The sequence below is a fragment of the Nicotiana tomentosiformis genome, chromosome 3 (genome assembly GCF_000390325.3).
Source record: "Nicotiana tomentosiformis chromosome 3, ASM39032v3, whole genome shotgun sequence".
NCBI lineage: Eukaryota > Viridiplantae > Streptophyta > Magnoliopsida > Solanales > Solanaceae > Nicotiana > Nicotiana tomentosiformis.
In genome coordinates this window covers 8,206,539-8,278,627 of record NC_090814.1, presented here as the reverse complement: position 1 = coordinate 8,278,627, position 72,089 = coordinate 8,206,539, and the positions used below count along the sequence as shown (strand labels likewise).

At 38.6% G+C, this 72,089-nt stretch overlaps 3 protein-coding genes, 2 long non-coding RNA genes and 1 other non-coding gene across 7 annotated transcripts; 4 read left to right on the top strand and 2 right to left on the bottom strand.

Annotated features, from left to right (window-relative positions):
• Nucleotides 1-12,439: 12,439 nt before the first annotated feature.
• Nucleotides 12,440-12,826, top strand: LOC138907323 (NAC domain-containing protein 68-like). The gene has a single exon (XM_070197918.1). It carries the CDS (start codon nucleotides 12,440-12,442, stop codon nucleotides 12,824-12,826), a length of 387 nt encoding a protein of 128 aa, XP_070054019.1.
• A 26,269-nt stretch (nucleotides 12,827-39,095) lies between these two features.
• LOC104117695 (uncharacterized) lies at nucleotides 39,096-41,522 on the top strand. 2 transcript variants are annotated; one of them, XM_009628769.4, is made up of 3 exons: nucleotides 39,096-39,851; nucleotides 39,939-40,856; nucleotides 40,933-41,522. In XM_009628769.4, the coding sequence occupies exons 1-2, from the start codon at nucleotides 39,834-39,836 to the stop codon at nucleotides 40,596-40,598; spliced, it is 678 nt and encodes a 225-aa protein (XP_009627064.1). In that variant the 5' UTR covers nucleotides 39,096-39,833; the 3' UTR covers nucleotides 40,599-40,856; nucleotides 40,933-41,522. Both variants share the same exon structure in this region, with proteins under 2 accessions (XP_009627064.1, XP_070055487.1).
• Nucleotides 41,523-42,059: 537 nt separating this feature from the next.
• LOC138908708 (uncharacterized) lies at nucleotides 42,060-42,893 on the bottom strand. The gene is made up of 2 exons (XR_011415110.1): nucleotides 42,707-42,893; nucleotides 42,060-42,569 (listed from the first exon to the last, which is right to left on the bottom strand). It is a non-coding gene; the product is annotated as an uncharacterized lncRNA (long non-coding RNA).
• Nucleotides 42,894-52,383: 9,490 nt separating this feature from the next.
• LOC138908707 (uncharacterized) lies at nucleotides 52,384-53,142 on the top strand. The gene is made up of 3 exons (XR_011415109.1): nucleotides 52,384-52,540; nucleotides 52,617-52,981; nucleotides 53,100-53,142. It is a non-coding gene; the product is annotated as an uncharacterized lncRNA (long non-coding RNA).
• A 10,710-nt stretch (nucleotides 53,143-63,852) lies between these two features.
• Nucleotides 63,853-63,958, bottom strand: LOC117281816 (small nucleolar RNA R71). The gene has a single exon (XR_004512442.1). It is a non-coding gene; the product is annotated as a small nucleolar RNA R71 (small nucleolar RNA).
• A 270-nt stretch (nucleotides 63,959-64,228) lies between these two features.
• LOC138907321 (uncharacterized) lies at nucleotides 64,229-65,144 on the top strand. The gene is made up of 2 exons (XM_070197917.1): nucleotides 64,229-64,602; nucleotides 64,700-65,144. The coding sequence occupies exons 1-2, from the start codon at nucleotides 64,229-64,231 to the stop codon at nucleotides 65,142-65,144; spliced, it is 819 nt and encodes a 272-aa protein (XP_070054018.1).
• Nucleotides 65,145-72,089: the final 6,945 nt, after the last annotated feature.

The window sequence follows — 72,089 nt, the reverse complement described above, 5'->3', positions numbered from 1 at the left end:
TTTGCATAAAGCTTCTCCTCCCTCAATCTCTGTAATGCAATCTTCAAATGCTGAGCGTGCTCCTCCTGGCTACGAGAGTACACCAGGATGTCATCAATGAATACAATGACGAATGAGTCCAAATAGGGCTAGAATACACTATTCATCAAATGCATGAACTCTGTTGGGGCATTGGTCAGCCCAAAAGACATCACCAAGAACTCATAATGGCCATATCGGGTCCTGAAAGCTGTTTTAAGAATATCTGAATCCCGAATCTTCAGCTGGTGATAACCGGACCTCAAATCGATCTTGGAGAACACCCTCGCTCCCTGAAGCTGGTCGAATAAATCATCAATACGAGGCAAAGGATACTTGTTCTTGACTGTGACCTTGTTCAACTGCCTGTAATCAATACACATTCTCATGGAACCGTCCTTCTCCTTCACAAATAAAACGGGTGCACCCCAAGGTGACACACTAGGCCGAATAAACCCCTTATTGAGGAGTTGCTGAAGCTATTCTTTCAATTCCTTCAACTTCGCCTGTGCCATACAATATGGTGGAATAGAAATAGGCTGAGTGCCCGGCACCAAATCAATACCAAAGTTAATATCCCTGTCAGGCGGCATGCCCGGTAGGTCTACAGGAAATACATCCGAAAAATCACGTACCACCGGAACAGAATCAATGACAGGAGTATTTGCACTAACATCCCTCACAAAAGCCAAATAAGATAGGCAACCCTTCTCAACCATGCGCTGAGCCTTCAAATATGAAATCACCCTACTTGGTACATAATCTATAGAACCGCTCCACTCAACCCTCGGAATTCCCGGCATAGCCAATGTCACCGTCTTAGCGTGACAATCTAGAATAGCATGACATGGAGATAACCAATCCATACCCAATATCACATCAAAGTCAACCATACTGAGCAACAATAGATCTACTTGGGTCTCCAGACCCCCAATAGTCACCATACATGACCGATATATGCGGTCCACAATAATAGTATCGCCCACAAGAGTAGATACATGTACAGATGAAACTAAGGACTCACGGGTCATATCTAGAAAATAGGCAAAATACGAGGAAACATATGAATACGTGGAACCAGGGTCAAATAATACTGAAGCATCTACGTGGCAAACTGAGACAATACCTGTAATCACAGCATCTGAAGCAATAGCATCTGGTATAGCAGGGAGAGCATAGAAACGGGCTTGACCACCCCCTGATCTGCCTCCCCCTCTAGGGCGATCCCTAGCTGACTGACCTCCACCCCGAGCTGACTAGGCGAGTGGTGAGGTAGCTGGTGCTGTAGTCGGAGGCTGACTCCTCTGCTAAGATGGACCTCCATGACGATGAGGACACTGCCTCTACATATTCCCAAGCTCCCCACACTCAAAACAACTCCCTGGTGCTGACGGCAGAAACTGAAGGGAACCCCTAGCACCGGGATGACTGGTAGAAGAACCTGGCATGGAAGAGCCTTGAACAGGTAGAGCATGGGACGAACTCTAAACTGGATGGGCACTAAGTGATGAGTGGCCCTGATGAGAACTGTGAGAACCATGGCCAGATGATGTACCCCGATGAAATGGCTGACCTGACTGAGCCTGTCTGAAATGACGACCTCTACCGTGCTGGAACTGACCCCCAAAAGGAGCACCGCTGAATCCACCCTGACCACGAGGCCTCTTGGCCTCCCGCTCAACACTCTCCTGACCGCGAACCATCTCAATCTGCCAAGCAATGTCGACAACCTCAACAAAGGTAGCACCCAAAACCCGTTCCCTGGTCATGAGCAACTGTAGCTGGTAAGTGAGGCCATCAATAAACTTCATGATCCTCTCTCTGTCCGTGGGAACCAACCAGATAGCATGATGGGCCAACTCAGAGAATCGCATCTCATACTGCGTCACAGACATATCACCCTGGCAAAGCTGCTCAAACTGTCTGTGCAGCTCCTCTCTGCGAGATCAAGGCACGAACTTCTCCAAAAAGACCACGGAGAACTGCTGCCAAGTAAGGGGTGCTGCGCCAACAGGCCTATGCCTCTCGTAAGTCTTCCACCATCTGACTGCTGCCCCAGAAAACTAAAAGGTAGTGAATAAGACCCTACAAGTCTCAAAAATACCAGCAGTACGGAGTATCCTCTGACACCTATCCAAAAAGTCCTGAGCATTCTCTCTCTCTGTACCTCTGAAAGGTGGTGGCTGAAGTCTCCCAAACCTCTCCAACCTACGTTGATCATCCTCAGGCATAGCAGGAACCATATAATCCTGAGAAACAGCAACCGGCTAGGCTGGTGGTGCCTCCAGTGTCTGAAGTCTCTGAATAACCTGCTCGGGTGTGCGAGCGACGGGAGTCTGAGTGCCTCCCCTGGCTTGAGAAGTGGTTGCGGCCGTCGAAATAGAGACCGCCTGAGCAAGGCCAGTACACACTGTCAGAATCTGAGCTAGGGCCTCCTGAAGGCCTGGAATCACAATAGGCACATGTGGGGCCTGAGCTGGTGAATCAACAACTGGAACTTGGTCCTGATCTAGGACAACCGGTGGATCTGTAGGTACTGACCCAACTACTGTACGGGCTGCACCTCTGCCCCTACCACGGCATCTACCGCGACCTCGGCCTCTCGCAGCCCTGGCTGGTGGTACTGGTGGCTGGCCCTCCTGACCGGTAGTACAAGTCCTCACCATCTATGAGAGAATGAAATAAAAGATGTTTAGTTACTAGAATCAATAGATTCGCACGACAAGAATTCAAGAATGTGGAGTTTCCTAATGGTTCTGCAGCCTCTCGAAAATAAGTAAAGACGTCTCCATAGCGGTCCGCAAGACTCTACTAAACCCGCTCATGACTCGTGTGACCTATGTAACCTAGGTTCTGATACCAATCTGTCATGACCCAAAACTAACCCCTGTCGTGATGGCGCCTATCGTGGAACTAGGCAAGCCGACTCATTTCCAAAACAAACCGATATTTTCATTTTAAAGATAATTTCAAGGTTATTTAACATAAAACCTCCATTTAAAGAGTTCAAATCAAAGAAAAACAGAAGGGCGGAAAAGAAAAGCCCGACATCGGGGTGTCACTAGTCATGAGCATCTGTCACAATCTGTCTAATAATATCAAGGCTAACTCAGCCTGGAAAATAGCTAAATATAACTAGAGGAAGATAAGAGGGAGAAGAGCAGGGGCTGCGATCACCAAACAGCTACCTTGCTATCTCCAAGAAAATCTGCAACCAGAATACTCAATAACCGCTACCGTGTCCAGCTATACCTGAATCTGCACACAAGGTGCAGGGAATAACATGAGTACGTCAACTCAGTAAGTAACAATAATAAATAAAGACTGAGCAGTACTAACGAGCAATAAAGCATATAACGTTCATATCAGGAAATCTCAGTAAAATACCATATGCTTTTAAAATCAGGATTTGAATCAAACATCTCGTTTAAACCCAGTTCCAGTAAAAATCATTTAAAGATATTTTTCCGACAGTTTTTCAAACGAAGGCTCAATGCAAAAGTGAGCAAAAATGATGAAATCATAAACAGCCCCTCGGGCAAAACATCACTCATATACAGCCCCTCGGGCAAACCTCACAGTCACTCGTGCCACTCGGGCATACCTCACAATCACTCATGCCTCCCAGTCACTCAGCACTCGGCACTCGCACTCAGTAGGTACCTGCGCTCACTAGGGATGTGTACAAACTCCGGAGGGACTCCTTCAGCCTAAGCGCTATAATCTGCATGGACAACTCGTGTGCGATAATAATAAAGTATGCTGCAGGCGGGCAGCCCCGATCCACACTCATCCTCAACAATCAGGCCCTCGACCTCACTCAGTCATAAGTATGCTGCAGGCAGGCAGCCCCGATCCACACTCATCCTCACAAATCAGGCCCTCAGCCTCACTCAATCATAAGTAACTCAAGCATTTCGGGTATTTCAGTAAAATAGGGCATTCGGCCCAAAATATTTATATGCATCAAAATAGAGTCATAAAACTGAGTTATGCGGTAAACAAGTATAAGCATGACTGAGTATAGATTTTCAATCGAAAACAATGAGAGGATGGTAAGAAACAGCCCCTAAGTGTCCAAACAGCATTGGCGCAAGGCCCAAACATGGCATTCAGCCCAATTTACAGAAATTCTTTCTAAAACATATAAGTATCAAATGGTTTTAACAAAGTATGCAACTTTACAGTTGCTACGGGACGGACCAAGTCACAATTCCCCAACAGTGCACGCCCACACGTCCGTCACCTAGCATGTGCGTCACTAAAAATAGTAGAATGATACGAAATCCGGGGTTTCATACCCTCAAGACCAGATTTACAATCGTTACTTACCTCAAACCGGTCAAATCTCTAACCCGCAATGATCTTGCCTCTGGACTCGGCCTCAAAATGCTCCGAATCTATTCACAATCAGTACAATACCATCAATACGTGCTAATGGAATGAATTCAATAAGAAAAACTACAAAATTAGACAAAAACCTAAAATTGGCTCAAACCCGCCCCCCGGGCCCACGTCTTGAAATCCGAAAAAATTTACATAACTAGAAAGCTCATTCACTCACGAGTCTAACCATACCAAATTCATCAAAATCCGACATCGCTTGGTCCTTCAAATCCTTAAATTACTCTCCAAAAATTCCAAGCCCTAACCCCTCATTTCCACAAATTACCATGATTAAAACAACGGGAAATCACCATATATACAAGTATTAGGGCTCAAGTAACTTACCTCAACGAAATCCCCATGATTCCATCTTCAAACCTCTCCCAAAAGCTCCAAAATCCTAGTTGAAATTGTGAAGAATGACCAAAATTCGCGAAGGGTTCTATTTATGGTTTCTGCCCAGGTTTTTCGCACATGCGGTCATTTTCTCGCACCCGCGCGACCGCACATGCGGTCTAAGAAGCCGCACATGCGCAGCTCACTTAATCACCCATATTCCGCACCTGCGAACCCCTTCCTCGCACCTGTGGACTCGCATCTGCGGTCCCAGGTGCACATCTGCGAAACCAGTCCAAACTTCTCATCTCCGCATCTGCGCTCAAAGCCTCGCACCTGTAGACTCGCAGATGCGACCAATTCTTCACACCTGCATTCCCAACCTTGGCCCAGCGTCACCCTCACCTGCGCTTTCCCTACGCACTCCAACAGCCTCGCACCTGCGACCCTTTCTTCCGCAGGTGCGGAAATAGCAGAAGCAACAGCTCCAGCTGCAATTTCCAACTTCAACAAATCCGTTAACCACCCGGAATCACCCCGAGGCCCTCCGGACCTCAACCAAAAATACCAATAATTCATATATCAACATACCAATTTAGTCGAACCTTCGAATCACTCAAAACAACATCAAATCATCAAATTACCGTTGGATTCAAGCCTAAGAACTTCTAAATTTTCAAATTCGGCAACCGATGCCAAAACCAACCAAACCACGTCCGAATGACCTCAAATTTTTCACACACGTCAAAAATGAGACTACGAACCTACTCCAACTTCCAGAATTCCATTTCGACCCCGATATCAAATTTTTCACTGCCGACTGAAATTGTCAAATTTCCAATTTCGCCAATTCAAGCCTAATTCTACCACAGACCTCCAAATCACATTCCGTACGCACTCCTAAGTCCAAAATCACCTAACGGAGCTAAAGGAACCATCAGAATTCAAATCCGAGATCCACAGTTTGACCACAGGTTTGACTTTTTGATATTGGTGTCGGAATCCAATTCTGAAAATTTGAATAGATTCATTATGTCATTTATGACTAGTGTGCAAAATCTGAGGTCAATCGGACTTGATTTGATAGGTTTTGGCATCGAATGTAGAAGTTGAAAATTCTTAAGTTTCTTAAGCTTGAATTGGGGTATGATTCGTGGTTTTAGCGTTGTTTGATGTGAATTGAGGTTTCGACTAAGTTCGTATGATGTCTTAGGACTTGTTAGTGTATTTGGTTGAGGTTCCGGGGGCCTCGAGTAAGTTTCAGATGGTTAACGGATCAAATTTGGACTTGGAACAAAGCTGGGAAATTGCTGCCTACTGATGCAACCGCACCTGCGAAAATTATCTCGCAGGTGCGAGTTTTGGCTCGCAGAAGCGAAAGGGAAGGGGTTGGGCAGTGTGCGTAGGTGCAGAACCTTTGCCGCATCTGCGAAGCCGCGGAAGCGGCTTCTTGTCCTCAGAAGCGCCCCATCCCGCAGAAGCGGCCCCATTTCTGCAAAAGCGGAAACCGCAGATGCGGTCAAGCGTCCGCAGATGCGGAAAGGCCTGGACAGAACCAATAAAATCGGAAGTTAGCCATTTTTACTTATTTTTGAGTTTTGAGTCTCGGATTTAGGCGATTCCAAGGGATTTTTTCACGACTTTGAATTAGGTAAGTGTTCTATAGCCAAGAGTGATTATACTTCATAAATTCATGTCTATATTCATTGTTTATTTCGGATTTAGATGGAAGAAATTAGAATTTTTGTAAAACTTTCCAAAAAACAAAAATTTAAGATTTGAAGGCTCATTTGATATCGGAATTTGATAATTTTTATATGGTTGAACTCGTATCGGAATGGGTGTTCGAATTTTGTAAGTTTTTTCGAGATTCGAGACATGGGCCCCACTGTCAATTTTTAAAAATTAATTTTGGATTTTAATCCGGAAAATTAGTAAATTCATATGGAATTAATTTTTACGATTTGTATTGAATATATTGAATTGTTTATGACTAGATTTGAGTTTCTCGGACACTAATTCGCGAGGAAAGGGTGTATTGGAAACTTGAATTTGGTTGCTAAGCGAGGTATGTGTCGTGGTTAACCTTGACTTGAGGGAATAGAACTCTTGAATTATTTGCTATATGAATTTCATGTGTAACGATGTATAGGCAAGATGACGAGTGCCTATACTTTGTCAAATTAATTATTTGCTTAATTATTTTAACATCTTAAATTGTTTAAGATACGAATTAATTGTTATAATAATTATTTCTCTCATATTCTTTGTTAAATATCAATTCTTGAATTCCTGCAATAATTGCTACATGCTTATTTGATTTATGTGACTTAATTGCCACTTGACATTTAGCATACTAAATATTAAATTGGCTATTTTCTCCCTGATTTTCACAATTAATTGTTACTTGTCATCACTTATTTCTAAATAGATTATAATTATTATATGCCTTGATGCTTAATAGTTTCTCATTGAACATGATATTTATTAGAGTATTTTTATTACATTTAAGAGTTGTTTAAATATATTGGGGGATCGGGTTGCACGCCGCAACGGAAATGAAAATAGATATAATGGGGGAGCGGATTGCACGCCGCAATAGATTTATTAAAAGTTTATATTGGGGGATCGGGTTGCACGCCGTAACAGATTTATTAAAGTTTATATTGTTGGAACGATTTGCGCGCCGCAACGGAAATTATTGAATAATTATATTGTTGGAACGGGTTACACGCCGCAACGAAAATTAATTGAATAATAATTGATTATGACTGCCGAGTTGGTTTCAAATGTTGAAATGAGATAATTGTTTTATTTCTATTATTGTTGTTATTACTATGATTGCGTACAGGTTAATGTAAGCGATATGCCTTAGCCTCGTCACTACTTCGTCGAGGTTAGGCTCGGCACTTACCAGTACATGGGGTCGATTGTACTGATACTATACTCTGAACTTCTTGTACAGATTTCGGAGTTTGTCCCAGCAGCGTACCATAGACTTGCTTAGATTTCAGCTACCCAAAGGAGTCTTGAGATATAACTGCACAGCGTCTGCAGTTCTGAAGTCCCCGTTTACTTTATTTTAGCTGTGTGTTTCCTTTCAGACAGCTTTATTTTATTCAGACCCTTATTTGTATTATTCTAGAAGCTCGTACACTTGTGACTCCAGTTCTGGGATGGTATTTAGACATCGGAATTATTATGGATTATTCACCTTATTTCAGACATTATTTCAGCAGTTGTTTCTTTGTTATTAATCAATTTTAAAAGTTTGTTAAAATGGCTAATTATATTCTAACGTTGGCTTGCCTAGCAGGTGAAATGTTACGCGCCATCACGGTCCCGAAGGTAAAAAATTTTGGTCGTGACACCGATCCCATAAGAATAGTGTTACCATCATACCGCCGAGGCGAATGGTCCGATTTCATAAGAGTGGTGTTATCATACTGCCGAGGCGAACAACTAGATCCCATTAGAGTAGAGAAATTTACCTCACTCGCGGAAGTACTTGCGAGACGAGAAGACATGGATTTTCATAATTTATTAAGTATTCCCCAGTTTTTCTTTTCTGAAATAAGAAGCTAAGTTGATAATTCCAATTTAAATCCCCAGTCTCATCAGCTCTAATCAAGAAAATTAATACACATGGTGGCCATAAACAATACAATTAAAAGCATGATGTGTATCTAAGTCTATTCGGACATATCGTGAAATATAGCTACGTACGGACTCTCATCACCTTGTGCGTACGTAGCTCCCCACACAAGTAGCACACAACAATAATACGCCTAAGGGGATAAGTTCCCTCTTACAAGGTTAGGCAAGAGACTTACCTTGGTTCCAAGTCCTCAATCCGGCTCTCCAACCTCACTAGAACTCTCCAAACGACGCCGAGAACTCTGAAACTAATCAAAACTCATATAAACTAGTAAATATATGCTCAAAAGTTCATAATTAAGCTATTAGAATAATTACCAAACCAAAATTGGAAGATTCCTTAAATTGACTCGTCGGGCCCACGTGCCCAGATTTCGGAAAGTTTTGAAAATAAATGTTACCCATGAACTCCCGAACTCATATATATGTACTATTTTCTCCCATTTTGATCCCAAATTCGTGATCAAATCTCAAATTTACCAAAACCTTAGGTTCTTCACAAATCCCACAAGTTTTCACAATTTTCCCATGTTTGATCTTCCTAAAATTCGCATAATTAACTTGAAAATGGGTGGGAGTTACATACCTTAGGATGTTAATGAGAATCCCCCTCAAATGTGCTCTCAAAATCGCCCAAGACCAAATGAAAAGTGAGGAAAAATGGCCTAAGTCTCGGATTAAAAGGCCTCACTGCCCAGCGGTTTCCGCTTCTGCAGACGTTGGGTCGCATCTGTGACGTTGCACCTGCGGAAATTTCATCGCGGGTGCGGTTCTCACCATGATTGGCCAAGTCCGCTTCTGCGGAGAAGCATGCGCACCTGTGCGTCCGCTTCTATGGAAATTGTACGCCCCTGCGCACTCGCGCCTGCGGAGAAACTCCCGCTCCTGTGACCCCAGGCCTTTTTGTCCTCACCGCATCTACGATCACTTTCCAGGAACCTGCGAGCTCCTAGCTGCGGAAAATCCTCCGCTTCTGTTGCCACTGCCCAGCCTTCTCCAGGCTGCTTAGGCAATCATTGGGCCGCTTCTGCGAGCTCGCACCTGCGGCCAATTCCACGCAGGTGCAAACGCACCAGAACTGAAGCCACCGGTAGTCCCCTGAGTCCAAAACTGAGTCCGATTCCAATCCGTTTCGCATCCGGGGACCCCGGGGCCGTATCCAATCCAATTACACTCACGCATCCAACAACATAATACGTACTCGCTCGCGCGATCAAAATACCAAAATAACATCTAGAATTACGAATCAGACGCCAAAATGCATGAATTCGACATGAAACTCAAAAACTTCTAAAAACACTTATGCGCGTCCAATTCCTGTCAAATCAACTCGAAATGATGCCAAATTTTGCGTACAAGTCATAAATCACTATATGGAACTATTCCCGGACTCGGAATCTCAAACGGACCTCGATAACTCCAAAATCTACTGCAAACCAAACTTAAAGAACTTGAAAACCTTCAATGCGCCAACTTTCAACATTAAGCGCCGACACGCTCCCGGGTCATCCGAACACACGTCCAAATCCAAAATTATCATACGAACCTATTGGGACCGTTAAATCCTAGTTCCGAGGTCGTTTACTTAAAACGTTGACTCAAGTCAAACTTAACCATTATAGGCCACTATTAAGGAACTAAGTGTTTCAATTTCAACCCGAACCCTTCCATACTTAAATCAACCATCCCCGTAGGTCATAAAATAGTAAAAACATATACGGGGAGTCTTAATTTGGGGAACAGAAATTTAGAAAGCAAAACGATCGATCGGGTCGTTACATCTCTTGTCTTTGTAACATAAGTGTTCATTATACAGTGCGTTTCAACTATAATCCTTTCACATAATATGTTTGTTTCCATTACAGACAATGGATGCAAAAATCAAATAGGATAATAAAATGAAGCGAAACATCAAACAATTCTAAGTCAAATAAATTATTTGAGTCAAAACATCAGATAATGTTTAATACACGATAGCACATATAGATATGAAGGTCAAAATTTGGTTGTCGCATACTCTCTTCATTTCTAAAAAGGAAAATGCATAAGTACCCTCCTGAACTATGACCATATTTCCAACTACACACCTTTCCTTTACGGGGGTCCTATTACCCCCTGAACTACTTTAGAGTAGAATAAATTCACCCTTGGAATACCACAACTAGACTACTGGTGGGCTATGAACTACACTCGCTTGACACATGTATATTTCATTAAAAATAATTTTTTTTCTTATTCTTTCACTTATTTTTCTTTTCTTTTTTTCTTTTTTTTCTTTTCCTTTTTCCTTTTCCCTTCTTAGATAAAACAATTTACATATAATTCATACAGTCTTCTTTCTTCATTCATGGATGAAACATTTGGTATGTATCAAATAATTCCTAAAAACTCTTAACTTGTTAAAACTCCAATTTGCTAGTATTCTTGACTTGAGGCCTTTAAATGGCTATTGTGGTGGAAAATTTTTAGATGGTGGATATCATTAGTGATTATGGGCGGCGTAAAAATGGTGGTCGTCGGAATTTTAAGGACTCCATTTTTTCCGACGCGAAAGTTTTATCCTATGACAGATTTTTTTGGTCCAGATTTGAGTGTGTTTTGCTTAATATATGTATAAATTTTTCTTGAAATTGATTTATGTGTGGGAGGAAGAGAAAAAAGAAAGAAAGAAAGAAACAAAAAAAGAAAGAATATAAGCCGTCGTCGGAATTTCGAGGACTTTATTTTTTCTAGCAAAAATTTTTCCGGTGACAAATTGTTTTGCCCAGATGTCGTCGGCGTATGTTGTGTTCGAAGGAACTTGATGTAAAGAAGAGAAGAAAGGAATATTATAGAAAAAGACAAAAAAAAAGAGTAAGAAAGTATATATTTAATTAAAAAAATCTCTCCTCACTCTCTTTGAGCGAGTGAAATACACACACAACCAAATAAGCCTTTAGGGTGGAAATAATTCTACTCTAAATGTGTGTAGTTGGAAATATGATCATAGTTCAGGGTACTTATGCATTTTTCCTTGTTTTTATTTTCTTTCTAAATGATACTTTTTATTGGATGTAAGTGCTTATTATTCCTACACAGTAAGACCGACAAGTGGAATTTTCTTTACTAGTATTTCCTTATTAAAGTTTTCCTCAACATTCAAAAAGAATTTAACTAGCGCATAACGATTTTAACATCACTACTTTTACTATAAAATACAATTAAGTGGCGAAAAATTAGGCCGAATTAGCCATAATTTCCTTTTGTCATAGAAGATAATATATGAAATTATTACGAGTCAAACGGAGTCACAACTCTTCTCTAATTTTTTAAAATTAATAGTAGCTAAGTAGTTTCCTGAAATGAAAGGAAAAAAAGAAAGTTTATTAGTACAACGAATCACATGAAGAAATGTTCTTAAAGTCATCATATTCAACAAGTCATCCAATTTACAGTAAATTCAACGAGAAAATCCAATTAATATTTACTAAGCTATAAATAATTAACTCCATATTGAATTTTGGCCAACACAAAAATGACTAACTCTAATGTTTTGTAAGATGGATACATTAAGTTACTTTTGGAATTAACACAATTTGGTGTTTTAATTTTCGTTGAAGTCAAATGTTTTCATATATGTTTGTAAAATAAAGGATTTCTTCTCTTCTTCGTTTTTCTTCAAAAAGAACAGCCTTTATTTTTAGAGAAAAATTAGCCGTCTTTTAAAGTGTTACTTTGAGCGAAAGAAACTCAATTAACTTACCGTAACCTTACGTTGGTGCCTAGTTAAATTCACATGAATACTTAGGAAACTTTCCATATTTATTAGTAAAAAATGAAAATAATTACCATATTGTTACTTTGGGTGAAAGAAACATAACTAACCAACGGAACCTACTTGTTGCTCACTTAAGTTCCTAAACAAAACCTATAAAATCTCATAAACTCTCCCTTCCTGCCTCTCAGATGCAAATTATTGCATTCTTTCATACTATTCTTGTTCTATTTCATTCATTGTTATTCTGAACAAGCAAGTTACTTACGTTCTTGTTGAGTTTATTCCATGGATCAGCACTTAAAGCTCGAGGACGGTTTCCGTTTCCGTCCCACCGATTCAGAAGGACTTATGTTCTTGTTGAGATTCGTCGCTGGACAAGAGATGCATGATTCTGGTTTTATTACCACTAACGTTGATGTCTATGGCAAACAAGAACCTTGGGAGATTTACGACAACGGAGTACCCTGTGGTGATGATGAGGACAACAGTAGTTATCGCTACTTTATCACAAAGCTGAAGAAGAAAAGCAACACGAGGTATCATCGTGCTGTCGGAAACAAGGGAACTTGGAAACAGGACGCCAAGGACAAACCAGTTCACTACAAAAATATGGGGGAAACGCATCTTCAGTGTTTTACCCTGAAGATCAGAAAGATGGACATTGGCTCATGAAGGAGTACGAGCTTTCTAAGGTTATTCTTCACAAGTTCGACCAAGATTGTAGAGATTATGTTCTCTGTGCCATCAAGAATCTGAAGCACGTTGAGCCATTAGCAGCAGTAGAACCAGAGGCGACTTATACAACTTGGGGGCAACATTCTATTGAAGCCACATGCAAGCTCAATTTGGATCCTTCAATGCCGACTTATACAGCGCATATTGAATATTCTGAAGTGGCTGATATGTCTCAAATACATTTGGAACACTACTCTGCAACGATGGCTTTTCAAGAATCACATGAGGCTGTGGAATCAATGGTGATGAATAATAGTGTTGAACCTACTGAAGGGACTACTTTTGAGGTGCCCGAACTACAAGTGCCTGATGACTTGTATCAATGGGATGGAAAGGAATTCGACGAACAAAATCAGATATTATATGATGTGCCCGAGGTTGATGTAGAGGTGAATATTGCCGAACGATTAGCAGCAACAATGGAACCTACAGAGGCGACTTATCCTGCTGAAGCCACGGACATGCTCAATGTTGATCAGTCGGTATCTGATAATTCAGTGCACGTACACTATTCTGAAGTGGCTGCTTTTGAGAAGGGACAAGGACAACAAGGTTGTGCTGCAGATTATGAAGAGCAGTTATATTGGTTGTCTAGGATGGAATTGGAAGATACATGTTACGAGATGTTGGAGCCAAACGAAGCATTTCAACTAGCTCCATAAATCTTTATTCTAGTAGATGTATGATTGAGCATTTATTAATGTATATGTAGTAACACCTTATGTTAGCTTCCAAAAGAATTTTGGCGTTTGTAGTGTTTTTTAATAAGAGGCCAACTGTTACTTAGCTTTCCTTTGTTATTGCACATGGAATTGTAGATACTTTGTAATAGGATACCATGGAAATGCTGTGCATTCTTAAGTTGCTTCCAAAATCTTTTCAATTCAAATCCAAATTCATAAAGAAGCTTTTGATCCCTTGAGCCTCATCTAATTTTGACTTAAATTCCATGCCTCTATAGCATTTTACAAGTTGGATAGAAGAATATTACAAGTTGGATAACTATAACCAAATGTATTTCATGCTTTAAAAGAAATGAATGAAACTAATTAAGTATGAAAATGAACATGGAACATGACAACCTAACTAAATTTCTTCTATACAACCAACAGGCTCATGGAACACATTGTACAGCCTCCAAAAGAACCAACAAAAGCTATTTTTCCTAAGAATTAAAAGATCTTCTCTGGCTTCTTTTCTTATGTACATTCCTATGGAATCTGAGCAATCTCAACCAAAATTTTATGCAGCGACTGTGGCTTGGAAAAGAATGGACAATGGTCACTGCCTTTGATCTTGAAGACACCTTCAGGAGTGTTTTCCCTCACAAGCTTTTCTTGGACATCGGGTGAAAGAGCACGATCATCCAATGTCTGGACATAAAATTTACGACTTGTTCCATATTTTTCAGGGGTCAACGATAGCTTCTCCATTATTGGACCAAGAGGAATTGGCCTCATCAAAACAATCGCCAGAGCAACATCCTACAGAAAATGACAGCACCATAAACGTCCGGAGAAACATCAAATACTTTCCAGGTCTTTCTTCATAATAATTTAGTTTCCAAAATACGTGTTATTTGACTGGGAAGATTAAGTGAGCAATCAGACAGAAGGCTATGCCCCTTCTATGATATTGTGCTTGAAACCAGCGCAAAAAAAAAATCTCACCCATACTCTCAGATAAGTTGCTTTGGACGTAGCTATATACTTTTTTGGAAATATTACTTCCTATTGGTTAGTTGATGCATCTGCATTTTTCTGCAACCTTTTAAGTACTAATAGCATAGCTTAATACACTAGAAAGTACATGCATTCGCTTATTCTGGGATTGAACAACTTTAACCTTTTCAATTATAGAGGGTAAAAATAGCTATCATGTTTATTTCCGTCACATTGTTTTTGGAATTTTTTTAAAGTCAAAAACATGTTCAATCCTTATTAATTCCAATCAGGGGCGGCTCTAAAGGCTTAGCCAGTGAGGCCATTGCCTTAGGCCCCGAAAATTTGAAGGCCCCAAATTTACCTTACACTCTTATTGTTACTATTACTACTCTATACTACTTAATTTATATAAATAATTATTATAAAGAAAAGTGTTACAATATATTTTTTTATTATTTGATTGAAGTTATTTTCTACCAATAAATTCATAAATTATGATAATTTTCTCACTCATTAATTAGTATATTTGCTTCACTCTTCAATTTTAATTTTATCCTTTTTATATAGTAATTAAGTTATATATATCGACAACATAATGAATTTCTTTTACAATCTTCTCTGAAACTGCATGAACACAAAAGTATTCATGCACCACTTTTCTTTTAGTGTAGTTCAACATATTATATTAGGTTATTTATAATTTCTTTTAGATATTCACCAATACGTGCTACTAATTAATAGAATGAACTACAATTATCGTTTAAATCGATCGGAAGGAATAAATATTTTTGACACCGTCAATGCTCAAAACTAAAGCTATTATGTTATGTACGTTTATTTCTTTTTCTTGATTATGATGATAGCCAAATCAAAATTTTCACTTTGAATTCTGGACCTCAACATCCGATAATCCACCACTTTATTCTTTGTGCTCTTCTTCCTATTTTTTTTAAAAAAAAATTCACTATTTTTTGTCTTAAATAATTAATTTGTTATTTAAAAAGCAAATTTTGTTGTTAGTGTAAAAGTTTTATAGAATATATTTAAGGGCCTCTCAATATGGTTTCGCGTTAGGCCACAAGATCCGTTGAGCCGCCCCTAATTCCAATTACAAAAGAAAATTAATTAATTGGATGGAACTCTCCTATTCTATAACTCATCTACACATGCGGTTACCTACAACCAGAACTATACTTTACTTGCGCATTTGTGAAAGGATTACATCGAACACAATGTTAATGAGATAATAATACAAAAATCAAAGTAACCTCTTACTAATTTTTAATGGGCCGAGTAAATACTCTAAATGATAATTAACATGTATTAAAAAAGTAATTTAACACATACTATTACTTAAGTAATTATACTCTCTCAGTGCCAAACTTAAATTAGGTGGTTCGTGATTTAATTTGGATCATTTTTTTTATAGCAAAAAGAAACCAATCAATTGTATCTGTTTACTGAATAATAAACCAAATTAAACCATCATATCTTATTTTTTTGTAATAAAGGATGTTGATTGCAAAGTGTTGATTGCTATCATCAGGAATGGGTTGTTAGAAATGCAAAATTAAAGCTCGAATTGAGCAACAATGGTTAAGGTTTATACTGAGCTTAGAGAGAATCGGGAGATATTAATTTGGAAGAAGAAATCGTTTTCTCTTATCTGTACAAATGAGACAATGCCCATACTATATATGATCCGGTAGTGACCCAAATTAACTAAGCTACTAACTATCTAAAAATGAAAGCATAAATACAAATTGGGCCAGGCCCAATTACAAGATAGAACCCAACTAACAAGACTAGCCCACATCAGCATTACACTCAGTTATCCGAACATGGGTGCTTAAATAAGGAGTTTTGAGAGAGCAAAAGGAGATTCTTGATTCTTTTTGGAACAAACAGTTTTTACATCTGAATTTTCCGGTCGACATAGTAACTCGTATCTAACTATTGGGAAACTAGTATGGCAGAGATGGATCGAGCTAACTCACACTTAATTTCTTCTGACTTGCCAAAAAAAGTCATTGAGTTCTTTTTTAGTGTGCTGTCTAAGGAGGTATACATGTTTCATGGTCTCTATGTTATAAGTTATCAGATCATGATTGAGAGGTGAAAATTTCTTTTAACAGTAATCCAAACTTTTTCAGTCCTTTTCTATATCTAAAGTCATATTTAAATCCTCCTAGGATGGTTGCCTTGTCAATATTCAACGCTAGTGATACTTGTTCATCTAATTTTTACATGTTTCTTACTGAAGTTGATTTACTTGGTTATCACACTAATATACTACTCTCCCCTTTGTATTCTTTATGAAGCTAGCTTCTACTTTTATGTCTGCATTGCATAGAGTGATGACAACAGGGCAAGATCAAGCATTACTCAGTATTGTGACATGTTTGGAAGACTGATTTTGATCAGTGGGACAATTCTTGATAATCGCCCTATTCATGTGGATTTTGATTGGGGATTTCAAGAAGGTAGACAATGGGGTCGTGGTAGGAGTAGTAATAGGTAATCTCCACGGTGGTTTCATTCTTTCATCTTGAAATTCATGCCAGCATTTCATTTGATTTACATTTTTTTTCCCAGGCGCGCGACAAATATCATACAGACTATTGATCCAGGTATCCTTCTCTTCAATTGATAAGCATGCCTTAACAGTTTACTTTCAATTCTTTTAGCTTTTTTTGTGGTGGGGGGGAGGGAGGGGATATTCTGCTCCTATCATGGGCAAAATTGATGAACTCTACAAATAAAAAGGGTATGGAACTATTAGGACAAAGTTAGACAAAGATACTTCATGGTATGCAGAAGGATATTTACGGACTTCGCCAATTAACGCCGAAACGACCTACGGACTTCCAAATCAACGTTCGGACGCGCTCCTAAGACCAAAATTACCATACGGGGCTATTCCTAGGCCCAGAATCCCAAACGGACATAGGTAACATCAAAATCCACTTTAACCCAAACTTATGAAACTCATCAAAAATGCCAACTATCCATAATAGGGGCCAAAATGCTCCCAGGTGACCCGATACTCAATCCGAACATACGCCCAAGTCCGAAATTATCATACAAACCTGTTGGAACCTTCAAATCCCGATTCCGAGGTCGTTTTCTCAAAAGTCAAACCTTGGTTAATTCTTCCAATTTAAAGCTTCCGAATTTAGAATTTCCTTTTCAAATCAACTCCGAACTTCCTGAAATTCAATTCCGACCACACGTACAAGTCATAATACCTGAAGTGAAACTACTTAATGCCTCAAATTGCTGAGCGATGCACAAGAGCTCAAAACGATCGGTCGGGTCGTCACATTCTCCCCCTCTTAAACATACGTTCGTCCTCGAACGTGCTAAGGACTGGTCCAGAGTTGTCTAGAATCACTGTTTATCGTCTCGTGCACCTACCCGTGCTATCACAACCCAGTTGAGCACATAAGCTCGAGCCAGACTGAAGATCCTCCCTACAGCCTTAGCTAACAAGCTTTAGAGCCAAGTTCCAACTTTCGAATTTTTTCTACGAGACCTGATCTTTTTTTCAGACAAACACTGTATCAATCACGACACACTGCACCAAAACATGATCGCACACCTTTGCTGAATTCACACCGTGCATCGCATAATTCACATGACCATTTTAACATCCTCTAACAACAATAACTGCAATTCCACGAATCTGATGCCCACAACCCACCTCAGGACGCATGTAAGTCCTGTTCCAGCTCTCGCAATACTGTCACGACAGAAGAGGTGCATAGAGACTAATAACCTCCTGCCGAATCGACAAATCATGGAGTCTCTCCTCCTGACAAGGACCATTACCACATTCTGAACTAAATAACGATATTTGCTCTTTAATAGACTTTATATAAATCTGATTGCACTGATTTCAGGTCCAATAATCTCGTCTCTCCCAATACAAGTTGTTCCGATGATTAGCAATCTCAAACACTGCCAAAATCTCATATAACACCAACAATGCGCCAACAAGCGACAAACTCGAATATAACTCATAAGAAAGAACGAACTCTGACAGGGAATTACCCAGCCCACGTAACGAATAAAACGGCCGAATAGGTGCTATGAACCTATCTCAGGGATGAAAACAAGGCACACAAAATGAGTGTAAGGAACTATGCTCAACATCTCACTATTGCGGCGTGCAACCTGATCCAATGTAACATTGTTGCGGCGTGCAACCCGATCCAATATAACACGGTTGCGGCTTACAACCCGATCCAATATGATGATGTTACAGCGTGCAACCCTATCCACACAACATACCCGTGGCGGCGTACCACCCGATCCAAGCAATATACCCGTGGCGGCGTGCCACCCGATCCGCACATAACAATCAAAAAGAAAACACACATCAAGTCGTAATTCTTATACTTATGAAATGTTTGAATATCAACCACAAGTATGCCAAGTGCATAATATAAATCTTGAGGAGACGGGTAGCGCCATACGCTACGAAACTCAAGCACAACTATGGTGCGAGATATGATCTGCATCTAGAGAACCATCCTACTCATATTACACCACAGCTACGCGGGACCTCAACACATGTGCGAATAATTAAGTTGTCTTACAACCCATATGCACAATAGAGTATTACATGAAATAGCTGACGGCGAAAATAACATCCAATGCCCGAAGACTTCTCTATAAAAAATGCTATGCTGAATGAACACACCCGGCCTGATATAGCGCACACATCCACATTTAGACCCATCAACGGACCTCCAGTCTATTCTGATCATACCATACTGGGCTAATAACCTTTCAAGGATCCATAATGACCTATTCTTGACACATAAGGATAGCCGTCAAACCCGGAACAAACTCACACAGTCCACAACCCAAAGGAATAGAATGCCTTCCAAGCATAAACTCTCGCATTTGCGATATTACCATAACTTTCATACTTGGTTTCAATCTTTGACAATTAAGTTAATAACATGCCACACTTACACAAATCTCCCCATGGGGGTATGCTCCCACGACCTTCCGCTCAGGTAGCAAAGTCTGCACCTTCATACCACCAACCGTCCTAATTCTGTAAAGCGAATCAAAAATCTGCAAGTCAATACACAAAACCTCTTCCACAGAACACCATTCTCAGGTGACACTAAAACAATGCCAACTTATTTTGAACATCTGAATTCACCCACTGCTCATCCGGGCTCGTGACATTTTATCAACACCGAACCACAACCTTCACCTTCAACTTCCAGTCACCATGCCGCTCATTGCATCTACCATGATGCTACGCGATAATACACGTATTCACCATAACCCTTGAACTACTAGTAGAATTAAACACTTCATTGGCTAGAAACCTTTCACTTAGCTCATTTCAGAAGAAACAAACGTAACATGCAAGTGAATTCATACCCAATAATCATCTCATAGCTTTCTCAAGCGCACCATGGCATCTCCAACTAGTACACCCATTCTTGCAAGACCTTCCGCGAATTCGAAGATTTTTCCTCCTTTCCTCCAATACTGTATTGCATACCTAATGATAGCATAGAACCTTCCAAGTCCTTAGGCACTGCACTCAAATTCTTGAACCCACTAGGACCACTGTTGAGAGTCACCCACTCTGACTTGGCCCTGAATATAAGCCAAACTCTAGTGCGTTGCTAGTACGTGAACACCCTATCAAAGAAGCACCCGACAAAATTCTTTTCCTTCTATATAACCCCCACAAGAAGAATAAACTCTGAGTCTTCCCAAAACCTGAACACGAATCGATAAGTCCAAATATAACACACCTGCCTCAAATCCTTTGCCCGAATTACCACTGATGCTTTCTTACCTTAGTCATAATAACCCACCAGTACACCGATAACCAGAAACCGCACGAGCAGACAACCACGTGATCCAATCGTAGGCGGTAGGGCTCCCCACTTAGCTTGAAGCTATAATTACATAACCCTGGAACACACCAAGATTCTTCCTTCCCAATCACCATGATCTCGCACAACTAACCCGCCAAAATTCTCGAAATCTTTCTGTAAAACATTTCATGGACATTCTGAAATATTAGCCACAATAACATATTCGACCTCTTACCGGATAGCAAGTAAAATTCTTCGTAGAAGCTTCACCAATATCGCGTAACTACTAAGGAGATAACCCACCTGTAGAAATTCCATGCTGACATCTTCCAATGGCGTTGCATTGGGTACAATTACTACGAAACCAGTAAACCTTCCTGAGCCCGTGCTCATTCACCAGTTGTACAAGTCTGTTCACTCCCCATTGACATCAACTAAAAGTGCGATAATACATTCCAACTAGAAGTCATGTTTCATCCCGACGATAATCAAGTTTTTCACACTCCTGTTCATTTCAAGCAAACTCCTTTTTGTCATTTTCAATGTTCCTCAGTACAGTAGGCACCATCCCCAAATACAATTCGTAGACCTAGTCACTCTTCCAACAAGATTCCCAAATCGCTCTAAACTTTCTTCAAGCAAGTGGCTTCCTACCACATAATCCATATACTACTCTGCCACTCCCACTTCGGTTGAACCGTCTCCTTTAAGCAATTTCTCGACCTCCGCTTTTCATAGTTGGTCTGCTAGTAATCCAACCACCGCAAGACACCTCCCGCCATGTCCTTCCTCGTTCTTCGCTGCCCAATAGCTGCCTCAAATTCGAATCCATACTTGTAGCACTTGAACTATTGAATTTCTACCAACTCTAAACCTCCTAGAAGACCATCTTTCTCGAGCCACCAACATTAGAATTACCAATTCGATTCTGGACCGCTACACACCGCTATCTCTGACAACCGCTTCATAGGCACCATTTCACAACACCCTGCCCCGAAGGCAGACCCAAGAAGACCATAACACCGGCGAACCTTAATGCATTCTACAAGGACGATGACACCACATCCCCAAATGAGAATTCCACCACACTCAAAAATATCAAGTCGCGTTACTCCATCAACCTAAGACTGAACATCCATAGTATGATTGCCTTTCCTCTGTTGGAATTAAATGCAGAACCTCTGAATCACGCACTGAGAAAAACCTCATTTCAAGTGATTCACTACGTCGACACATAAACGAGCACCCCACCATTACATCAATACTAACAACTCATGAACATCATAGCAACATGTGCGTAGCCTCAAAACCATCAGAAATCCAGCTACTAAGATGGAATGACAAAACATCCTTCTGCAAGAAAACGATATTAACTTGCTCGAATGCGCATGGAGAAACATCCTGCTCCACGTTTGTAGTATCACTGCAACTCCTCGATACCCAATCGACACGAGCGCTCAACATCGTATAAGAATGAGTAGGAAGGAAATAAAGGCATAAGCCTCAAAGGAATCAAATCGCACTATGAGAAATCAAGAAGGGAAGTGCTCCTAACAGCCTTGCAGCCTCTTGAAGATAAGTACAGACGTCTCAGTACCGATCCACGAGACTCTACTAGACTTAATCGTGCCTCTTGAGACCCAAGTGAACCTAATGCTCTAATACAAAGTTGTCACAACCCAAAATCCACTAAAGGTCGTGATGGCGCCTAACACCGCCATCAGGCAAGCCAATGGTGAATAACCAGCTTAATTACTCACTTTAGTATTTTGAAATCATAATTTTCCTTAATTTAACAGTATGAAATAAAATTTACAGGGTAACATGATAGTAATTATGTGAACTACCATACTAAAAATCTAGTAGAAACCCTCAAAACCTGGTGCCACAAGTGCATAACCATTTTTTAAGGAGTACAACAATAATACAATATCAGTCCAGAACGTAAATAAGACAAGATAAAATAAATGGTACAGTGGGGACTCAGTGGACTGCGGTGCGTAGCCTGAGTTGCAGCTCACATAAAGTCTCCTCAACAGATGTGCCTACGCGCCATGGTGATCACCAAAGAAACCTGTCGGATCCTGCACACTTAGTGCAGAAGTGCAGCATAAGTACGTAAATCAACTCATACCCAGTAAGTATCTAGCCTAACCCCGGAGAAGTAGTGACGAGGGGTCGATATCCACACTTACTAGAGGTCCGAAAAAATAATATACTAATTCATCACAGATATGAAGTGCACAAAAATAGTGGGGAGAATCTGTAAATTTCATAATCTTCCAAATATTCCTTTAAAATATAAATTCCTCGATCTTGTATTCTACCTTAATAGTTCAGAAAGTGCCAAGTGTCAACATCAAATAAATAAGGAATACCATAAAATGCTGGGCATCAGTGGAAGGTTTATCTCGTGAATATTCGGACTACTAGCGATATCACGCATGATTCTGCTGAGGTCGTTCGGCTCGATCCAGAATAATGTGTACACTGCCGAGGGTCGAGTGGCACGAACCATAAATGCATCTATATATTGCCGAGGCGTTCATCCCGCTCCACAAGAAATGAAGAAAGTTTCCGAATTACAAGATACGTATTTACAATACAGTACATGAATACAAAGTGAGTATAACCTTTACCGTTTCTCAATTATCTTTCCCGCAACTCAAAGTGATAAGGCTTGACCTAAGATATATTTAATTTCTAAATCAAGTTCAATTATATTTTCGATTAATTAAGCCAACCGAATAAGTTCAAGTAATTCACATATTGCATGATAAAATCCTAAGTCTACCCGGACATAAACATGTTTTAGCTACGTATGGACTCTCGTCACCCCGTTCATACATAGCTCCCACAACTAATAGCACATAACAATTACATCACCTATGGGGTAGTTTCCCCTCACAAGGTTAGATAGGAGACTTACCTCGCTCCGAAGTTCCATAACCGGCTCCAACGCCTCTCTAACACCTCAACTCCAAGCCAAACGTTCCGAAACTAGTCAAACAATGAGCAAATTAATCAAAATATACTCCAAAGCTTACAATTAGACAATTTATAATGATTCCCAACTTCGCTCGAAAAGCCAACAAAGACAACTCTCGGGCCCACGTGCACGGATTCCGAAATTTTTCAAATATAAACATTACCCATAATATTATATTATGAACTCAAATATATAACTTATTCCCAATTTCATGTCAAATTTTGTGGTCAAACTCCAAAAATACCAATTTCTAGATTTTCTTCAAAATCTCACAATTTCTACTAATTTTCATGTAAAAATCCATATACAACCCTTGTATTTAACTTGTAATAGGTAGGAATCACTTACCTTATTTTGCTTGATGAAAATCTCCCCTTGAAGCTCTCCAAAATCGTCCTAACCAAATGAAAATGAGAGAAAAATAGGCCAAATCCCGTTCTTAAAACAACACTGCCCAGCGACCTTCGCATCTGCGCAGCCAAAGGCCGCTTCTGCGGCGTCGCTTCTGCGGCACCAAGTCCGCTTCTGCGGAAAACACTGAAAGCTGCCCCTTCGCACCTGCGGACAAGGTCCGAAGGTGCGCAAATCCCCCTTGCTCCTGCGCTTCACTCTGCTTTTGCGCTCCGGGAAGCCGCATCTGCGCCATCGCAGATGCAGAAAAAGTCTCGCACCTGCGGCCACTGCCCAGCTCGCCCAGGACCGCTTCTGCGAGCCTCGCCTTGCTTCTACGAGCCTCACCTCGCTTCTGCGAGGTCGCTTCTGCGACCAAACTTCCGCAGAATCAAAGCACCAGCAACCAGAAATTCCAGCTCTTTCCCTAATTCCAAAAATTGATCCATTAACCATCCGGAATCCACCCGAGGCCCTTGGGACCTTAACCAATTATACCAACACTTCCCAAAATACAATACGAACTTAGTCGAAGCCTCAAACTATGTCAACAACATTAAAATCATGAACTGCGCCTCGAATCAAACTTATAAATTTCCAAATTTTCAAATTCTATATCTTGTGCCGAAACATATCAAATCAATCCAGAATGACTTCAAATTTTGCGCACAAGTCCTAAATGATATTACAGACCTATTCCAACTTCCGGAATCAAGATCCGACCCCGATATCAAAAAGTCCACTCCCGGTAAAACTTTCCTAAATCTTCCAACTTCTAAATCGCCGAAACGACCTACGGACTTCTAAATCAACGTCCGGACACGCTTCTAAGACCAAAATCACCATACAAAGCTATTCCAGGGCACGGAATCCCAAACGGACATCAGAAACATCAAAATTCACTTCAAACCAAACTTATGAAACTCATCAAAAATGCCAACTTTCCATAATAGGTGCCAAAATGCTCTCGGGCGACCCGATACTCAATCCGAACATTCGCCCAAGTCCGAAATCATCATACGAACCTGCTGGAATCTTCAAATCCGGATTCCGAGGTCGTTTGCTCAAAAGTTAAACCTTGGTCAATTTCTCTGAAAACTGCCACCTCCGTTCATACGAACTGCGGTGGAGATAAAAAGGGGGAAGGTGAGGGAGGGACTGCTCCTCTCTCTTTCTTATTTTTTGGTCAGATTTTATATTAATTTTATCTTCTTCTTTTTAGCTGACATGTAGCTATTTTATTGGTTTGATCTGTCACTTTAAAAGAGAGCGAGGCTCACACATTAATATTGGTTTTGGAATTGTTGAATTTGTGTTTGATAGGTACACTTTAATGGATGTTGGAATGTTTAAAAGGAACAAATCTTAGTGGGCGTTTGGACATAAGAATTGTAAAATTTCAAAAAAAAATTAATTTTTTTTCAAGTGAAAATAGTATTTGAAAATTAAATTTATTTTTGGACATGAATATAATTTTGGGTTGTTTTTGAAATTTTGTTAGAGCTGTTTTTCAAATTTTTAAAAAATTCCAAAACTCATCTTTGAGTGAAAATTGGAAATTTTATGGCCAAACACCGATTTCGAAAAAAAGAGAAAAACTTTTCATGATCAAACGGGCTCTTAGTTGAGGTGTCTAAGTGGAATTTGGTGACAAGTTTAGGTGGTTGTCAATGTATTTGGCCTTTTTCTAAATAATACTTGTCTACTTTTTATTTGTGTAACAAAACATGGAATTAAATGCTTTAAATTAGCTACATATATTACTCCTATACAGTAAGATAGACCGATAATTGGAATTTTCTCTACTACTTCGGCATTAATGTTTTCCTCAACATTCAAAAAATATTTAATATCGCATAACGTTTTAACATCACTCCATTTACTATATATACATTTAAGTGGTGAACGATTAGGCCTAATTATCAGTAACTTCCTTTTGTCAAATGAAGATAATACATGAAATTATGAGCCAACGATTCACAACTCTTCTCTATTATATTTTTCAAATTAATACTAGCTATGTAGTTTCCTAAAACGAAAAAGGAGAAAAAAAGTTTATTAGTAAAGCGAATCACATGAAGAAATGTTTACCAGTTCAAATGTTCTTAAAATATTGAAAAAGAGGAGTCAAAAATATTCTAACAAGGGATAATTAACTCATCCAGTTTACAATAAATAAACTTCAATATTTTGTAAGTTGGATAAATAAACCTCTACCCCGAGCACACACAATGGAATCGTAAACAGTCAAGTGAAATCCAATCGACGAAATAATTTGATATAATAATAATAATAATAAATAAGACGAATAAATGAGTTCTTTTTCATTCTGCATCTTTACGTGACTCAATAAGAGAGATTGACCTATTGCATACTTCTTCAAATAGCAAAGATTCAACTTATAAGGAAGGAGACAAAATATTGAGGATTGATAGTGTAATCGCGCTCAGATTGAGCTCCAATGGAGGAAAGGGGAAAAGTAATCCCACTCTAGGAAGCTTCGAGAAGCAGACTGAAGAAAAAATGAAACTTACTTACTTTCCAAAATAGATGTACAATGTATTTATATACGTGCACAGTTGTCACCAGCTCTAACCTCCACTAACTACTACTCTAACTGCCTTATTACATTGATAGCCTAAATATTTATAGAAATAGCCTATGTAAAATGAATACAAGATGACTAACTATTAAATAATCTCACCCCCCCCCCCCCCCCCAATTTGGAGGTTCATGAGTAGGGATGTAGTGTAATGAAATCAGGCCATCTTGAAGCTTGTCACTTACAAACTGACAGTCCACTTCTATATGCTTGGTCCGCTCATGGAAGACCTGATTGTTTACAATGTGAAGTGTTGCTTGGCTGTCACACAAGACAGGTATGGGCAGAGAAAGGGGTATTGTGAGTTCCTCAAGCAGTCGTGCGAGCCAAATCAGTTCTCCAACTACTTTTCTGGCTGCTCTATACTCAACCTCTGCTGAAGACAGGGAAATGGTAGATTGTTTCTTTGATTTCCAATTGATTGGTCTAGCCCAATCAGAGTCATGAAAGGCTCTTACTCTGTAATCTCTGTTGTTGGATAGAAAGCTGCCTAGAGATAAATTTCCTTTAAAATATCTCAACACATGTACTGTTGCTTTTAGGTGACTATCTGTAGGACTTTGCATGTATTGGCTCAAGTGTTGAACATTATAAGCTATATCAGGCCTAGTTCCTATAAGGAAGTTCAATTTCCCAATTAGTTTCCTATAGTGACTAGGATCTGGAAGTAGTATCCATTCTCTTGCTTTCAACTTCACTGTTGAATCAAGAGGTGAGGTCACAACAGAACACCCTGTACAGTCAAACTCCTTAAGAAGGTCTTGAGTGAAATTCCTCTGTGTAATCAAGACTCCATCCCCTTTATAAAGTATCTCCAACCCTAGGAAGTAATGAAGTCTGCCTAGATCTTTTATTCTGAAAGTCTCATGTAGGAACTTCTTCAAGCTGGTAATTTCCTCCAAGTGAGCTCCTATGATGATAACATCAACTACATACACAGCTACAAAAGTCACTGAGTTCCCTTTACCTTTGTAGAACAGGGAGTAATCAAACATAGAATGTATATAGCCTCTAGAACAGAGAGCTTCTGTCAACTTGGTATACCACTGTCTACTAGCCTCCTTTAATCCATACAAGGATTTGTTCAACTTGCACATTATCCCAGATTGATCTATAAGCAATCATGGTGGTACTTCCATACATACTTCCTCAGGTAAATCACCATGGAGGAATGCATTGTTCACATCTAATTGAAACATTTTCCATCCCTTCTTAATTGCTACCTCAATCAGAGTCCTCACTGTTGTCATATTCACAACAGATGAAAAAATCTCAGTGTAATCCACTCCATCATGTTGAGTGTAACCTTTCACTACCAACCTAGCTTTGAACCTTTCTATACTCCCACCTGCCTTGTGTTTTATCTTATACACCATTTTCACCCTATGGCCCTTTTGACAACTACAAGTGACACCAAATCCTAAGTATTAATAGCATATAATGCCTCAAATTCTTTAGTCATTGTTGCTTGTCAGGCAGGTATTGCAACTGCCTCTTCTTAAGAAACAGTCTCAGAGTCTAGTGACACATTCTTTATCAAATGTGGACTATCAATGGCCAAGGCTCTAAAATCAATGGGTTGCATATCATGGATAAACGTATTGAAAGAAAGAGAAGATGTGCTTTGTTCATCTTGAGGTGAAGTATTGATAGGTTGGTTTGGGAGTGTATATACATAATCCCTCAAGTAAGTAGGAAGTTTGTGAACTCTAGGTGGTCTGATGTAGAGATGGGGCTGGAACACTTTGGTTAGAATCAGATGAGCTACTAGTATTATGTGGAATATAAGAGTTGTTAGAACTATGTGGGTTGTTTTGATTCTGGAGTTGTGGAAATGGGATACTAGGTTCAATTAGATCATGATCACTTCCAGTGTCATAATCCCCTGATACAGATATTGGTGACACCATATTGTGACTGTGAGGTGATGCAGTGGGAGATGCAATAGAATCATTTTAGCTAAGGTCATTTGGTGCATGATTTTCGACATTCAAATGCATTTGAGGTAAAGTGAAGGAGGGAACATCAAAGTTAGAAGATAGATTCTTAGAATTTGATTTCAAGCTAAATGGAAAAATATTTTCATGAAAGAATACATCTCTTGAAATATGTATTCTTTTTGTGGCAAGATTTAATACCTTGTAACCTTTTGTCCCAAAAGGGTATCCCATAAAAACATGTGAGGGTTGATCTAGGTTAAAACTTGTCTTTGTGAGTGTTAAGTGTGGCTGGGAAGCAAAGACAACCAAAACTCCTAAGGTGTGAATAAAGTGGTATTTTTTGGTAGAGTAGTCCATATGGGCACTTATTTTTTTATAGAGGATGATGGCAGTCTGTTTATCAAGTAAGTTGAGGTGAGTTACATTCACCCCAATATTGTAAAGGTAGTTTGGATTGATACAACAATACTCTTGCTGTTTCAAGGAGGTATTTGTGTTTTCTCTCCACTATGACATTTTATTGAGGTTTATAAGGGCAAGTCTTTTGGTGTATGATTCCTTTACTTTAAAAAACTTGGTGCTAGTAGCATTAACAAACTCCAGAACATTATATGTTCTAACTGTCTTAATGGTAGTCTGAAATTGATATTCTACCATAGCAACAAAAGCTTCGATGACATGCAAAACATTGCTTTTGCAAGTCAGAAGGTGTGTCCATGTGGACCTGCTATAATCATCTACAAGAGTAATAAAATACTTATAACCATCATGAGTTGAAATTTGATAGGACCCCAAAGGTCTACATGTAATAGCACAAATGTTTTAAGTGTGTTTGTGGTGCTTTGTGGAAAGAGGGATCTGCTTTGCCTGGCCATCAGACAGACATGGCAGATAAATGGTTGTTTTTGTGCAAAGGTAGTTGGAATGGCTGAGATGCCCCTCATTCTGACAAAAGGCACATGGACCAATCTATTATGCCACAAAATGTCTACATTATATTTCTCAGAAGCAGAAGCATTTGGAACAGAACTACAAAGTTTATGGATTTCAGAAGAAGAGTAAGAAGAGGTATTTGAAACAGAACATTCATTTTTATTTCTTGAAACAGTAGTTCCTACAATGGACTGTACATTATTTCTATTGTGTATGGAAGTGGTGGTGGATGCACAAGGTGCAATGTGAGAACTATGTGATGAAACAGTAGTGTCAAGTGTAGAAAGGAAAAGTTGAATTACTATTGTACGAATTTGAGCAATAAAAGTAAAGGTTGCCTTTGGCTTTACCAATCTCCAATGGCCTCTTCAGTGAAGTGCCTTGTAGAAGAAGATATGAGAATTTTGTGAATACAACTATGCAGTCTAGTTGCACAGTTAGGGAATGGACAGAAATTAAATTGAATTTGAAACTGGGCGCATAAAGCACTTTTCTTAGAATGAATTTTGGACTAAGAATCATATCACCAATAAGTGTCACCTTCACTTTGTATCCATTGGATAGTGAAACTAGGTAAAGGTATACTAAGGTTTGGGTATTGCATAGTAATGTTCTACTATAGGTCATATGGTTTGTGGCCCGGAAATCATGAATCCATGAGTCAACATCTGATTTAGACTGTTCATATAACTGATTACTATGTTCAATAGAAGAAGAACAAGCAAAAATACCTGCAAAGTTTACAATTCCTCCTATCAGGCTCATGTCACATGGCTTCTCCTTTGTATTTCCTGTTTGAAGCTTTTCCAAAATGCTAAGAAGCTGTCCATATTGTTCTTGAGTTAGGTGCTGCATAATCCTTCCCTGTTCATGAGGACCTCCTTCGATTTATGGAACACTAGGCCCTTCATTTGGTGCTCCAAATACTTTTGATGCAACTCTCTTCCCTTTATTATTGTTTTCGTAACTAGGATACATTGAATTCTGAGGATACCCATAGAGTTTGAAGCATTTGTCTTTAGTATATCCTGGCTTCTTTCCATACTCACAAAATATACGAGACTTGTTTGATGAATATCCTCCCTTATTTGCATTGTTCCCAGCATTGTATCCACTTGTACTATAATTGGTCTTGAAATTGTTGTTTCCAACACTTGCATTAAGAGATGCAGATTCCATCACAAATTAATTGTGCGACTTAACTTTCCTTTGTTTTTCCTCTTGAATGAGTATAGAAAATGCATATGCAATGCTAGGGAGAGGGTTCATCATTAAAATACTGCCTCTTACCACAGTGTATACCTCATTCAGCCCTATTAAGAACTGAATTAATCTTTTATTATGATCTCCCTTGTGCATGTTTGCCTTAGCTCCACAGGTGCAGGTGCAATTTCATTGAGCATGTGCATTCGGGGTATTGAGTTATTCCCAAAGTTTCTTACTTTTGGTATAGTAGCCAGTGATATCGAGAGTTTCCTGGCTTAAGTCACTGATTTCCTTCTGAAGCTGATATAGCTTAGCACCGTTAGTTTGGTCATATCTATCTTCCAATTCCTGCCACAATTCCTTCGCATCCCTAACATATTGCAGACTATTAGCCAAATCCTTCGACAGTGAGTTGAGAACACACGAAGTAACCATATCATCGCATCGTTCCTATTGATCGAAAGTAGCGTGACCCGCATATGGTTTCTTAACCTTTCTAGTGATAAATCCAACCTTGTTCTTCACTGATAACGCCCTAAATAATCCTCTCCTCTAGGATCTATAACCTGTGCTGTCGAAAGCCACTGGTACCAGCATCGTTCCGGCGTTCTCTGATGGATGCATGTACAAAGGGCTAGTCGAATCCAAAGTATCTTTGTCTCCTGCCATGAATAAAATGTAGGAACATAATCACAATCGAATAGTGCTCAAAATTAGCGAAAGTGATTTTTCCTCCTATGATCCTTGCCCTAAATAAGTTGAATCGGTAATTTCAGAAAAAACGAACACGCACTTAGAGAAAATGAACAAATTGAGTGTTTAAAGAGAGAATCGGAGCCTACGCTCTGATACCATGGCAAAATATTGAGGATTGACAGTGTAATCGAGCTCAGATTGAGTTCCAATGGAGGAAAAGGGAAAGTAATCTCACTCTGGGAAGCTTCGAGAAGCAGACTGAAGCAAAAATGAAACTTACTTATATTCCAAAATATCTGTACAATGTATTTATACACGTGTACAACTGTCACAAGCTCTAACCTCTACTAACTACTACTCTGACTGCCTTATTACATTGATAGCCTAAATATTTACAGAAAAAGCCTATGTAAAATGAATACAAGATGACTAACTATTAAATAATCTCAACAGAATGATTAAAACTATTTATATTTCTAAATTTATTATATTTCTAGTATAACATCTTTTACAATCCCTAGACAGATAGTTCACTAATAGACTGAGGGATAAGTCATTCGACTCATTTACATTCAGATCATGAATGTTTGGAATCCATATTATGCAAGGAGACATTAAACACCTCAAACCTACCATCTTTCAAGGGGACAATAGATTTCCAGATGAGGGGAGGAAGAATTATTTGCTAAGCAAAGAAAGTTGCTAGTCTTTCAGAAGGAACGCTGAAGTGATATGTACAAGAATTTCTTCAGACATATAGGAGCTGTATATCATGAGAATAAATGTAGGAATGAGAAATTAACCTAACCCTGAAATTTCACTCTTCAAGCAGAAAAAGAGCAGCCTGGTTCACTAGCGCGGGATCCGGGGAAGGGCCAGGCCACAAGGGTCTATTGTACGCAGTCTTACCCTGCATTTCTGCAATAGGCTATTTCCACGGCTCGAACCCGTGACCTCCTGGTCACATGGCAGCTACGACTTTACTTGCAGAAAAGATAGGAAATACAACTTACCCCATCTACAGAGTGACATCAACGAGATCCAATTTTAACCCATATCCATACTCATCTTGATACATTTCTTCTAAGTTGATAAAGTAATATACGTGGATACAAGATGCACACGGGCAAAACAAGGTAAATAATGACAAAACTTTCCATTTGCATCCTAGAATCAAGGGAATTAATGTCTTCATCCATTAAGGTGGAGAATTTATTTGGAATAGGAATGGACTCTTTTTCGTTTAATGTAGGAACTGGGCCCAAATTTATGCCCGTCGGCGAGAGGTTGTCAGAGGAGTTAATAGTTTTTAGGTCTTGAGAAGATGAAATATTAGAGGTATCAATTATTCTTAGGTCTTGAGAAGAGGAAACATTAAAGGAGTCATGTTTTTTAGATTTATAAAATAATTTTTTAGTGTTGAGATACTTACCTGATGCCGTACCAAAAATCTTTACATATATACCTGTTTTTGGATCCGAAGGAATGCCTAAAAGTTATTCTTCTTGTAAGGATGGCTGCTTCTCCAGAGTTTTTTGCCTGCTTTGGTTCCTTTTTCTGGGGAAGGTGACAGTGTGCCACTTATTCTCCGTCGGGGGGAATTTCCACATCTTTGTTGGAGTCTTTCATCATTATTGGTTTGATCCTATCGTGGGGGCATGAGAGAGCTACATATCCCAAACCACCACAATTTTTGCATAAAAAATTGTTTCCTTTATATGTTAATTGCTGGAGGTGAGATCCAATTAGGATACATGGTTGGACGGGATCATCTAGAGGCAATACTACACAAAGTCGCGCGTATCGACCCGTTAGTGTGGCACTGGTACATGCATTAATTTTAAGAAGTTTCCCAATAAAGTTACTAATTTTTTGTAGGATTATGCCATCGTAGAACTCAGTAGCTAATTGCGGAAGGCGTACCCAAATGGTCATATGCACTTGTTTTGCTTTTCCGGCTACAAAATTTGGTTCCTATTGTTTAACGGATAGGAAGTAACCATTAATGAACCATGGGACATTTTGAAGGGCTTGTTTCATACTTTCTTCTTTGGTGAATTTGAAAACAAAATAGTTGTGATCCAGATCGATTTAAGGGAAGGGTTCTGTGGGTTTTCAAAGTTAGGTAATTTTTTCTTTTAGATATTAGTGTAGGATACATTTACCAATAAGCTTGATTATTAGGGAGTATTTCCATGGGGAGTACATACCATATCGATCTTTCTCCGTTAATTACATTTATTTGATACCTTTGGTATTACTGGTTGTGTTGGTAACATGAATCACATCTTCCATAGATTCCGTCGACTGCGAGGATGGGGTACCCAGTAACCATTACATGTTATGTGATTGGTATTGAGGTGATGCACATGCTAGGTGACGGGTGTGTGGGCGTGCACCAACTGAATTGGGACTCTGTTGTTTCCATGGCACTGTATAGTAATACTATTTTGTTAATATCCGTGTTTTCACCATGCGATAAAGTAAATGAGCTGTCAATCATGCTAGATATCATGTTTAGGCTTTATGCCGATACTGTTGGGACCCATAGTGGTCGTTTCTTGTTGTCATTTCACTGATTTCATTGATATTTCGTACTCAGTCATATTCATGCATTCATATCATATCTCAGTCTCAGTTGTTATTTATTGATACATCATATCAGTGTTGTCAGGCTAGTTTCATAATATTGTGAGCCCGTGAGTGAGACTGGAGAGGTTGATGACTGAGTGAGGTCGGGGGCCTGTTGGTGAGGATATTGATACTATAACACGTGAGTTGTCCGTGCGGATCCAGATATTGATATCATGGCACGTGAGTTGTCCGTGCAGCACGTGAGTTGTCCGTACAGCACGTGAGTTGTCCGCGTGGATTATTGCGCTTAGGCTGTAGGAGCCCCTCCGAAGTCTGTACACCCCCAGTGAGCGTGGTTGATTATATTGAGTGATGGATCCTCCCTGGACATGGATCTTGTCCGAAGCATTTATATACTTTGAGATGGATCTTCTCCATGGGGCTGGATTGGCCTTCCTCGATACTGAGTGACTGATGGTCAGTGATGTATATATTCTTGGATGGATCTTACCTGGGCCGTATGGGCTATTTACAGTACTGAGTGGTTGAGCATGATGAGTGGAAAGTGTGAGACAGTGAGATTGAGTACTCTGAGAGTGTGAGTACATGATTCATCTCTGAGATACATAGCATTGGCATGCACACATGACCTACAGGCATAGAGATGCATTTTTTCTCATGTTGTACGGTATCACGTCATTCATGATTTGTTTTTACACACATTGATATGTGGGCATAGAGAGGTATTTCACACTTGTTATTTGGAAAGAAAATGAAACATCTTATTTATTGTGAAAATGATAATTGAAAAAATTACAGTTTTCAAACTTACTCGTATTTTTGGCATTTTCGGTAAAAGATTTGGGTTTTCACTAAGATACTTGAAAAGCATGACTATTTTCTGGAACTGTGAACGAGTTGAGCATTTTAATTCTGAGATACATCTTTTATTACTTGTATTATCCTGTCATGAACTGTTGAGGGATATTGGTACTGGACCCGACCTTGTGTTAGCTCGTCACTACTTTCAACCTAAGGTTAGGTTTGTTACTTACTGAGTACATGGAGTCGATTGTACTCATACTACACTTTTGCACCTTGCATGCAGATGTTGGTTATTGATGTTGTTGTGTTCGATGGGAGCTGGATTGAAGATGTACTTGCGTCCCGGTTGTAGCTGCCCTTTATTCGTGGTAGCTTTAGATCTATAAAACTCTGTTTATGTACTTTTCAAACAGACGATGTATTTATTTCATTTCAGCTTTGTAAATTCTATTCTTAGAAGCTCATGATTTGTACTACCAGTCCTTGGGGAATGTATCGGATTCAGATAATTTCTTTACTTAATTGCTTTATTGATTGTTATTAGAATTGGTTAGTGGTTAACTGGATTACCTAGCGAGTTGAGTTAGGTGCCATCACGACTAGTTGAATTTTAGGTCGTGACACATCTGTGGTCCCAAATTTTGATATGTTGTCACGATTTGATTGGGACACGTGGCTATTTGGTCCAGGAAGCATATAACCCGCCCCAAATATCCACACGCCCCATTTTTTCGGACCACCCATAGTAAAAATACTATTTCTACCTACTCATTCCTTTTACCCCCATTTCATTTTATCTTGTCCTCTCCGTCAAATTAGAGCTCTTAGTAATGGCGTTTTAGAGTTTAATTAGGATTGCTACCTACTTCGATTTCATGGACTTTACTGAAGAATCTTTCATTTATAGCCTTACTTGACTGAAGAATCAATGATAAAAGTAAGTATTTATTATTTTGGCTAAGCTTTTAGGGTTTGGGAATATTATGGGAATCGATAAATGTTGTCTCTTTCTTTGTGTTTAATAGGTCATATGATATTATTATTTGCTCCTTTATGCATTTGTTTTTAATTTTTGTTTGGGGTGGGCCCATTCGTCTTTGTCCGACATGAAAAAGTTAGGGTTTTTTCGATTTTTAATGTGTTGTTGGGTGGGTGTTAGTCGACATAACTGTGGTCCTTTATTTTTCTTTATTACTTGATATTTTTTTGACTTTATGCCTAACTGATGTGGTCCTTTTTTTTGTAATTTTTGTTGTTGTTGCATGTAGATATGCCAGAAGAATGGTTGATAAAGTAGATTTGTGTTTTAATCATGGTGGTGATTGGGAACTTGAAACCAATTTATCTTATTGTAAAAAAGATGTGCACCTATTGAGAGAGTAAGAAGTAGACCATTTATCCTACATTGATTTGTGTGAAGAATACACTGATGTACCAGGGTGTGTCGAGGTACAACAATTGATTTTTATTGCTCCATATGGTACATATTATTTATGTCACGACCCAAAATTCCATCACAGGCGTCGTGATGGCACTTAGTCTCTAAGACTAAGTAAGCCGATTAAAATCACAATTCAAGCCATTTTTTTAAACATATAATTTAATACAACCTCCCAAGACTGGTAATACTGAGTCACGAACTCTAACTAAATACATGAAATTATCTCGAGGGTCGAATATATAATACTGTTTTAATAGGAAATTAACAGTACAATAAAATGAAAAGACTCTAAGGGACTGCGATGACCAAGCAATCCTACCTTGAATCCTTATAATCATACTCTAATCTCTGTCCGAATCCAATATCTCCAAACCTGGCTTTGCATAAAAATGTGCAGAAGTGTAGTATGAGTACACCACAGTCGGTACCCAGTAAGTATCAAGACTAACCTTAGTAGAGTAGTGATGAGGTACAGTCAAGATACTCACTAATTAAATAACCTGTGCAATATAACATACAAAAATAATAAAAAATAAATAGCAGTGATAGGAATACCAATCAACTAGTAATTTAAACGTCAAGGCAACATGAATACCATAAATATTGCTCAAATAAATAATAAATACAGGTACATCCAATTATTCAAGTTCTTCAAAATATACATCTTTTTTCTATAAGTTTTTCAATAAAAGTCTCTAGAATATAATCCTTTCCAATAAATATATTTCGAATATACTTCCTCCAAATAAATATCTTTCCATTATAATTCTTTCAAATAAATATCTTTCGAATATAATTCTTTCAAGTAAATATCTTGCAAATATAATTCTTTCAAATAAAAGTCACCATGTGACAAATCATTTAACTTCCCTGGTGTGAGAAATTTATTCAACATATCACATCAAATGGCACGACAATACATTCGTGCACTTGTCTCATTCAATTGGCACGGCAACACCCTTCGTGCATTTATCTCTTTCTCACTGTGCATACATATAACAATACCAACTAGGTGGGAGAAAAGTCAATAACAATAAAATAAATAAAGTGGGAGGCACACAGTAAGCAACAATGACTACAAGTTAGATAGAAAACATAGGTGCACAATAACATCTCAATATAAAGGCATGAATGTATACACAACAAAACGATATCACAATATAATGTATGTCTCTCGTCCTCGCCTGCACGGAAACACCCTTCGTTCCATGAATATATGATAATATGAAAATAATGGTACGACATCACCCTTCATGTTTTTACTCTCATCCTCACCTGATAATATAAATGAAATGGCACGGCATCACCCTTCGTGCTTTTACACTCTCAATGGCACGGCATCACCCTTCGTGCTTTACACTCTCAAATGGAATGACATCACCTTTCATGCTTTACACTTTCAAATGGCACGGCATCACCCTTCGTGCTTTACACTCTTCCTTACCAAGCACATGTATATCATTAACAAGTAAGGTAGGAAGCATAAATAACATCAAGGAGAGTGTTTAAACCACAACACAATACAACAATTCATATCATAATTTGCCTTTGACCACAACCAAATTCCAAATATGTAGCAGAATCAATAAATTTCTCAACAAATAACCCAAGGCTCCATATAACGTATATAAAACCTAAAAACAATCAACAGAGGTGAAAAATACTTAGTATAGGGCAACGGCTTCATTAATCCAAATTCTTAATAATTATATTAACTCCTCAATTTAAACTTATTTAATAAATATTTGCAGATAAGGATTCCATCATGAATTTAATTCCAAGAAAAACTTCAAATCAACAAACACACGGAATTCACATAAAATCCAAGTGACAATAACACCAAATTATTAAATAAAATACAAACTCGACAAATAAGGAATGAGCTGTAATAATTCAAGGATTTATTAATTGCAAACAATTATCCAATTTAATACTGGAAAAGGTACAATAATATCTTTAAACTATTTGATATAGCTCAATTTTGTCCTCCGTTAGTAAACTGGGCCATTAAAATCCCCCACGTTAGCAAACCGGGCCAATAATGCCTTCAACCTAACAGCTAAACACATAAGCCTTCTCATTGGCATTAATTAGATGACATGGCATCCACATAAGCGGATCCACATAAGCGAATCCACATAAACTGCTACGATAACCCATTAACCCGTAAAAAAACACCCGATTATCACCAAATATAGGACCTAAAAACGTAAAAGGACTTTGGTTACAACCTCCAAACCCCATTTCTAAACCTTGTTCTTCCAACAGAGGCGATTTGAGACTTGAGGGGATGATACGATCGAGCATGGTTTAACAACACAAATTGAAGATCATCTGAAGATATTTAGGTAATTTCTCCTTCCATTTATTGGGTCTCTGTCTCGAACAAAGGGATTAATCCATTTGTTTTGTAATTTTCTAGGGTTTTGTCATGTGCTGGTATTTCTGATCCTGCAGCATATTGTATAGTGTTTGCATGTGGGTGTGGTACTCTTTTTGTTTGTTATCTTTGTTATTTCCTTATGTGGTGTCAATTTGTGCCCTAGGTCTACATCGTCTTTGGCTGCAAGTGTCTTTTTCACATATTTTATCATGGTGTGGTAGGGTTGGGTTGTTGAAATTGACAAAATCATGTGCTTTATCTCTTAAAGACAATATCTTTTTGCTTTCCACTGTGGTAGGATTAGGTTTTTGAAATCGACAGAAATAAGTGCTTTATCTCTTAAAGAGTGTGCTTTATTCTTTCCACTATATTATATGCAGTAATTTAATGTATGTTCAATATTTTATTGTCAAAGTTGTTAAATTATTCATCTGGTCCCTCTATGTTTTCTTCCATGTCTATATTATAGATATTTCAATATGGGGGACCACGAAGAGCCAATTTCAGATCAATATCAGTGTGAATTAGGTATTGATTGTGAATCTGATAGTGATAAAAGTTCAGATTATGGTTCAGATGCTAATAAATATGATTTTGAAGAATTAGAGTTACTTAGGATGCAAAAGGGTAAAGAAGTTAATGATAAGCTACTCACTACAAAGAGCTTGATAAGTCTATGACATTTAAGGACTTGGATTAGGCCAGAAAAATCATGAACTTCTATGCTATTGCAAATTCCAAACCTCTGAAGCTTAGAAAAAGTGATAAAATAAGAGTAAGGTATAGATGTGTAGTAGGCTGCCCTTTTGTATACCTCATCTCTGAAGATAAGAAGGGTCCTGGCTTTAAGATAAAAACATTGAAGACAAAGCACAACTGTGAAGATGCATTTGAGAATCCTAGAGCCAAAACAAAAACTTTAGCTCAATATTTCAAGAGTAAGGTGCAGAATAACCCCAAGTATAAGATAAAGGATATGAAACTAGATTTAAAAAATCAATTTTCATTGAATGTACATAACTCCACATTGAAAAGGGCTAAGAGGATAGCACTTCAGCAATTGCAAGGAAGCTTTTTAGATGACTATAACAGATTAGAAGCATATGCAAATGAGATTAGGAAGAGCAATCCTGGTAGTAATGTGGTTATCAATTTATCAAAAGATGCCATGGCTGAAGGTAAAAGAAGATTTCTTAGAATGTACATATGCTTCAATGCAATGAAGGTGGGGTTCAAACAAGGGCTGAGACCATTCATTGGACTAGATGGGACTTTCTTAATCATTGCAAGGGGCAACTATTGGTGGCTGTTGCACAAGATTGTATGAATCATTTATACCCCTTGGCCTGGGCTGTAGTTGACAAGGAAAACACCTTGACATGGACATGATTTCTGGAACTGCTAAAATACTCACTGAATCTGAAAGATGGAACCAGTATTACCTTTATGTCTAATATGCAAAAGGTACAACTTATGATTTTGTTTAACTGAATATTCCATTTATTTTTAAAATTATTATATAGTTAATTCTGTTTAAATTTACATGTGCAGGGTCTGTTGGAAGCAGTAAAAACTGTCCTCCCTCTCTCAAATCACAGGTTTTGTGTGAGATATATTGAAGTCAACTGGAGTAAGGGGATCAAAATTTCAGGAGAGATGAAGAAATACCTATGGTGGTCTGCTTGGAGCACTTATGAGGAGGACTTTAAAGATAAACTAAAGAATCTTGGCGAATTATTTGTTGATGCTACCAAGGAGTTGCTTAGGTATCCACCACAGAATTGGTGTAGGTCATACTTTGATACATTGTGCAAAAATCAGATGGTGGACAATATTTTTACAGAGTCCTTCAACTCTTGGATCTTAGAAGCAAAAGGCAAGCCTATCCTGAAGATGCTCGAGGATATTAGAATCAAGGTCATGAACAGGTTGAGAGAGACGGAAGAAGAAGCTAGAACATGGGGAGGTGAGTTCAGTCCTAACTGCATGAAGTTGTATGCTGCTTATTTGAAGGTAGCCAACTTATGTACTGTTCATTTCAATGGTGAAACTGGCTATGAGGTTTCTGAGGGTGATGATAGACATATAGTGAAGCTAGTGGAGAAGAAATGCACTTGTAGATCCTGGCAGTTGACTGGCATCACATGCCCCTATTCCATCACGACACTAAAATACAAGAGAGAGGATCCAATGACTGAAATTAGTTGGTAGTACAGCAAGGAAGCTTAACTGATGACATATAGGGCCAAGTTGATACCTGTTAGAGGTGAAAAGTTCTGGAAAGTATTACCAGAACATGTTATGGAATCTCCTCCACTTGCCAAAACTGTTGGAAGGCCAAAAGTCAAAAGAAATAGGGAGCACGATGAGGCTAACAAGAGACAAGGAGATTGGGTTGCATCAAGAAGGGGAACTAGAATGACATGCATCATTTGTGGTGAACTGGACCACAATTCAAGGACATGCAAGGTACTTTCTTCTTAACTTATCTTTCTTCTTATATAATTTCAGTTATTTAATAGAAAGTTTTTCTTTTTAATTATAGGTTGGTGCTGAAGAAAATGTTGAGGATGTTAGTTGTTCAGCCCCTCAACCAACACAAGAAGGTGAACATGAAAGTGAATTTGTGTTCATGCCTACACCTAGAATACCAAGACACCAAATAGAACCCTTTGGTGATGGTAGTGAGCATGAAAGTGACCCTGCTTTAATATCTAAGATTATTTCTGAAGATCAAACAAGACTGCTGATGAGGCAGAAATAATTGACGTCAATTGGGACAAGAGTGATCTCTTTCAGAAGAGATCATACTGGTGTCAGTTACCCCACTGATCTTCCTTACTCACCTACTAAGCTCACTTGGAAAGGTAAAGAAGCAACGACTGGAAATCAATTGAAAGTGGCAAGACAAAAGAAAGTTAGGAAGTTGAAGAGCAGGAAACTCAATGGGAACTCACAAATCTAGGAATCTTGGTTATTGTATGTAGTTGCAAATCTGGCAAGACTTGTTTAATGTGTTTTGGTGTTAGTTCTCGCAAACTCTATGATAGCAGTAAACATGTTTTGGTTTTAGTAGCAGCATTATAGCAGCAGTAAACATGTTTTGGTTTTACTGCAAACTCTATGATAGTAAAATGACATATAACATTGTATGTTTTGTTTTGGTGTTTTGGTTTTACTATAAAACTAATATTAAAGCAGTTCTGGTTGCAGTTTAGTTAGCCATCAGTTTAGTTTGCCAGCAGTTTAATATGCAGTGGTGTTTGCACAACAGTTTAGTTTGTCAGCAGTTTAGTTCGCACAAAAGTTTAGTTTGCTGGGCAGTTTAGTTGAACTGCTGTGATAAGTTGAACTTCACATGAATTAGTCCATGAAGGTACAGTTGAAATATCATATGTGCAGTTCCAACTCCACAAAGCAAACCAAATGTCAATCAAGTTAAAAAGGAGGAAGGACTTAAAAAGCAGTCATAATGTAAGCCCAACAACTGAAATAACTTTTCATAAATAAATATGCCAATAATCACCATTATAAGCTCTGCCGCTTGCCAATAAATAAACATGTGCTTTTATATCACGGTCATACGTAACACAAGAACATGCACAAAGAAGATGAAACAGGAGGAATGATTAAACCAACATATTACAACTTACTAAACCAACATACTACAACTTACTAAACCAACATACATTCACTTCATCATCCCTATAACTAAACCAAAATACTACAACAACATATTAAGACAACATATATTCACTTCATCATCCCTACGACAACCAAAGCAAATAACAAAGCCCATGAAACAAAAATAATAGTTCTCATCTTCTTCACTTTGACCTCTAAATTACTAGTTTTTTCAGCTTCCACAAGTTGAAATTGCTCCATTTCGTCAAGTTTCATCTTCAAATTATGCCTTTCAACCATGATAACATCTTCCATTTCATCAAACAAGTTCTTAGAGTTGTCTCTTTCGACTTTAATAGCATCCTCCAATTCCTCAACTTTCATCTTCATAGGGCCCCTTTGAACTATCGTAGCTTGTTCCATGAGGTAAACTTTATTCCTCAAATTGTTCCTCTCAACCTTAGCACCATCAAATTTAGTTTTTAAATCTTTGATCACCATCACCGCTCGACGAGGGAGCTCTTCGTCAATCCATTCAAAAAACCCGCAAGAACTAACCTACATCATATCAGAATTTTCAATGAAAATATTAGTCATTTTTGGTATATAAACAGTAAAAATCAAGAACGACCTAACTCTACAAAAGAAGATGAATCAGATAAATTGACTAAAAACGAAATAAATTCAAAACTAACCTTGGATCTTGGACATTTTTAGAACCTTCTCCCAGCATTGGTGTCTGACCAAGCTATCAAATATAGTGCAATCAATCTGCTATGACACCTTCTTGCATATTGAATTTCATGCGCATTCACAGATAAATCAGACATTTAGCAAAAATTTTGAAGGGAAAATGGAGATTTTTAAATTTGGGGAACGATAACAATTAGGGATTTGTAATGGGTGACTATCGGTATAAGAAGAGGGAAAATAAGAAGAGAGATCCGCTTATGTGGATGCCATGTCAGCTAATTAATGCCAATGAGAAGGCTTATGTGTTTAGCCGTAAGGTTGAAGGCATTATTGGCCCAGTTTGCTAACGTGGAGGATTTTAATGTCCCAGTTTACTACCAGAGGACAAAATTGAGCTATATCCAATAGTTTAAGGATATTATTGGACCTTTTCCGAATTTAATATATAAAAATGTTTAAAACTTTAAACCAATAAAATTTGCACATATAAGCCCGAGTACGTACTTGTCACCTCGCGTACGCGACTTCCAATCACACAATTTCCACATAAGACTCAATGCCTAAGGGGTAATTCCTCCACTCAAGGTTAGGCAAGATACTTACCTTTTTGAAGTTATGCCGATATTCCAAAATCGCCTTCTTGCTTGAATTGACCTCCGGACATCTCAAATCTATCCAAATTAATTGTACAACTTCATTAAAATTCATCGGAAACAATTCTGGATAATAAAACGTCGACTTAAAATTTTATTCTAAAAAGTCAACCAAAGTCAACGCGGGTCTCGCCTCTCGGAACCCGACATAATTTTCATGAAATCTGAACACCCATTCCGATACGAGTTCAACCATACCAATTTTGTCAAATTCCAATAACAAATCGTCCTCCAAATCTTGAATTTTTATTTTTGGAAGATTTTGCAAAAAATTTAATTTCTTCCATTTAAATTCGAATTAAACTATGAATATAACCATGGATTTATGAAATATAATCACTTTTGGGTATAAAACACTTACCTAGATGATTTTCTTGAAAAACCCACGAAGAATCGCTCAAAACCGAGCTCTACAACTTCAAAAATGATACAAATGGCTAACCCTCGAAATAGAGTACTTTTATGTTCTACCCAGATGTTTGTACATCGCTATCACGGAAGAACTAATGCGATCACGAAGGAGAAAATGGCTACTGCCTCAAAATGTACTACGCGATCGCGTAGAAGAAATGACATTGCCCACAAAAGGGCTCTACGCGAACGCGGAAGGGGGGAGTGCGACGCGATGAAGCAAAATTCAAAGGTTCGCGATCACGAACCTTACTCTGCAAACGCGATGAATAAAAATATGGTACGTCAACAATACACTACACAATCGCGTGAGATAGCATGCGATCGCAGAGGAGAAGAGGAAATCATCAGTTGTTACAGTTGGGCTATGCGAACGTGGGCAGTGAGGTGCGAACGCGGAGAAGAAAAAGGCACACTTCTGCTATCGCGGACAGGCCTATGCGAACGCAAAGAAGGAAAATGGTAAGTCCCCCAAACAGCCTTCGCGATCGCACCTTCACCTACGTGGTCACATAGAATGGAACACCAGATATCAGAACCGCCATCCAAAACAAGAGAAAATGATCCGTAGCCCATCCGAAACATACCCGAGACCCTCGAGACCTTAACCAAATATACCAACACATCCCAAAATACAATACGAACTTAGTCGAGGCTTCAAACCATGTCAAACAACGCTGAAATTATGAATCACGCATTGAGTCAAATTATGAGTTTTCAAATCTTCCAACTTATTTATTTTGCGCCAAAATGTATCAAATTACTCCGGAATGACTTTAAATTTTGGACACAAGTCATAAATGACGTAATGGAGTTGTTCCAATTTTCGGAATCAAAATCCGACCTCGTTATCAAAAATTCAACCTTTGGCCGAACTTTCCAAAAATCTTATATTTTCCAACTTTCGCCAAAATGCGTCGAATTGTCCTAGGGACTTCCAAATCCAAATCCGGACGTACGCTTAAGTCCGAAATCACCATACGAAGCTATTGACATCATCAAAATTCTATTCCGGAGCCGTTTTCTCAAAAGTCAACTCTCCAGTCAACTCTTTCCATTTAAGCTTCAAAAATAAGAATTGTTCTTTTAACTTAATTCCGAATCTTTCAAAAACCAAGCTCGACTACATACGCGGGTCATAATACATATTACGAAGCTGCTCGAGACCTTAAGTCATTGAACAGGGCGTAACTTCTTAAAACGACAAGTCGGGTCGTTACATTCTTCACCTCTTAAACATACGTTCGTCCTCGAACGTGCCAAGAATCTTTCTGAGGACATTAAATTACTGAGTGTATTCTTACACACATACTCGCATGTGATTCTACGTTCCCGCAATTTAACACGGGTCCGACCACACTATCTCAACTAAGATTATTCCTTTTTTCCCTCTTTTATAAACATTAAAGCCAATTCCTTACACTCCAATTAATTTCAAAAGGCTCGATTTTCCATATTAGCACACTGCGTTAGTCTCAACCGGCGGTAGCAATTTCGGGCCTACACACACATTATACATATGCCCATAATCACATCTCTGGTCATAATAATTGTTCATAATTAATTTCAGTATCCTCAATTAATCTTATATTAACCAAAATCTTGTTTTAAAATTTTCACAACACTGACAGCAACATGCGAGGCATGAAGACCTCATAATTATTTATCCGAATTAACAAGTCGCATTTAACGCCACCTGAGCACTCACCTTATAGGATAAAATTTAATATTTACAGCACGAATATGGTTAAATATGCACAGAAACACATCAAAGAATTATCAAATAAGCCTAACAGTCATGACTCCCTATTAATACTTTAGTACAAATTTAATTTCACAAAGAGAGAATTTAAGCTCATAAAATTTTCACCAATTTAAGAGAATTTAAGCTCATAAACCACGGCTTGTGGCCCAGTTTAAATATTTCACATCATATAAAAATGCGAGGATCTCGTCCTCAACTCCGAATCACAAGTATTTTGCACATTGTGCCAACTGAAATTTTCAATTTCCTTTCTTTCTTCTTTTCAATAAAATTTCGTAAACAATTTTTTATTTTCATAACACCTAATGAACCCTCCATACCAATAGGGCATATAACTTATAAAATTGAGATCAATTATTTTGAATTTACAGCAAACCCACTGTAGTGAATAATAGAAAGTCACTTTTGGACTTATAGCCCTCACTAGTATACAAAATAAAAATGATAGACACAGGCTAACATCGTCAAGTCTCCCAACAGGGATAAACATATAAGTGGGTCACAAAATTACGAAGCTCACCCATAAGCGGAGCATAATAGGAGGACTCACCTCAATATTCAAAACCAAATCAAATTAAGGAAGAATACCCTTTTTATAACAAATCAGAATCATACCTATAATGACACCATCTGGTGTAGTGGCCTCAGCCACACCATAGCAAATATATCAACGGGTCGGGCCTCCACCTCTTAGGCGTCCTCTACTCGCCTGTCCTCCACCCCTAACTAGTTGTGCACGTGGGGTAGTAACTGCATTGGGGCCCATAGCCTGAGCGTTCTGATAAAATCCACCCCTCCCAAGTTTGGACAATTTCTCTTGATGTGTATAGTATCACCACTCTCATAACAGCCCCTCTGTGGGCGCGACTGCTCATACTGAATCTCTATCAGATAACTGGAATAACCACTATAAGAACCTCCTACCGGTGGTGCACTAAAAGTATTAATTGAAGCACTATGAGTATTCTGAATTGCGGACTGGGCTGACCGACTGCCCGAGCCTCCACCATGATGAGTCATAGCTGCAGAGTAGAATCCATTAAATCCTCTAGAGTTCCGAGACCTTTTGGCCTCCTTAGACTCTTTCTCCTCACTTCGAACACGTTCAAACATCTTGGTAATCTCTACTACTTGCTGAAATGGAATGTCAGTTTGCAACTCTTGATCCATACATATTTTAAAATCATAATCGAGCCCTTCAATGAATCCGTGGACCCGCTCTCTAATTGTAGGAACCAAGATAGGTGCATGGTGGCTAACTCACTGAACCTGATAACATATTCTGACACTGTCATGGTGCCCTGGCTCAACCGTTCAAACTCTGGGTGCCACGCATCTTGGAGAGTCTAGAGAATAAACTCTTTCAAAAACATCTCCGAAAATTGAGCCTAGGTTGGTGGCATTGCACCGACTAGTCTACCTTCTTCATAAACTTGCCACCACTGATACGTTGCTCCTTACAGCTGAAATGTAGTAAAGGAAACTCCGCTCACTTCTACAATACCCATGGTACGGAGAGTATGATGGCACTTTTCTAAAAATCCTTGGGCATTCTCGGTAGCTGTGCCACCAAAAGTAGGTGGACTATACCTCTTTAATCTCTCAAGTCTCTTTTGTTCTTCTTCTGATTTTCCTAGCCTGAACTCAGGCTGAACCGGAATAACAAGTTGTACCGGCACCACACCCAGAACCTGACCAATGTAAACCTGCTGCTCTGGAGTACGAGCGGTAGGAGTCTGAGCTCCTCCCCCAATCTGTGAAATATTTGGTGCAACGGAGATCAATCCTTCTTGTCCCCCAACCGGAGCTATTGGTGGCTCCTCAATTGTTACTCTGACAGGTGCTCTAGCTGTGACAAGTGCCCTTCCTCAGCCTCTACCTCGGCTTCTACCTTAGCCCCGGCCTCTTGCGGCTCTAGTAGTATGTGCGGGTATTTGCTCAGCTGACCCGATAGCACGTGTCCTTGCCATTTGTGAGAGAATAGAGATACAAAGTCTCAAATTCAAAAATTAACAAATTCCACACTACAGGAATGAAAGAAGTGGAAATTTCTTAACAGTTCTGTAGCCTCTCGAAGATAAGCACAGACGTCTCCATACCGATCCGCAAGACTCTACTAGACTCGTTCGTGACTCGTAGAACCTATGAACTTAGAGCTCTGATACCAACTTGTCACGACCTAAAATTCTACCACAAGCGTCATGATAGCACATAGTCTCTAAGACTAAGTAAGCCGATTATAATCACAATTCAAGCCATTTTTTAAAAACATATAATTTAATACAACCTCCCAAGACTGGTAATATTGAGTCACGAACTCTAACTAAATACATGGAATTATCTCGAGGGTCGAATATACAATACTGTTTGAATAGGAAATTAACAATACAATAAAATAGAAAGACTCTAAGGGACTGCGACGACCAAGCAATCCTACCTTGAATCATTGCGATCATACTCTAATATCTGTCCGAATCCAATATCTTCAATACCTGGCTTTGCACAAAAATGTGTAGAAGTATAGTATGAGTACACCACAGTCGGTACCCAGTAAATATCAAGACTTACCTCAGTGGAGTAGTGACGAGGTACAGTCAAGACACTCACTAGTCAAATAACCTGTGCAATATAGCATACAAAAATAATAGAAAACCAATAGCAGTGATAGCAACACCAATCAACTAGTGATTTAAACAACAAGTTAACAGGAATACCATAAATATTGCCCAAACTAATAATAAACACAGGAACAACCAATTAATCAAGTTCTTCAAAATATACATCGTTTATCTATAAGTTTTTCAATAAAAGTCTCTAGAATATAATCCTTTCCAATAAATATATTTCGAATATACTTCCTCCAAATAAATATCTTTCCATCATAATTCTTTCAAATAAATATCTTTCGAATATAATTCTTTCAAGTATATATCTTGCAAATATAATTCTTTCAAATAAAAGTCACTATGTGACAAATCATTTAACTTCCTTGGTGTGAGAAATATATTCAACATATCACATCAAATGGCACGATAATACATTCGTGCACTTGTCTCATTCTCACCCTATATATATATACATATATATATATATATATATATATATATATATATATATATATATATAGTAGAGCAAATCAATTGGCACGGCAACACCCTTCGTGCATTTATCTCTTTCTCACCGTGCATACATATAACAATACCAACTAGGTGGGAGAAAAGTCAATAACAATAAAAGAAATAAATTGGGAGGCACACAGTAAGCAACAATGACTACAAGTCAGATAGAAAACATAGGTGCACAATAACATCTCAAGATAAAGGCATGAATGTATACACAACAAAACGATATCACAATATAATATATGTCTCTCGTCCTCGCCTGCACGGAAACACCCTTCGTGCCATGAATATATGATAATATAAAAATAATGGCACGACATCACCCTTCGTGCTTTTACTCTCATCCTCACCTGATATTATAAATGAAATGGCACGGCATCATCCTTCATGCTTTTACACTCTCAATGGCACGGCATCACCCTTCATGCTTTACAGTCTCAAATGGCACAGCATCAACCTACGTGATTTACACTCTCAAATGGCACGACATCACCCTTCGTGCTTTACACTCTTCCTTACCAAGCACATGTATATCATTAACAAGCAAGGTAGGAAGCATAAATAACATCAAGGAGAGTGTTTAAACCACAACACAATACAACAATTCATATCACAATTTGCCACTGACCACAACCAAATTCCAAATATGAAGCAGAATCAATATATTTCTCAACAAATAGCCCAAGGCTCCACACAACATATATAAAACCCCAAAACAATCAACAGAGGTGAAAAATACTCAGTATAGGGCAACGCCTTCATTAATTCAAATTCTTGATAATTATATTAACTCCTTAATTTAAACTTATTTAATAAATATTTGCAGATAAGGATTCCATCATGAATTTAATTCCAACAAAAATATCAAATCAACAAACATACGGAATTCACATAAAATTCAAGTGACAATAACACCAAATTATAATATAAAATACAAACTCGACAAATAAGGAATGAGGCGTGATAATTCAAGGATTTACTAAACGCCAACAATTATCCAATTTAATACATAAAAATGTCTATAACTTTAAACCAATAAAATTTGCACATATAAGCCCGAGTACGTACTCGTCACCTCGCGTACACGACTTCCAATCACACAAGTTCCACATAAGACTTAATGCCTAAGGGATAATTCCCCCACTCAAGGTTAGGTAAGATACTTACCTTTTTGAAGTTATGCCAATATTCTAAAATTACCTTCTTGCTTGAATTGACCTCCGGACAGCTCAAATCTATCCAAATTAATTGTACAACTTCATTAAAATTCATCAAAAATAATTCCGAATAATAAAACGTCGACTTAAAATTTTATTCTAAAAAGTAAACCAAAGTCAATGCGGGGCCCGCCTCTAGGAACCCGACATAATTTTCATGAAATCCGAACACCCATTCTGATACGAGTTCAACCATACCAATTTTGTCAAATTCCAATAACAAATCATCCTCCAAATCTTGAATTTTCGTTTTTGGAAGATTTTGCAAAAATCTTGATCTCTTCCATTTAAATTCGAATAAACGATGAATATAACCATGGCTTTATGAAATATAATCACTTTTGGGATAGAACACTTACCTAGATAATTTTCTTGAAAAACCCACGAAGAATCACTCAAAACCGAGCTCTACAACTCCAAAAATGATAAAAATGGCTAACCCTCGAAATAGAGTACTTTTATGTTCTGCCCAGGTGTTTGTACATCGCGATTGCGGAAGAACTAATGCGATCGCAAAGGAGAAAATGGCTACTGTCTCAAAATGTACTACGCGATCGCGGAATGATGCATGTGATCGTGTAGAAGAAATGACACTGCCCACAAAAGGTCTCTACACGAACGCGGAAGGAGGGAGTGCGAACACGATGAAGTGAAATTCAAAGGTTCGCGATCGCGAACCTTACTCTGCGAACACGATGAAGAAAAATATAGTATGTCAATAATACACTATGCGATCGCGTGATCTAGCATACTATTGTAGAGGAGAAGAGGAAATCATCAGTTGTTACAGTTGGGCTATGCAAACGCGGGCAGTGAGGTAAGAACACGGAGAAGAAAAAGGCACACTTCCGCGATCGCGGACAAGCCTATGTGAATGCAAAGAAGGAAAATGGTAAGTCCCCCAAATAGCCTTCGCGATCGCGCCTTCACCTATGCGATCGCATAGAAGGGAACACCAGATATCATAATAGCCATCCAAAATAAGAGATAATGAACCCTAGCCCATCCGAAACGCATCCGAGACCCTCGGGACCTTAACCAAATATACCAACACATCCCAAAATACAATACAAACTTATTCGAGGCTTCAAACCACGTCAGACAATGCTGAAATTATAAATCACGCATTGATTCGAATTATGTATTTTCAAATCTTCCAACTTATATATTTTGTGCCGAAACATATCAAATCAATCCGGAATGACTTTAAATTTTGCACACAAGTCATAAATGACGTAATGGAGTTGTTCCAATTTCCGAAATTGAAATCCGACCTCGTTATCAAAAACTCAACCTTCGGTCGAACTTTCCAAAAATCTTATATTTTCCAACTTTCGCCAAAATGCGTCGAATTGTCCTACAGACTTCCAAATCCAAATCTAGACGTACGCCTAAGTCCAAAATCACCATACGAAGTTATTGACATCATCAAAATTCTATTTCGGAGCTGTTTGCTCAAAAGTCAACTCTCCAGTCAACTCTTTCCATTTATGCTTCAAAAATGAGAATTGTTCTTTTAACTTAATTTTGAATCTTCCGAAAATCAAAATCGACCACACACGCAGGTCATAATACATATTACAAAGCTGCTCGAGATCTTAAGTCGCTGAATGGGGTGTAACTTCTTAAAATAAAAAGTCGGGTCATTACAATTTATTGGATGGGGATGAAGGAATTAGGAAACTTCAGTCTCTCATTAATGAAAATTTTAGGATTATTAATCTATTTGCTATTGACCTCCTTGATGATACTATTTTTGTTCCTAATATAACTCGATGCACTAATAAAAATAGGATATTGTGTTGGGGGTATTTAAGAAGCAAAGGAAACTTGAGGTAACAGACCAACTTGATAGGTACAAAATTTTGGTAAAGAATATAACATTTAAGAATCTTGCTGAAGCAAAAGTGGTTATTGGTTTTTATTCTGTTGCAAATAATAAGGCTTTAGAGGTAGTGAATAGTGACAGGATAAGACTTAGATATAAGTGTATTGTTGGTTGTCCCTTTAAATGTCTTATTTCTAAATATGGAAATAACCAAGGGGCCAAGATAAAGACTTTACATGCTGAACATGAATGTGGGGAAGCATTTGAGAATAGAAGAGCTACTCCTGCTACCTTAGCTCATTATTTTATGAGAAAGGTTCAAAATAATCCCAAGTACAAGATGAAAGAAATGAAGGGTGCCCTGGAGGAGATATTTAAGCTAAATGTGAGTCAGTCAAAGTTAAAAAGAGTGAAAGGATGGTGTTAGAGAAGCTAGAAGGTAGCTACTTAGATGCGTACAACAAGTTAGAGGCATACGCCCAAGAATTGAGAGAAAACAATCCCGGTTCTGATAGGGTTATCCAGATATCCAAGAATGCTTTGGAAGAAGGTATAAGGAGATTCATGAGGATGTATGTGTGCTTTGAGGCCCTCAAGAATGTATTCAAAGAAGGTTTAAGACCTTTTGTAGGACTTGATGATACCTTTTTAAAAGAAAAATATCAAGGCATGTTGTTGGTGGCTGTGGCTCAAGATTCTACTAAATATTTTTACCCATTAGCGTGGGTGGTGGTAGATAAGGAAAATAGTAGAACTTGGCACTGGTTTATGGAGAACTTGAAGAGTTCTTTAGACTTGAAAGAAGATGATGGAGTAACCTTCATAACAGATATGCAAAAGGTACTTCAATTTTTTTTTCACTTGGTTTTTTCCTCACAGTAGCAACCACATTAATCTAAAATTGTTTGACATGCAGGGACTGTTAAATGATGTTAGGAAAGTATGTACAGAAGCTCATCATAGATTTTGTGTAAGGCACACATTGAAGCAAATTGGTGTAAGATCTGGCATACTAATGAGATGAAAAAACTACGTTGGTGGTCTACCTGGAGCACATATGAAGAAGAATTTAAGGAGATGTTGAGGCAGCTAGGTAAAGTATCTGAGGATTGTATGAAAGACTTGTTGAAGTATCCACTCTCTAGCTGGTGTAGATCATATTTAGACACCCAATACAAGAACCCAATGGTGGATAATAACTTCACAGAGTCATTCAACTCATGGATTCTTGAAGCCAGACAACAGCTTATTGTGAAGATACATGAGACTATCAGAGTGAAGGTGAAGTTAATTGTCTTTAGACTATTTTATTAGACTGTTTCATTAGTCTTTTCTAAAAAAAAAAAGAACAATCTATTTTTAACGTGACTGTTTTAATGTGACTATTTGTTATATGAAGGTAATGACTTTGTTAAAGGACCACATAAATAAAGTGAGTAGCTAGAAAGATGACTACAGTCCGTATGAAATAGAGCTGTATAATGATTATAGAGAGATGTCACAAGAATGTACCTCATACTTCAATGGAGGGAGGGAATATGAAAAATCACAATGTTCAGACAGACACACTGTTATTCTTAAGTAGCATAAGTGCACATGTAGGATATGGGACTTGTTTGGCATCCCATATCCTCATGCTATCAGAGCCTTCAATTACAAGAAGCTTGATCCAAAGACTGGGATTAACTAGTGGTATTCAAAAGAGGTATTCTAATTGGTGTATCAACACAAGCTCCAACCTATGAGAGGTAAAAATTTTTGGAAGGTGGAGCCACACCATGCCATGGATATACCACCCTTAGTAAAGATGGTGGGTAGACCAAAAGTCAAAAGGACAAGAGAAAAAGATGAGGTTATTAATAGGCAAGGCACATGGACAACTTCCAAGAAAGGCCTTCAAATGCATTGTGGTTACTGATCAAAGAAAATGTTCAATGAAGCTAAATACATCTAACAGTAGTTATTTCATTATTTCTACTTGTTTAAAGACACTGACAAGTTTATTTCACTTCATACAATTACAAGGGATACGCCAGCCAGTGCAAGAACCTAATGAACCGAGTTTGTTATGATCCCTAATTCTGGGTTTATACCTCAGTCAACAACTCAACAGTCCACTCAGACTACTTAATCCAGTCAGCAGATAACTCAACAATACACTTAGACTAGTCAGTCCAGTCAGCAGACAACTCAGCAATGTAGTGAGGCCCCTCAGTCCAGTCAGCAAGCAACTCAGCATTTCACTAATGCTACTCAGTCCAGTCAGCTTCCAACTCAACAAGCCAGTGATGTTTCCCAGTCCAGTCAGCTTCCCACTTAGCAAACCAGTGATGTTTCTCAACAGCCAAGTCTAAAAAGAACCAAGTACACTCTAAGAAGACTACTTGATTCAGACTTTGGGACTGAACCTGACCCAGTATTGAGCCCTAAGGTTGTCTCTGAGATTATGACAAGACTTTTACTGAAGAATCAACAGCAAAATACTGGGACAAGGAAGATAAACTTTACATGAGATTACACTGGTAGCTCACAACCAACAAATCTACCATATTCTCCAACAAGGACGACTTGGAAAGGCAAACATGCAATGATCTGAAGTCAGTTACTAGGTGTGAAGGAGAAAAAAATTCGAAAGATTCAAACTAGAAAGGGCAAGGGGAAGTAAAGTAACAAGTTATTGGGATGACTGTAATAGACAATTTATTTTTGTAATGATTGTAATAGACAAGCAACTCGCTTCTATGTTTATAGACAAGTAAATATTGTGAGATTGGTATAAGTTTTTGGCTCACTGATGTTTGGCTATAAATTTATACTTTTAGTGCATTACATTTTAATGTGTTGATTATTAAATGTGCGATGTTTGAGCTTTATTGTGTCGTTTTTATGTGTAGGAGCGTTGGAGGATGGAAATCCGTAAAAGTTATACACAGGGATATCAAAGATACACAAAAAGAGCACGAAAAGCCAAAAACCGGACAAGTTTCAGAACCAAGCACCACGCCTGGTCCTAGGCGCCGTACACCGGGCGGCACAGAGGGCGTCGCCCACTCCAGGGCATGCTGCACACCAGGCCTTGCGAGCTCTGAGGCCTGGTCTTTTCCTAGTCCGTGTATTAAATGTTTTCTACTTGGATTTGGGCTTGGAGGCTCCGGCCATAACCTATAAATACCCCCTAAACATGATTAGTGAAGGGTTGGTAAATTTTGGAGGTAAGCAAAGGCAAAGAAACACAAATGGAGCACGAAATTCATCATTCTTCCATCTTCCATCTAGTATTCATAGCTTTTATGTTTAAAAATAATATTTTGAGTATTGTCATGAACACGAGTGACTAAGAACCTCATTATTTTGAGGTTATGGGTTATTATTGACTATTGTAGTTTGACGGTTGATAATATTGCTTGATTTTATCATATTAATTTATTTATTCAACCTTACACTTAATTATTCTATTGTGCAGCTAACAATTGAGTACTATCTACGAATTTATAGTTGAACTCAAAAGTGGAAACTATAGATCGCATATAAGATTGAATAGAGTAAGTTCTTGAATCTGAGTATCGGAGAATACATTCGCGATTAGGATAGACATATTCTAGTTGCCTTACTTGGTTATTCTTGCAGGAAATACACATGTATTTTTGCTAATTCAGATTCTATAGGCATACAGTCTTAGGTTGGATTGAATAGGCGAGCGAAGCATCGAAATAACTTTGCGAGCAAAATAAACCCTGCTAATCAAGAAATTAGATAAATCATGTGATTAAATCAATCGGAAAAACGCAATAGGAGAGACAATAATCCCATTAACCCTGGAATATTTCCATCTCATTGAATTCTTTTTAAGTATTTGTTTGCTCTACTTGCGATCTTATCTTCTTCTTTGCTTATTAGTTTCGTAGTAATTTAGTTAATAAAAATCACAACCATCTTCCTCAAAATCTTTTGAACAAATAACTCGTACTAGTTTAAGTTAGGCAATAGTTGATCATAAATCATCATGGGAACGATACTTTCTCATCACTTTATTACTTGTCGACCACGTATACTTGCATGTGTGTTTGGATCCAACAAGTATTTTGGCACCATTGCCGGGGATTTAGAAAATAGCTACTTGTCTGAAATAAGTTTTTATTTATTTTTGTTTGAGATTTAATTTTTTTTGTTGTTTCTGACTCTACAGGTGTTCATATTGAATGCTAAGAAGAAGTAATAGTTTGAACGATCTTTCGCCTTTCGATCCTGAACCCAAAAGACTCCTCCACAAGTGTCACGACCCAAAATCTAACCATGGTCGTGATGGCGCCTATCGTGTTACAAGGAAAGCCTATTTCCAAAAATATTACTACTAAATCGATTATAAGAATTTAATAAAACAATACCAACATTTGAATTTCTCATAAACTAAATCAACTCTAAATATAATATAGAAAATACAGAAACGAGCCCCAAATATCGGGGTGTCACTAAGTCATGAGCGTCTAAAACTATGAACTAGGATATATAACTGTCTAACTGTCAATACAGTCTCAAAAGAAGAAATGATAAAAAGAGTAACAAGGTCCTGCGGACGCTAACAGCTACCTTACAGTCTCCAAAGTTAGCCGGCCTGAACTCAACGATTGCCACCCTCTAACTCACCTGGATTTGCACATAAAGTGCAGGGTGTAGTATGAATACAACCGACTCAGTAGTAACTAAAATAACTAAGGAACTGAGCAGTAGTGATGAGCTAAGGAGAATAATCCAATTATTATTTCCACAATTAAGTACAAACATGAGTAGACATGTAATTTCATAAATCAGTAAGACTACAAGGAAAATTAACAGGTAAATACAGCAACAACAAAAGTAAATGCAACCTCACAGCAATGTCACTCTATGACTCAGCACTCGACGCTCAACACTCTGCGCTCACTGGGGGTGTGTACAGACTCCGGAGGGGCTCCAAAAGCCCAAGCGCTAAGCACGGACAACTCACGTACTATCATATCAATACCTGGATCCGCACGGTCAACTCATGTGCTACGCGGACAACTCACGCGCTATGGTATCAATACCTAGACCCGCATGGTCAACTCACGTGCTACGCGGACAACTCACGCGCTATGGTATTAATATCCTCACAACTAGGCCCTCGGCCTCACTCAATCATGTACCTCACTAGCTTCACCATCATCAACAAATAAGGGAACACAGCTCACATCAAGTATCACAGCATATCAGCAAATAATACAGACTGAGGTAAACATGTACAACAATTTCTATGACTGAGTATAATTAATGTGAGCATGAATAAAGCCTAAGCATGATCCCTAACATGAAGGCACACAAGTTCAACAACAAGTAACTACGTAAACACAGATGATGGCCATGAAGCCTCACGGGACGGATCAAGTCTCAATCCCTCGAGGTATACACCCACACGCCTTTCACCTAGCGTGGGTATCACCTCCAAACAGTCACACGATATCAAATTCTCCGGGTTTATACCCTCAAAGCCAGAGTTAAAACCGTTACTTACCTTAACAACGTAAAATCCTACTCCGGGATGCCCTCGTCTCTGGACTCGATCTCCAAAAGCTCCGAATCTAACCAAAAATCAGAATACTACTATCAACATAGTCTAAAGAATCGAATTTCACAATAAAAACTTCATAAATATGCCAAAAATCCGAAATCGGCCAAAACCCGGCCCCCGGGCCCATGTCTCAAAATCAGTCAAAACTAGCAGAGTAATAAACCACGTTCTCTCTCGAGTCTAACCATATAAAATTCATCAAAATCGGACTCCGTTTGGTCCCTCAAATCCTCACTTAAACTCTCCAAAACTCAAGCCCTAACTCCCTCAATTTCACTTTAAAATCATCAATCAAATCCTAAAAACAAAGATAGATTCATGAAATATAACCAAAACGGAGTAGAGAACACTTACCCCAATCCTTATGGTGAAAATCGCCCCCAAAATTGCCCAAATCCGAGCTCCCGAACTCAAAATATGACCGAATGAACAAACCCTCGTTTTATATATTATTTTGCCAGTTATTATGCCTCATTTCTCATGCCAAATGATCCCAAAACTTGATTTTTATGCCTCCAATAGATATTTTGTGAAATTATAGTCAAGTTAGGCTTTTGAATCACTCAATTTGACCTTATAATGAATGAAATATGTTGGTTTCAATATTTGCAAATAGTGCAGATTTTTAATTACGAATTCAGTGGCAAGTTCGTAATTATTCTGACAAATCTGGCAACCCAATTGTTTAGTAAAATGACCATAAATTCCTCATACGATGCCCAAATTCGATGATTCATTTTTTTATGGATCCGTAATTACGATACGGATCTAATGCTTCAATCAAAATAGAAATCAGAGCTTATTTTCTTAATGTGGTACCATTTATGCTGGAAGAAACGACGTCGAAACATAAAAATAACGAGCACAACGATGCCAAAACCTATCAAACCACGTCCGAATAACCTCAAATTTTTCACACACGTCCCAAATGACACTATGAATCTATTCCAACTTCCAAAATTCCATTCCGACCCCGATACCTAATTTTCCACTGCTGACCAAAATTGCCAAATTTCTAACTTTCGCCAATTCAAGCCTAATTCTACCACGGACCTCCCAATTAGATTTCGGACACACTCCTAAGTCTAAAATCACCCAACGAAGCTAACCGAATCAATAAATTCCAAATCCGAATTCGTTTACTCATAAGTCAACTTCCGATTGGCTTTTTCTAACTTGGCTTTCTAAATAAGAGACTAAGTGTTCATTTCACTCCAAAAATAACTCTGAACCCAAACCTACCAACTCGATATAACTCAACACAGCTGAACAACACAATAAGAAGTAGAAATGGGAGAAACGGGGCTTTAACTCTCAGAACGAACGATCGGGTCGTTACATCCTCCCCCTCTTAAACAAACGTTCGTCCTCGAACGAGTCTGAAAACAAAACATACCTGGATTCTGAACTCATATCACGACATGAAATCTACTTCACTCCCCAACTAAAAAACATGAAGAGATCCTTCAACATACCCATAACTTATACATCAAATCAAGATGGAAATCAAGCACCAAATAGTTTCTTTCTACACCTCAAGCAAATCCTTCTCGTCACATTCAAATTATATGAACTCAGCTCGTAGACACAGCATACTTATCACGTAGCCATCCAGCCATCACTTCCACTAATAGAGACACTACCGAACATATAAATCCAAAAGCGCGTGCTCACACAATCAACACCTCAGTGCTCAAGCTACAGTCACACCCGGCCTCAAGTCCTCCAGACCGGCCCAACATCAACACACAAAAATCACATCTCGCACCTCATCCAGGGAATCACAAGCCGTCGATGCACAACTGATACCGAGCGCTCATGTGCACATACAAATGCATGGAAGGAATTCAAAAAGTTACACTTCAAGCTGAATCAATACCGCACAATAAGAATTCAAGAATGTGAAATTTTCCTAAAGGTTCTGCAGCCTCTCGAAGATAAGTACAGACGTCTCTGTACCGATCCGCAAGACTCTACTAAACCCGCTCATGACTCGTGAGACCTATGTAACCTAGGCTTTGAAACCAACTTGTCACGACCCAAAATCTAACCATGGTCGTGATGGCGCCTATCGTATTACAAGGCAAGCGTATTTCCCAAAATATTACTACTAAATTGATTATAAGAATTTAATAAAACAATACCAACATTTGAATTTCTCATAAACTAAATCAACTCTAAATATAATATAGAAAATACGGAAACGAGCCTAAAACATCGGGGTGTCACTAAGTCATGAGCGTCTAAAACTATGAACTAGGATATATAACTGTCTAACTGTCTATACAGTCTCAAAAGAAGAAATTATAAAAGGAGTAACAAGGTCCTACGGACGCTAACAACTACCTTGCAGTCTCCAAAGTTCTGCCCTTTGCTGGCGCTTATGATCCTCTAGGGTCTAGGCATAAGCCTGAATACGGGAAATATCCATGCCCTCTACCAAGGAGGCTGTCATGTAATTATTTATCAAGTGTGGTCCCAACCTGTTCCCGAATAGGTGCACCCTATCGCTCATGTCGGCCACCATATGGGGAGCATACCTTGCTAAAGAATCAAATTGCATACTATACTCTCGTACACTTATATTACCCTGTCGAAGGTTCAAGAACTTATCAGCTCTAGCTCGCCGTATCTCAATTGGCAAGTAGTGATGAAGAAAGGCCTCAAAAAATTCCTTCCACATAGCTGGAGGAGCGTTCGGACCCCTAGATCTCTCCCAACTATCATACTAGCAAACCACTAAAGCCCGTAACCGATAAGAAGCCAACTCTACTGCCTCCGTATCACTAGCATGCATAACCCGTAATGTACGATGAACCTGATCAATAAATGTCTGCGGGTCCTCCTTCGGGTCTAATCCGGTAAACATTGGAGGGTCTAGATTAATAAAATCACGAACTCTCAAACTAACCGGTTTATCACCATCACTCAGCTACCAAGCTAGTCAACAATTGCACCGCAATGTGCATATGCGACTTGTACCCTAGTGATAATGTATTACGTAAGAGGTTTCAAGTTATCATTGGTTAATAATAGATCAACATTAAGCTGAATAAAAAATGGATCGATAAAAGTTACAAAGTATGAGATGATATTAGGCTATCATTCTTATGATGAACAGTGATGAGGAAGCATTAGAGGACTTAGATTTATATATATAGGATAAGCTGAGAGAGAGTAACCTGAAGTTGGGCAGTAGATCTCAGTAATAATAAACTGAAGCAAGCGTTATGGTATAGTATAACCTACCTAGATTTAGTAAAGCCACAAGCATAGATAACGAGGCTATGGAACAAGATATAAAAATAGTCGTAAGTTCGACAAAGTACCAAGAAAAGGACTTCAGTACACCTATAGATGCCTAGAAAGATAGCTTGTCATAGTTCTATACATGTTCACAAAGTGCGGCCTAGAGATTGGCTAAAGGCTGGAGGAAAAAGAAGAGAAGGGTCACATAGTCGCACATACAAGGACAAAGTCGTACAAGCTGCATGATAGAAAGTAAAAATAGTTGTGAGATTGGATAAATTTCGACCACAAGTCGTGGTGTGAGAAAGAGGCCTAAAGGGGGGAATGCCCTGGCCTTCGGATTTATTTGCAAAACAGTTGCATAGATGGCAAAGACAGTATTAAAGTATTGGTAAGAGTTTTAGGTTATGAGACTGATAAGCGCATAAGTCAACATTCGAAGATGAATATTCCAAAGGGGGGAATAATGTTACACCCCATGCTTTCATACGTGAGAGTACATCATAAGACAATTGATGTAAGCTCAGAAATGGCTTGAACTCAACGATCGCCGCCCTCTAACTCACCTGGATCTGCTCATAAAGTGCAGGGTGTAGTATGAGTACAACCGCCTCAGTAGTAACAAAAATAACTAAGGAACTGAGCAGTAGTAATGAGCTAAGAAGAATAATTCAATTATTATTTTCACAATTAAGTACAAACAGGAGTAGATAGGTAATTTCATAAATCAGTAACACTACAAGGAAAATTAACAGGTAAATGCAGCAACAACAAAAATAAATGCAACCTCACAACAATGTCACTCCATCACTCAGCACTCGCACTCAGCACTCAATGCTCAACACTGTGTGCTCACTGGGAGTGTGTACAGACTCAGGAGGGGTTTCCAAAGCCCAAGCGCTAAGCACGGACAACTCACGTACCATCATATCAACACCTGGATCCGCACGGTCAACTCACGTGTTATGCGGACAACTCATGCGCTATGGTATCAATACCTGGACCCGCATGGTCAACTCATGTGCTACGCGGACAACTCACGCGCTATGGTATTAATATCCTCACAACTAGGCCCTCGGCTTCACTCAATCATGTACCTCACTAGCCTCACCATCATCAACAAATAAGATAACACAACTCACATCAAGTATCACAGCATATCAGCAAATAATACAGACTGAGGTAAACATGTACAATAATTTCTATGACTGAGTATAATTAATGTGAGCATGAATAAAGCCTAAGCATAATCCCTAACATGAAGGCAGACAAGTTCAACAACAAGTAACTACGTAAACACAGATGATGGCCCATGAGGCCTCACGGGATGGACCAAGTCTCAATCCCTCGAGGAATACACCCACACGCCCATCACCTAGCATGGGTATCACCTCCAAACAGTCACACGATATCAAATTCTTCGGGTTTATACCCTCAAAGCCAGAGTTAAAACCGTTACTTACCTTAACAGCGTAAAATCCTACTCCGGGATGCTCTCATCTCTGGACTCGGTCTCCAAAAGCACCGAATCTAACCAAAAATTAGAATACTACTATCAACATAGTCTAAAGAATCGAATTTCACAATAAAAACTACATAAATATGCCAAAAATCTGAAATCGGCCAAAACCCGACCCCCGGGCCCACGTTTCGAAATCAGTCAAAACTTGAAGAATAATAAACCTCGTCCTCTCTTGAGTCTAATCATATAAAATTCATCAAAATCGGACTCCGTTTGATCCCTCAAATCCTCACTTAAACTCTCCAAAACTCAAGCCCTAACTCCCTCAATTTGACTTTGAAATCATCAATCAAATTCCAAAAACGAAGATGGATTCATGAAATATAGCCAAAACTGAGTAGAGAACACTTACCCCAATTCTGATGGTGAAAATCGCCCCCAAAATCGCCCAAATCCGAGTTCCCGAACTCAAAATATGACCGAATGAACAAACCCTCATTTTATATATTTTTCTGCCAGCTATTTTGCCTCGTTTCTCATTCCAAACGATCCTGAAACTCGCTTTTTATGCCTCTAATGGATTTCTTGTGAAAGTCTAGTCAAGTTAGGCTTTTGAATCACTCAATTTGACCTTATAATGAATGAGATATGTTGGTTTCAATATATGCAAATAGTGCAGATTTTTAATTACGAATTTAGTGGCAAGTTCATAGTTATTTTGACAAATCTGGCAACCCAATTGTTTAGTAAAATGACCATAAATTCCTCATACGATGCCCCAATTCAACGATTCATTTTGCTATGGCTCCATAATTATGATACGGATCTAATACTTCAATCAAAACAGAAATCGGAGCTCATTTTCTTAATGTGCTACCATTTATGCTGGAAGAAACGACATCGAAACATAAAAAAAACGAGCACAACGACGCCGAAACCTATCAAATCACGTCCGAATAACCTCAAATTTTGCACACACATCCCAAATGACACTATGAACCTATTTCAACTTCCGAAATTCCATTCCGACCACGATACCTAATTTTCCACTACTGACCAAAATCGCCAAATTTCTAACTTTCGCCAATTCAAGCCTAATTTTACCACGGACCTCCAAATTACATTCCAGACACACTCCTAAGTCTAAAATCACCCAACGAAGCTAGCCGAATCATAAAAATCCAAATCCGAATTCGTTTACTCATAAGTTAACTTCTGGTTGACTTTTTCTAACTTGGCTTTCTAAATAAAAGACTAAGTATTCATTTCACTCCAAAAACTACTCCGAATCCAAACCTACCAACTCGATATAATTCAAAACAACTGAACAACACAATAAGAAGTAGAAATAGGGGAAACAGGGCTATAACTCTCAGAACGAATAACCGGGTCGTTACATCAAGTTAAGGAGGGAGGCGGAAGCAAGATCAAGAACTGCATAGTTGGGCGTTGTAGTCAAACCACTGCCAATCGAAATGGCAGAGAATGATGAGAGACCGGTGATTGAGGCCGTAAGGCCTAGTCTTGCGAACATGAATCAGGCTATCGTGAAGCCTGATATAACTGGGCACTTCGAGCTGCAACAGTACATGGTGAAACTGATCCAATCCATAGGGAAATTCGTAGGTTTGCCAAGTGAATATCTACAGATGCACATATAATGTTTTTTTGGAGATTACGGATACATATAACTATCCGAACGTCGCCAAATACTATGTCAGACCGAACTTGTTTCCCTTTTCTCTGTTGGGGGAAGCAAAGGAGTGGTTGAACAAAGAGCCAGAAAACTCAATTCGAACATGGGATGATCTAGCACCGAAATTCCTTATCCAATTCTTTCCCACAAAGACAACAAAGTCACTAAGAAGCCAAATTCTGGGGTTTCAACAAAAATATGGTGAGACTCTACGTCAAGCCTAGGAGAGATATAAAATCTACTCAAAGTTTGCCCACATCACTGTCAGACTGATAAAGTCCTGGGTCATACTTTTGTTGATGTGTTAGACGAAGCATCCAAGATGAATCTTGATTCGGCCTGTGGAGGTAGTTGCATGGCTAGACCGTATACTGAAATCCAGCTCATGCTGAACAATTTCATGGCTAACGATAATAATTGGCAAGGAGATGGGGAACCACAAAGAGCACTTAAATAGAAGGCATCATGTGTTAATGAGCTTGATGATTTCTCAGCCATGAGAGCTGATAGAGCAAAGTTAGCCAACCAGTAAATCAGATGACAATGCAACAAGCGCAGCATGTGCAACAAATGTCTAGATGTTGTGAAATTTGTGGAGAAAGTCACATGAGTGACCAATGTTCGGTGAATCCAAAATCTATTTATTATGTGGGCCAACAGAATAGAGGTCCAACAAATCAAAATGTGCAATATGGGAACACTTATAATCCTAACTGGATGAATCACCCGAACTTCTCATGGGGTGGAAATCAGGCTACTCAAAATCAATACAGACCCCAAGGGAACTACAATCAACCCCAAAAGCCACCACAACAGGTAGAAGAAAGCACCAATGATATGTTGAAAAAGCTGTTAATTGATAACCAGCAGTTGAGGACTGAAATTAGAAATTTAGAAAGGCAGATTAGGCAGTTAGCTACACAAAAAAAATACTCGACCTACTGGAACACTCCCAAGTGATAATGAGAAAAGTCCCATTAGATAGGTACAAGCAATTAATCTAAGAAGTGGGAAAGCATTGGAGGAGTTTCCTCACAAAAAGTATGTGCCTAAAGAAGTTTTTGAAAGATTGGTACCTCAACCAGAGGTAGAAGCTGAAAAGAAAGATGTTGAACACAGGCAAGAGATAGAGGTAAGGCCACCACCGCCTTTTCCTCAAAGGTTGCAAAAGTCGAAAGATGAGTCCAAGTATAAAAAGTTCTTAGATATCTTGAGCCAGGTGCGGGTGAATCTACCTTTGATAGAAGTGCTGCAAGAAGTTCCTAAATATGCCAAGTACTTGAGAGACATCGTGGCCAATAAAAGAAGGTTGACAGAGTTTGAAACAGTTGTACTTACTGAGGAGTGCAATACTAGAGTACAGAGTAAGCTCCCACCTAAGTTGAAGGATCCAGGTTATTTCACAATTCCCTTGGCGATAGGAAAACACGAGGTTAGTAGAGCCTGGGAGTGAGCATTAATATGATGCCTCTATCTGTTTTCAAGTAGCTCGAATTGGGAGCACTTAAGGCCTACCACTATAACTCTACAACTAGCGAATCGGTCATTAGCAGTGCCCAAAGGGATAATTGAAGATGTGCTGGTTCGAGTGGGGAAGTTCATCTTTCCCGTTGATTTCATTATTCTCGATTGCATGGCCGATGAGGAAGTTCCAATTATTTAGGGGTGGCCATTCTTGGCCACTGGAGGAGCACTAATTGATGTAAGGAAGTCAAGCTAAATATGAGAGTGCATGATGAAGAAGTTACATTTAATATGTGCAAGGCGCTCAACCTTCCCAAGCATTATGAGAACTTGTGCATGATTTCGGTGATTGAACCAAAGGCAAGAGATCCCGAGATTGATGTGAGTGTTGATGCCATCACAAAGAGAAGTAAGCCTAAAAAGCTGCAGTTGGTTGAAAATGTAAAATTATATAAGGGAAAGATAAAGAAGTGGTGTGACAATAACCTTATGCATTGTGAGTTTGAGCCGGGTCAATTTGTGCTTGTGTGTAAGTGGAGATTGAAGCTCTTCCTTAGAAAGCTCCAGCCTCGATGGTGTGGTCCATTTGAGGTCATTTGTGCTACAAGACATGGCGATGTAGCCCTTTTTGTTAGCATTTCTCCTACTTTCTTTAACAAGACTGATTCGATCTCATATGGAGCCAAATCGTTTTCCTTTACAACTGTAGTGTAAGTTGTAATGTGTTTCTGTGGATCTAATATTCCATCATATTTTGGAACATCCGACATCTTGAATTTCTTTGGAATCAACTTCGGAGCCGCACTAGGTTTAAACAGAAACTATACATACTTCGTTGAGTCCGAACCTTTTAAGATTGGAGGTGCCCCATGATTTTATCCATTCGGACGTGAAACTTTTTTGCATTCTGATCCATTCGAGCATTTATTTATCTCATCCACCTCAAGAACTCGGTATTGAAAGGATCATCTACGTTGTTTTCATTTCAGATCTTCCTGCACTGCCTGCTTGGTTGTTGTTCGATCTAAACTCCTCCCTCAAGGCGATGTTACCGATTCTTGGAGCCGTTTGATTTATAGGCAAGTTAGGAGGGGCTCGAACTCTCCCATTGGGGTTATTTGAAGCCACCGATAATGTTTCTGGAAGTTAGTCATGTTAGCTTCAAGGTTTCACACATTGATTTTTATGATAACAAACCAACATAATTATTAATCAAAGAATATTTAATTGTGGTAATCTTATTATTGCACATGCCTATTCAAGAAAGAAGATGCTGGTTTATTCAACAAAGAAGATCCTGGTAAAGATCCAAACAAATACGGGAAAGAGAATATCATCTGATGAATTTATCAAGGAAGATTATTTTTAGAGATTTAATCTCCAAGCGTCATGGAAGGAATAATATTTGAAAGTCGTATTTCAAATATTGAATGATTTACTACAATATCAGAAGAAGACTCTACGAAAATTATGGAAGGAAAGTTCTTATATATCTTGAAAGGAAGGTTGCTAAAATCCTGGAGAAGATCTATTATTTTGTGCAAGGAAGATACTATATGGAAAACATACTACAAGGCCAAGGACGAATATATTCTCTATGGAAAGAAAATACATTATGAATATATAAGTACAATATATATTATGGAAAGCGATTATTTTCCAAGATCAAGAAAGAAATATTTTCAATATAAGAAGAATATATTTTCTATGGAATGAAAATATAATATGGATGTAGTACAATCTATATTATGGAAGGAAATTATTTTTGATCAAGATCAAGAAAGGAATATTTTCAATATAATAGGAGTTCAAAGATATATTGAGATCTTCATATTGAAGACAATATTCAAGACCCAAAGTCAAAGGAAGAGGATCTTGAAATTCTCTTGGGTTATTTACATAAGAGATCATACTTGTATAGCCGGAAGAAGAGTTCACAAGTGTTGGGTTTTACTATAATTTCAAGGCAAGACTATTAAAAAATATTGCCAAGTCACTACAAGCTTTTGATATAAAAATAAACTATATTTTCAAGATCTATGTAAATAAGGGAAGTTGTAAATCAATCTTGGAAGGAAAGAAGGAGACAAAGCGAGATTTTATTTCCACAAGTCAAGAGGCAGGCATCGAGCTGAAATTCAAAAGTGTTCACAGACAAGGATAGAAGAAGGAAAATAATGAAGTTGTACAAGATTGACCATAAAGGAAAGGAAGAGGATCAAAGCTTGGAAAGGAAATTTATAGTTATGAAGAAAAGAAGAAGCAATATGGATTGAATAAAAAGATTGCCTGGGATTTACTACACAAGGAAAGAATATTTATTTGTGGGAAAGAATCAAGATTAGGAAGAATTTGTTAAAGGAGCACAAAGAAGATTTCCTTAAGAAGGAAAGCCATCATATATCACATTGACCATGATATAAGGATCATATATTCTGAATTAATGAGAAAAATCAGCAACGGTCATATTGGAGGCAACAATATAAGTTGAAGAGCAACCGAGAAGAAGATCCACGCAGCCTTCTATACAATTATCTACCCAACTACAAGTTCTTTATTCTACTCTTAACAAGTATTGTAATTTACTTTTAGTAGATTTACTGTGTACACAAAAGAGTGAAGAGAGACAGAAAAATATTGGAGAGGCAGTGTGTCCTTAGAGGTTGTGTCATTATTCGTTTCTTTGGTAAGCGAGTAAAAACCAAATTGTCGTTGTTGGTGAGCAAGTAAAAACCAACCTTTTGCGTTATTGGTGAGCGATTTAAAACCAAACCTTGTTCGTTATTGGTAAGCGAGTAAAAACCAACCTTGTAAATGGCTGTGGTGAACGTTGAAAATCACACAAGCTGTACTCAACTCATATTACAAAGAGCTAAAGAGATAACCTCCTTGCAACCCAAGGGGACTGGAGTAGGATACCACATTGGTTCCAAACCAGTATAAAATTTCTGATGTCATTTACCTTACTGATTTCATATTTTATTATAAGCAATTACTGTTTATTGAGATAAGTATTTGATTGAATCAAAGTACTAACAGTATTATATATGCTGTCTCCGTATTAGTCGACTAGGTATGAGGAGTATACTCGACTAGAAATTTAAAAAGGCTATAATTCACCCCCGCCCCTCTTGTACTTTCAAGTCATTATCCGGTCTTGTCTTGAGAGATGATTCATAATCTTCTTTTGTTGTGCTCTTAAGACTCTTGCAGTATCAGCCACGAGCTCATCATCCAAATCATCAGGGGTAAGACTCATCGCACGTCAAGTATTTCTTTCCACCCGGTTTGGAGTTGATTCATTCCCATCAATATGAGTTTCACTGGTCGAATCGTCCTGTGAGTTTCATTATGAAAATTGTCCACATACTCATTGTTGTTGTTTGTTCCAACATTGAGCAAGTTGTTGACATCATTGGGTGCCATAGCCATTTTATGCTTGCAACAGAAAAACTTCAAAGTACTTTAGTAAAAGATGAGCATATCAAAATAACACCACAATTGTCTATGCCCCACGGTGAGCACCAAGCTATTTACCCTAAAAAAGTATAATTAAATTTGTAAATGTGGTGTATAGACATGTAGATTAAATAGATCTGATTAATAAGATAATTAATGATAAAGAAAATAAAATAAATATAATTAAAGAAAGAAAAAGATTGGGCTCCAGATTGATCCCACTGGAACCAAGGGTAATTGACAAATCTAGTAAACAATCGTATAAAGCTTTTAAAGAATGAGAGAAAGAATACTAGCCTTTATAATACAAGTATTTCGTGTCTTTCAATGACAACAAATGTTTCTATTTATAGTTAAATTTGAGGAGACAAGATCCTCAAATCATGCTCTTCTTAAAGACAAATAAAAAATCCTCTTGATAGTTGTATAATGTTTGGGAATAAATGCTATGATTTTCTGTAACGGCTGCTCTTTTAATTCTGCCTTTCCAAGCATGTACCTTACTTTCAAATTCTCTTCCCCGACCTTGATGCCTTCGGAACTTGCACAATACCGGTCACATGTCTATATACGTTATCAACCATCTGCTGACTCATCTCCAACATGACATCACCGCCATGTGTCTATTCGAGAAACGTACACCTGTACCCTATAAATTTTACCCAATACAGTAGCTTTTCTCCTGAACATGTTAGCCCAAAGAAACTAGGCACTCGATCTGTTTACTACTTTGTCACGACCCGAAATTTCTACTGTCAGGACTGTGATGGCGCCTAATATTTCAATTGCTAGGCAAGCCAACGTTAGAATAATTTATCCTTTTTAACAATTTAAAATTTATTAATGAATAGGAACCTGCAATAATCCAAAATTTATAAATACGGAAGCTAAAATTGTAAACATCTGCTACAAATCCCTGAACCTGCTGTCACGAGTACACAAACTACTAGAATAGTACATACAAAGGTTTGAAATAACAGTAAGCTGTCTGAAAGGGGGATAAACAACTAAATAAAAATAGGAAGGGGACTCCAGGAGCTGCGGGCACTGAGCAGCTATACCTCAAGTGTCTGTAGGCTGTCCGATTCGAGCTCTCTAGTAGCTGTCGCTGGGACCGACTCCAAAATCTACACAGAAGTGCAGAGTGCAGTATCAGTACAACCGACCCCATGTACTGGTAAGTGCCGAGCCTAACCTCGACGAAGTAGTGACGAGGCTAAGGCGGGGCACCTGCACTACAACCTGAACACAGTATATAATAATGACAGAAAATGGGAATACTGAATAGAATTAAACAGCCAACTGAAAATAATAACCACAGCCTCAAGAATAAACCAGTGCCGTCCAGAATTACCAATCTTTAATAATTCAGATACAAATACCGAAAAAACCAACACAGCTCAAGAAATGGAAATATATAGGTTGTTGCGGCGCGCAACCCGATCCCACCAGACAACACAAAATCCTCCCTTATTTCACCGTAACGATATCAACAACAGTAAATAATATATATATATACATATATATATATATATATATATATATATATATATATATATATATATATATATATATATATATATATATATATATATATGTGGAGCGTGACCCGATCCCACCATATGTCAATATCAGTATCATAATGCACCCTTATTTCACCATGTCAATCCACCCTTATTCCACCTGTTGCGGCGTGCAACCCGATCCCACTGTATAGTACAAATTTACCCTTATTCCACCACATCAATTCACCCTTATTACACCTACTGCGGCGTGCATCCCGATCCCACCATATCAATACCATGTACTCAATGCGCAGTCAAATCAACAGTTCAGACCACAATAACCTTTACGATCAACAAATACCAAACTGAACCAAATGGAAACCTCGTACAATATAGAAAATCTACACGAGTAGTACTACACAGCGGGACCAATCTAGTAATTGACAATTAGAAGGTACAAGTAAGTCAATTTAAGCATATAGCTGGGAATCATGAAACTATGGAATAACTAACGTTGTGAACAGGAGAAGATGTTGAATAACAAGTAGTAAGTAAGCATGGAAAGCATTTAGAGCATATAACAGTTAAGACGGGAAAGGAAATAATTAAGGAAAAGCGGTAAATTAGGAAAAACAGATAATTCAGCGGCGTATAAGCACTCATCACCTTGCATATACGCCGCTCACATGGGAATCACATAGCATATAGTCCGAGGGTTCCTACTTCCCTCAAGTCAAGGTTAGACACAACACTTACCTTGCTCCAAAGACCATTCAAAGCTCAACCACAGCTTTGCCTTTCAAACAAGCCTCTGAACCAACAATATCTAGCAAATTACCAACCAAACGATTCAAAATAAGCCTTAGGAATCACCCACGATTGCAAAATATTCAATTTAGGTCATTATTGAAAAAGTTAACAAAAGTCAACACCCGGGCCCACTTGGTCCAAACCCGAGATTCGGATCAAAATCTATTTATCCATTCACCTCCGAGCCCGATTATGTAATTAGTTTTGGAATCTGACCCCAAATTGAGGTCTAAATCCCCAATTTTAAAAAAAATCCCAATTCTTCCTAAATCCCTAATTATCTACCACGAAAGAACAAAGATTAGGGCTGGGAATTTAATGGGTGATATTATAAATGGAAGAAAATAAGTTAAAGAGTACAAACATGTGAATTGGTGTTGAGTTTTCCCTTCAAAATTGCACCTAGGCCGAGCTCTAATGGAGAGTTTATGTAAAATGGGCAAAATCCCGTTTTTGAAATGTTTTAAGGTCTGGGCGCCAGGCCTTCTTCGCGTTCGCGAAGGGCCTGCCGCGTTCGCGATGTGCAGCAGCCTAAATGGCTTTTGCGTTCGCGAAGGCTGCTCCCCCTGGCCTTCGCATTCGCGAGCCAGTGCTCGCGTTCGCGTAGGAGAACGAGTGTCCCCTCCCCCAGGTACCTCAAGCTTCGCGTTCGCGAGAAGCTGGCCACGTTCGCAAAGGGTAACCCCCCCCCCCCATTGCTTCCTTTTCGCATAGAAGAAAATCACCCTACCCCGTTTTACCCTTTGCGTTCGCGAGAGTACCTTCGTGAACGCGAAGAAGAAAATACGAGATAACAGCTGAAGCCAAAAAATCAGATTTTTCTAAGTTCAAAACACCCGTAGCCTATCTGAAACTCGCCCGAGCCCTTGAGGCTCCAAACCATTTATGCACACAAGTCCAAAAACCTCAAACGAACTCGCTCGTACGATCAAAATACCAAAATAACGCCTAGAACCACGAATCAGACACCAAATCAAAGGAAATTTTCAAGAAAGCTTTAAAACTTCTATTTTCACAACCGAACATCCGAATCACGTCAAATCAACTTTGTTTCTCACCAAATTTGACAGACAAGTCATAAATATAATAACAGACGTGTACCGGGCTCCGGAACCAAAATACGGACACGGTATCAACAAGACCAAACATCAGTCAATTCT

Coding starts and splice junctions, on each gene's coding strand:
- LOC138907323 (XM_070197918.1), top strand. CDS start 12,440: ATGGATCAGCACTTAAAGCTCGAGGACGGTTTCCGTTTCCGTCCCACC.
- LOC138907321 (XM_070197917.1), top strand. CDS start 64,229: ATGACAATGCAACAAGCGCAGCATGTGCAACAAATGTCTAGATGTTGT. Junction 64,603..64,699: donor TTAGAAAGGCAGATTAGGCA/GTTAGCTACACA, acceptor TAATCTAAGAAG/TGGGAAAGCATTGGAGGAGT.